This window comes from Mauremys reevesii, linkage group 1 (genome assembly GCF_016161935.1).
Source record: "Mauremys reevesii isolate NIE-2019 linkage group 1, ASM1616193v1, whole genome shotgun sequence".
In the NCBI taxonomy this organism is placed as follows: Eukaryota; Metazoa; Chordata; order Testudines; family Geoemydidae; genus Mauremys; species Mauremys reevesii.
Genome location: NC_052623.1, coordinates 11245522 through 11316517, shown reverse-complemented (window position 1 = coordinate 11316517; position 70996 = coordinate 11245522). Strand labels below are relative to the sequence as shown.

The window sequence follows — 70996 nt, the reverse complement described above, 5'->3', positions numbered from 1 at the left end:
ATCATCCAGGTGACGGGAGTCATGAAAAGGGCAGCTCTCAGCAGAATGGCCAGGCCTATCTGTGTCACCTTTTGGTGTGTTAAGATGGCCTGGTACCTCAGAGGGTAACAGATGGCGATGTATCTGTCAAAGGCCATCGCCAAGAGCACCCCTGATTCCGCAGCTGTGACGGAATGAACAAAGAACATCTGCGTGAAACAGGCATCGAAAGCAATCTCCACCGAGTTCAGCCAGAATATGCCGAGCATCTTGGGAACAATAGAAGTAGCCATAACTAAATCAATGACCGCAAGCATGCACAGGAAATAGTACATGGGTTCATGGAGGGTCTGATCTAACCTGACAGTAAGCAGAATCATGCTGTTTCCTAGCAGCGCAATGATGTACATTGAACAGAAAGGGATCCCCATCCAGACATGAGAAGCTTCCAGCCCTGGGATGCCCATAAGGCTGAAAGATAATGAGCTGGAGTTGGTGTGGTTGGAAGGAGCCAAGGCCATTTTGAAGTAGTATGTTTTCTATGAATAAAAAGAGAAAAGACACTTAATTATTGTTTAAATGTCATGAAATGTTTCAAATAGAACTGGTGGGAAAACAGATTTTCCATCCCAACACAAAGTTTGAGATTTTGATTTTGTTTTGATCCCAAATCAAGCCAAAAGCCAAAATTTTGAATTTTTCTTGTGAAATGAAATTTTAAAAATAAATTCATTGTAGGCCAATCCAAATGTTTCATTTCTATGAATTTGAAATGTTACATTTACATTTTTTATCCATAAGAAAATAAGAATGGCCATACTGGGTCAGACCAAAGGTCCATCTAGCCCAGTATCCTGTCTTCCGACAGTGGCCAATGCCAGGTGCCCCAGAGGGAATGAACAGAACAGGTCATCATCAAGTGATCCACCCCTGTCGCCCCTTCCCAGCTTCTGGCAAACAGCCTTTCCATTTTAAAGTGATATTTATACAAACTAAAGTACATTTTGGAAAGAAAAGTTGTTCTGAAATGAAAATTTGAAATGCTTCATTCCAAAAGGGTCCAAGTGTTTTAATATTTTAAGAAAATTTTTTTCCTCAATTTTATCTCAACAAAATTTCACAGACATAATAGAAACGTAGGGCTGGAAGGTACCTGAAGAGGTCATCTCATCCATTCCACCCCCTCACTGAGTCAGGACCAAGTATTCCTAGACCATCCCTGACAGGTGTTTGTCTAACCTGTTCTTAAAAATCTCCAGTGATGGGGATTCTACAACATCCTTAGGTAACCTAGTCCAGAATTGAGCTGTAGCTATAGTTAGAAAGCTTTCCCTAATATCTTACCTAAATCTCCCTTGCTGAAAACTAAGCCATCTATTCCTTGTCCTACCCTCAGTGGACATGGAGAGCAAGCAATCACTGTCATCACCAAAACTGATATGATTTCACACCAAAAAAATCATTTTTGTCAAAAATGGCATTTTCTGATAGAAAACTGCTTTGACAAAAAATTTTCAACTGTGGAGTGAAATTCACACCTGTGCAGCACAAGTCCCATGCATTTTTATCAGTGATCTGGGAGAAAAGCGTGTTGATGATGCAAAGATTGGTTGGGTGGTAAATAATGATGTGAACAGGTCACTGATATGGCGTGATCTGGATCAACTTGTAAGTGGAGCGTAAACACTTTCATATTCATACAGCCAAATGTGAGGTCAGGAATCTAAGGAAAAAGACAATAGCTCACGCTTACAGGATGGGAGACTGTATCGTGGAAGGTAATGACTTTGAAAAGGACGTAGGGACGTGGTGGATCATCAAGTGAACACGAATTTATGGTGCAATGCTGTGGCAGCTGACATGATCCTTCTAGGTAGAAAAACTGGACTACAGAGCTGGAGTAGGGAGCTGATTTTACCTCTGTGGTTGGTATTGCTGAGACTGACACCGGAGCACTGTGTGCGGTTCTGGCAGCCACATTTTGAAAAGCACGTTGGAAAATTGGAGAAGGTTCAGAGAAAAGCCACACAAATGATTTGGGGAGTGGGAAGCCTGCCTTGCAGTGGGATTAATCTCACCACCAACAGAAATTTGTCCAATAAAGATATTCCCTCCCCCACCGTGTCTTTCTCCGAAGGAATTCAATCTGTTAAGCTTATGCAAGAGAAGGTTAAGAGGTGCCATGATGGTCTATAAGCACCAATTTCTAGTAGTAGCAGAGTTGTTTAATCTAGCAGACAAGATTCAGTGGCAGAAGCTGAAGCTAGATAAATTCTGACTGGAAATCAGGCCCATGTTTCGATCAGAGGGTAACTCACCATTGGAACACATCAGTGGAATTTTAAAATGGAGATTGGCTGACTTCCTAAAATGTAAGCTCTATTTAAAAATTCTCTGACTGGTGCTATGCAGGAATTCAGACTAGATGCATGTGTAACCCACACCCCTCCTGGGTCTGGTGTTCTGTCCTGTCTAGTGGCATGGAGACCACTTAAAGAGAGAGCAATTAATGAGTCTGCTCTACACCCTTAGCTAACAGCCAGGTGGCTTTTAGCTCATGCGGTAGAGGCCCATGCACTAAGCTCCAGAAGTCCCAGGTTCAATCCTGCCTGCAGAGGAGTGGGGTCTGTCAGTGTTAGAAGTTAGGGCTCGTCTGGGATTTTAACTGGGAAGTCTTTGAAGCTCTGGATGCACTTCCTCAGCTAGGGGAAGTATGTAACCCACACACCTTCTGGGTGTGGTCTGTCCCATCTAGTGACCACTTTGAAAGATAAAATGAGTCTGCTCTACAGCCTTGGTTCAGGGCTGCCCGAGGGGGGGAAGTGGGGCAATTTGCCCTGGGCCCCACAGGGGCCCCCACGAGAATCCAGTATTCTATAGTATTGCAACTTTTTTTTATGGAAGGGACCCCCGAAATTGCTTTGCCTCAGGCCCCCTGAATCCTCTGGGCGGCCCTGCCTTAGTTAACAGCCAGTTGGCTTTTAGTTCAAGTGGTAGAGGCTCATGCGCTGAGCTCCAGAGGTCCCTGGTTTGATCCCGACTGCCAACAACTGGGGTCTGTCAGGATTACACATGTACCTAGACTTTGTGGTGGCCCTCTGCACAGACGTGGGCATCACCCCACAGGAGCAGAGGTGGCACCATACACACAGAAAACAGAACAATGAATAAAATGGGCTGTTTTCCCCTACACGCTTGTCAGAGGAGAAATCACATTAACAATGAAAACGAGACGAGTTCTTCAAGATACAGGCTTATGTTCAAAGAGAGCTGTGAATCTCACCACGTGCGGGTCAGTGGCACATGCTTTGCTTTCAAGGCACAGCAGATTAGTATATTTTTATTATGTATAATCTGTATTACCTTAGTTTCTAGGACCCTCAGTCATGGTCCAGGGCACCATTGTGGTAGGATCTATATAGACGCACTGGCCACCGTGGGAAGACAGGATACTGGGCTAGATGGACCATTGGTCTGACCCAGTCTGGCCGCTCCTATGTTCTAGAACACAAAGATGGTCCCATGACACTGACAATTTAAGGAAAGGCTCCTGATCCCATTCAGAAGCAAAACTCTCACCACAGTCATCGATCTCACCTGGCTACAGCAGTCATGTACCGCTCCCTTGGAGGTTCCTCTAGTCATGCTGAATCTGTGTCACTCACCGATCTGCCAGGCCTCGCAATGCAGGAGTATTTAATTCATCCTTATTAAACCCCAGGAGACACCAAGCCGCACCCACTGGGATTCCGTTGTCTTTTATGTGAGCACTTGCAAATTGGCAAGACACGCTTCTGTTCCTTTGGTTCTCTCTCCAGGTTAAAGTTCGGAGGCTAGATTCATTGCTACAGACACCGAGGGGGCACTAGATTGCTGGTGCTGCAACCACTGAGCAAGCTGCCGCATGCTAGGGATCCCCTAATAATGCCATTGCTCTGGGGACCTTCTCATCATGTGTCTCTGGATGGTATTTGCAAAGCATGACATGTGTGTAGCCATATCCCCTTGTGCTATGATCCCACCTGAACTCAGCTTCGCAAGGGACAGGTTTGGATGGGAGACCCAGGGACCCTATGGGTATGTGGGCAGTGAGGCTGGCAGTACAGTAAATACTCCCCTTTCCTATCTATCTAGACACAGAAGTGTGGCTTTTAATGTAGCAGGACGATCATCTCGTCTGACCTCCTGCGTAGCCCAAACCAGGGACATTTATCCCGTAATTCTTGCATCAAGCCCATAACTTCGGTGTGAGCCAGAGCCTCTCTCTCTGAAAGGCATCCAGGTTTAGCCCAGTGATATGCAGCCCTATCACAGGGTGGCCGTACACTGCAGCCTCTGAGTACCATGCACACACAGTAGTGAGGTCCCTACGTGGGGTCTCTGGCTCATCTCTCTTCTAGGGTTATAGGAACCCCACTCGGGATAAGGATTTTTGTGTTTTGTTATTGGTGGAGGATAGGATGGATCATTATGTTGATGGTGCTGGGGTAATTCTTATGATGGAAAGACCTTTTTGAAGAGACATGTTCTGCATAAAAACATAAGAATGGCCATATTGGGTCAGACCAATGGTCCATCTAGCCCCGTATCCTGTCTTCTGACAGTGGCCAATGCCAGTGCTTCAGAGGAAATGAACAGAGCAGGGCAATTTTGAGTGATCCCCTGTCATCCACTCCCATCTTCTGGCAGTCAGATGTTGAGAGACACCCAGAGCATGAGGTTGCGTCCCTGACCATCTTGGCTAATAGCCATTGATGGACCTTTCCGCCACGGACTTGTCTAATTCTTTTTTGAACACACTTATACTTTTGGCCTTCACAACATCCTCTGGCAGTGAGTTCCACAGATTGACTGTGTGTTGTGTGAGGCACTTCCTTATGTTAGGCCATATCTACATTAGCACTTATGTCAGCAAATCTTTTGTCATTCAGGGGTGTGAAAAAACACCCCCCTGAGTGACATACGTTTTGCTGGCGTATATGCTCGTGTGCACAGCGCTGTCAGCGGGAGACGCTCTCCCATCAATATAGCTACTGCTGCTCGTTGAGCTGGCTTTATTACGTCAACGGGAGAGCTCTCTCCTATTAGCATAATGTAGCTATGCATCTCACAGCTGTGCTGCTGTAAGCAAGTGTAGACATGGCCTTGGTTGGAAACCTGATGCCTATTAATGTCACTGGGTGACTCCTCATTCTTGTGTTGTGTGCAGAGGTAAATAATGGTCTTCACACCAGTCATGATTTTATAGCTTTCCATCATATATCCACTTAGTCGTCTCTTTTCTAAGATGAGTAGTCCCAGTTTTTTTAATCCTCATACAGCAGCCGTTCCAGACCCCTCATTATTTTTGTTGCCCTCTCTGTACCTTTTCCAATTCTAATATAGCTTTTTTGACCAGAACTTCCTTCAGTATTCAAGGGGTGGCCATACCATGGATTTCTATAGTGGCATTATAATGTTTTCTGTCTCATTATCGATCCCTTTCCCAATGGTTCTGTTCATGTTTTTGACTGCCACCGCACACTGAATGGATGTTTTCAGAGAACTATCCACAATGACTCCAAGATCATAGAATCATAGACTTCAAGGTCAGAAGGAACCGTTTACCCCTTTTTCCAGATCATTTATGACTATGTTGAACAGCACTCGCCCTGGTACAGACCCCTGGGGGACACCATTATTGACCTCTCTGTGCTGCAGTTCCTGAGGGCAAAGGCGAGAAAATCCAGCTTTTGAACTAAAGGGGCGAGGGTTAACATTGTACAGTTGTCGCCTGCTGTAACACTGTTAAATGCTGATCCACCCGATGTTGGTGCACAGTTCCATTTCTTGATGTTTGTACATTTCAGTTATTCTTAAAATTAAAAAGTTTCTATAAGCGTAGGGGCTCTCTGACAGTGTGTTTGCAGACTGGTGATCAGAAGAGAATGGGTTAACGCTGCTGTTTGTCCGAGGTCAGGGGGTGTCTTCTGTTTTCAGTAGAGTGGCTTGTAGATTTTTGGGATAGAGAAGACTAAGGAAGTTGTCCCATGGAATTGTGGGATACTTCCAATGGACTCCTGGGACATGAGGTAAGCAGGGCTGCCGCTCCACTGCAAAGCAATGGGGCTCATACCCTGGGTCCCAGCTTGACTCGAGCTCGGACCCTCCAGCCCTGCAGGGTCCTGGGACCCTGGGTCCAAGCCCTGAGTTAGCACAATTAAAGTGTAAATGCAACGGGGGATTAGCCCTGAGCCTGGGCTCAAGCCCAGGTTTATGTTCCAGTGTAGACATACTCTCAGTCGCATTAGTGAGTATTAGGCTGTATATTGAGGCATTGAGGACTCTGTACTTGTGCTGGAGCTGAGGGGAGGACAGTGTTTGTGACTCCACACAGGGGCCCCTGAATGGTCCCTTTCACTGCCTGAGGGCTCGTCTCTGCCCAGATTCAATTGTTGGTTTTTAGCTGAGTGCAGCATTTCTGCCTGGCGCTAACTCCTGCCTCCTCAGGGTTTGTGGGAGGGAACCAAGGGGTCTGGGCCTAGTAGGAGTCAAGCAGGGTATTCTCAGGAATGTAGGTTGGGATTGGGGATCCACTTAACGAACCTGGGGTTCTCCCACCAGCACTTAGTTCCCAGGGCCAGGCTGTATCCAGGGGGAGGAATAGTTCAGTGGTTTGAGTATTGGCCTGCTAAACCCAGGGTTGTAAGCTCAATCCTTGAAGGGGCCACTTAGGAATCTGGGGCAAAAATTGGTCCTGCTAGTGAAGGCAGGGGGCTGGGGATAGACTCAATGACCTTGCAAGGTCCCATCCAGTTCTAGGAGATTGGTATATCTCCAATTATAAAACCACAGCACTTTCTGACCCATCTAGTGATGGGAACTTCCTCCTTCAGTAAGCACAAGATACATGCAGGAATCAGTATCCTCCTTTTCCTTCTGCAGCTTTCTCCATAACCAGAACTGATTAGAGAGCTGTCCCAGAGGCCCTTCCCCCTCCGCAGACAGTCAAGAACATTCTAGACATGAAAATCTTTGGAATAATGTATATTTTAGAGCAATTTATAAGGATTCCACCTGGACAGAAATACCCTCCCTCCCCAATGGTAGGCAGCTCTCCTGAGCCCCCATTCTCAAGGCACATCAGTTGTCCCAACCTGGATTGACAGGAGTGTCCCATCATGTTACCATCCATCAAAAATTAAACATGCAGTTGGATGGACAGTAGAAAACCAGTGGGGACAATAATGATGTCAAGGCAGACAGATTCTGAGTGTCTTGGGTTACTCTCATGTGTGTTACAGGCAGAGCATTTCCACTTCCAAAAGGCCTCATTTTCCTAGTGCTGGTTTCCATGTGACAGATGCATGAGGAGGAGCAGGTCTGGTGCTATTTCCATTTGTCTGGCCTAAATCCCACGGGAATAGCTGATGATATTCATCAGAGTTAAAATGGAGTCCTGCATCTCATACGGCAGCGATGAGGGCTAGAGAAGGGAGAACCTGCCCAGGGAGGATGAATGGATTTTTGTTCACCTCAATGGGGGCTTGGAAAGTGACTCTTAAATCCACTGAGTAGGAGTGTGCTCAGATACTGGTGTGCAGTGCTGGGGGGTGGCAGAGAGACAAAGGCTTTCTCATACCTTCTAATTCCAGCTTTGGTTTCACCCCTTTCCATATCCATTGCGAGCTCTGCTGAGACACCCTGTGCAAATACCAACATTAATGAATAATAATAACAAGGGATAGTGCAATGGGCCTTGTATACAATCAGTATTCCCACAATTTCCAAATGGCACGTTTTAATCATTTCATTTTTCATTGTTTTTGTGATTGTGCATATACGGTTTCTCTCTTAAAATGACAAGGAGTCCGGTGGCACCTTAAAGAGTAACAGATTTATTTGGGCATAAGTGTTCATGGATAAAAACCCACTTCTTCAGATGCATGGAGTGAAAATCTGGTATAGAATGTCCAGGAAGCTTAAAATGGTCTTTAACAGTGTCACAAAACAGACATAAAGGTGAGAAAGACACAAAGAGCAGGTGATCAAAAAGTTTGAGACAAGGTGACATTACAAGTGGAAGAAGGAGACTGTCAGGACATCGTAAAGAATTTTTAAAATAGCTTCTGAGTAACTTGCAGGGCTGAGATTCACTAAAAAAAACACCCCATAGCAATGTAGGGTGATGTTTTTTAGCCTTCCTCTCAGAACACAGCCGAGTTAAGTTTTTCTGTAACTGCTCAAGTAAAGTCGCAAGCTATGGTGGAAAAATACAATATACATCCAGAGGGAATTCTGTGCTTGAACACAGGTGCTAGTTGGAGTCAGCAGCCGCCACACTTGGGCAGCCATTCAAGGCTAACAGATAGGTAGATATGCAGATTGATGCTAGATGGTTGGGTGGAGGGATGGAGGGATAGATTAATGTGTAGAACTTGGTCTCTGAGGTGGGATCAGTCTTATACCGGGTACTGTTGGGAAAAGGAGCATTGTTGATTTTCAGTGTTAAATATGAGCCAGTGATATGGGTAAAATAAGCAATGATCTAAACTTTCATCCCCCAGTTGAGGTCAGAATTAACTTCTGCTAAAAATAATTACTTGTGTTCATGGCGATTGTGTTCTTTCGGGTCTTGGCCAGGATTGTCAACCTAGCTGGAAGGGAGGAAGCACCAGAACTTTCATGAGAACATCTTCTTGTGGGATTTCCAGCCTGAGGGTCTCCAAGGTTCCTTTTAGATCAGAATTGGAAGCTCTGGGTGCCTATCTGAGCCTTCTGCGTCTCACTCATCGTGGTTCAGCATCCAACGCTAGTGGGGGTAAAAGCCCAGCCTGGATCTCTTTGGATAGAATGGCCTCAGCACCCGGCCCCTGATCTGCTTGGTCTTCATGCCGTATATGATGGGGTTCAGCATGGGCGGCACTAAGAGGTAGAGGTCTGCCAGCAGGATGTGGATGTGTGTGGGGATGTTCTGGCCCCAGCGCTGTGTGTAGAAGGAGAAAAGCGCCGGGGTGTAGGAGACCAGGATAATGCACACGTGGGAGCCGCAGGTGCTCAAGGATTTCAGGCACGCGTCCCTGGAAGAAAGGCTGAGGACGGCCCGGAGGATCTGGATGTAGGAGATGGCGATGAAGATGGAGTCTGAGCCCACCACAAAGGTTGCGGCCATTATCCCGTAGACATAGTTGGCCGTGATGTCCCCATAGGCCAGCTTCACCAAGGCCATGTGCTCGCAGTAGGAGTGGGAGATGACCCTGGGCCCACAGTATGGCAGTCGGCTGACCATGCACATCAAGGGGGTCAACAGGCCGATGCCCCGCACAAAGACGGCCAACCTGATCTTGGCGATGACGGCGTTGGTGAGGATGGTGGTGTAGCGCAATGGCTTGCAGATGGCGATGTAGCGGTCGAAGGCCATGGCCAGCAGCACCCCCGACTCCATGGCAGAGAAGCTGTGGATGAAGAACATCTGGGCCACGCAACACTCAAAGCCGATTTCGTGGGAGCGGAACCAGAAGATGCTCAGGATCTTGGGCACGGTGGAGGTGGTGAGCACCAGGTCGATGCCGGCCAGCATGCAGAGGAAGTAGTACATGGGCAAGTGCAGACTCGGCTCCGTCGTGATCACAAAGAGGAGGGTGAAGTTCCCCAGCAGGGCCACAACGTACATGGCACAGAACGGGAAGGCGATCCAGAAGTGGGTGGCCTCCATCCCCGGAATGCCCATTAGGAGGAAGCTGGAGGGGGTGGAGTGATTGTAGCATGACATGGTGCACGGCTGGTTTCCAGGACCATTTTGGAGGCTGGAATTGAAACCACACAGCAGGTTAGTGTTGGCAATGAAAACGCTTTGTCACTGCAGGTTGTTCCTCTCTGGACCCCAGTGCATGCAGAATGCCCCTGTCTGCCTTCTCCCATATGGAGAATTGCAGCCCCATCACCCCGGCCTCCACCAGCTCCTGGGCCTCCCCGGCTTCATTCACCGCAGGAACCAGTTCAAAATGGCCGTCTTTTCTACAGCTCTCCCAGGATTTGCTCAAGCTGTGCACAAGGACCTTTTCTCTATGCTCTTCTCACTGCTGCTTCCCCTCAGAGCTGGACCACAGCTGTACCCCCAGTTCCAGTTTTGGGGACCTGAAACAACAACTAGCCCAATGTCTGAATGGCTTTATTCGACAGCCCAGAAGAGTTTAAATGCAAGAGAAATGGAAGGTTCAGTAGAACCCTGAGATGGGGTCACAAATGGGGTCACCCCTATGCCTTAGAAGGGTGTAAAGAGCATCTCCTTCTGGGGAGGGGCGGGTGATGGCTAAGCCTTGTGGGAGCACTGAATCAGCACTTTCCCCAGGCCTCATCCATCACTTTTGGAGCAGCGTTAGTTGTGGGGCTGCCCCATGGAGGAGGTAGGGTTTCACGCACCCTGGGCTGTAGCAGCCATCTTCTAGATGGACTTCCTATTTGTGGGGGCCTTTTGTCCTGCATTATGCGATGGAAACCTGCATCTCCTGGGAGTTAACGGAGGTCAGTGTGTGTAGATGACAACTGTAATAACAATATAAGAACGGCCTTACTGGGTCAGACCAATGGTCCATCTAGCCCAGTATCCTGTCTTCCAACAGCGGCCAGTGCCAGGTGCTATAGAGGGAATGAACAAAACAGATCAATTTTGAGTGATCCATCCCTTGAGTGTTGTCCAGTCCCAGCTTCTGGCAGTCAGAGCTACAGGGAGACCCAGAGCATGGGGTTGCATCCCTGAGCGTCTTAGCTAATAGCCACTGATGGACCAATCCTCCATGGACTAATCTAATTCTCTTTTTGAACCCATTTAAACTCTTGACCTTCACAACATCCCCAGTGAACCTATTTCACAGGTTGACTGTGCATTGTATGAAGAAATACTGCCTTTTGTTTGTTTTAAACCTGCTGCCTATTAATTTCATTGGGTGACTCCTAGTTCTTGGGTTATGTGAAGGAGTAAATAACACTTCCTGAGTCACTTTCTCCGCACCAGTCATGAGTTAATAGAGCTCTACCATATCCCGCCATATTCCCCCCCTTCGTTATCTCTTTTCTGAGCTGAACACTCCTAGTCTTTTTAATCTCTCCTCATATGTTTTTATTAGGTTTTTGTTTTTTTTAGAATTTATTAGTATTTTTAGTTTGAGCATCTATTATGATGTCTTTAAATTACTTCCATGCAGCTTGCAGGCATTTCATCTCTGTCACTCTTCCTTTTAATGGAAGTTTAACTAGCTTCCCCATTATTCTGTAGCTCCCTTTTTTGAAGTTAAATGCTACTGTGGTGGGTTCCTTTGCTATTTCCCGCCCACAAGGATGTAAAATTTAATTACATTATGGTTGCTGTTACCGAGCATTTCAGCTGTATTCACCTCTTGGACCTGATCCTATACACGATTTAGGATTAAATCAAGAATTGCCTCTCCCCTTGTGGGTTCCAAGGAGCAGTCCTTAATAGTACCTAGAAATTTTATCTCTGCAACCCGTCCTGAAGTGACATGTACCCAGTGAATGGGGTGGGGGGTAGTAGAAATCCCCCGTTATTATTGAGATTTCTGTATGTGTAGCCTCTCTATTCTCCTGGAGCATTTCACAATCCCTGTCACCAACCTGCTGAGGTGGTCGGTTTTATATTCCTACTGCTATACTCTTATTATTCAAACATGGCATTTCCATCCATAGAGATTCTATGGTACAGTTTGATTTATTTAAGATTTTTACTATATTTGACTCTCTGCTTTCTGTCACATGCCACCAGCACAACCTGCTCTGTCATTCCAATATATTTTGTACCCAAGTATTACCGTGTGCCATTGATTATTATTATTCCACTGAATTTCTACCATGCCTATTATAGCAATAGCCTCATTTAATACCAGGCTCTCAAGTTCACCTACCTAGTATTTAGACTTCTAGCAGTTGTATACAGGCACTTATAAAATCTGTCAATATTTATCTGTCTGCCTAATGAAGTTGCAATGATCGTAATACTTTAATAACTGCTCGTCTACAGTGCTTTTTAGGCAGAGATCTCAAAATCTTTCACAAAGGAGGGGAAGTATTGTTCTCCTTAACTGTACAGGTGGGGAAACTGAGGCACAGAGCAGGGACTTGGTCAGCTACAGAATGGGAAATAGAACACAGGTCTCCGAATTCCCAGTGTACAGACTTAAACTCATTAAACAATGGGGGAAGCAAAGTCCTCCAGTGCTTAAGCGTCATAGACTTTGTGCTCTAGGCCCGAGGATAAATCCTCTACCCCTAAAACGCTCTGAGAATTTCAGTCTCACAGGCCAAGAAACATTTCAAAGCACAGTTACCAGGTTCACTTTGTGCGGTTTGCAGTTTAAGGCAACCTATTTCAAAGTCACTACTGGGGAAATGTCCAGATATTTTTCTCTCTGAGACTTGATTGTAGAAAGAATGGAGCCCGCAGGGTAATAAACTAGGTGAGCTTAGAGTTCTTTGAGCCGGGTCTGCAGCTGGTATAGGCAAGCACAGCTCCCCCTGACTGCAATGTGACAGTGCGTGTGCAGATGCCAGAGCCAGCTGGCTGGGACGGCCATGAACGTCCTTCATCCCTGTATCCTGTGTCTGCAAAACCACTTCATTTCTCAGCCTCTCTGTTCCTGGCATTAAATTATTCCTGGGCAGCGCTGATACCCCCACTGGTTCCTGGCATTGTACCACGTCTTGCCGTGTATAATAAAGCACCTTCAGATGCATGTTGCACACAAGATGCTGTACCCAGAGTGCTGTCCTAGAGCCAGTTTCTCCTTGTGTGCACTGCTTCACTCTCTCCTTATGAATGCACCTCCCCCTCCCCCATGGGACTCCGCACCCACTGTATTAGACCCTCACAATCGGGAGAAGCAGTTCCTGCCCTTGGGAAGCAGGAAGTTCAGAAATAGCCCATCCCTTTGGCCTGTTTGGGCTCACTCCCCACACGGACTGTCCCCTTGGCCTGGGCAGAAAATTCCTTCCCTAACTCTGCCTCTCTCCCACCTGGCCCTTGTGCCTGAAAGGCAGGGAGTCTTATCTCTGCTGTCCCCTCGGTCACATGTTTGCCCTTCTCATATGCCCTGCAACCACAGCTCACAGCTGTAAAGGACCAGGGCCTTTCTGGCCTGCCCTGGGGGCATGAACGCACGTCTTCCCAAGGCCCCGCGCTTTGCTATAGGTTCCCAACCTTTACACGGCATCTGAGACAGAGCCGTTGTTGGGTGGGCTTCTCCACTCCCATCCAGGATCGCATGGACCATTTCCCCTTTCCCTGGCAAGCACATAATAGCCCTGTGGCAACTAGTTGCCAGCCGTTGCTTACATGGAAACGTAATAAGAAAATATGTCTGTATTATTAGCTACTGAGAGCCGGAACCAAAGAGAAGAGCCAGTAGCAGCGTGTGAGCAGTCAGTGCCGCATGGACACAGCTTAGGAACGAGGCCTGTTGATAAACATACACAGTTTATGCTCTGTTGTCATAGCCGGATTGGTCCCAGGCTATTAGAGAGGCCAGGTGAGTGAGGGAATATCTTTACTGTACCAGCCTCTGTTGGTGAGAGAGAGACACAGAGCTCTGTGTGGCCCAGAACCTGGCCTCTCTCTCGCCGACAGAAGTTGGCCCAATAAAAGATAGTCCCTCCCCAACCTTGTTCTCTCTGTGCACAGTTTAGACAGATTTGAGTGTGGGTTCCAGTAGCTCCCCACAGACAACTCTTTGGACTCACATGTAGCTACCTGCATCTCATTCACTTTGTGTGCAAAATAATTGCAATGTTTTTAAAACAGGTTTTTAAAACTGTTTGGGGATTTTAAAAAGTCCCCGGAAATGGAAACTCACTTGGTAATAAACGAATTGCAGTAGAGCCCTGTGCAGATGAGGCTGCAGCATTTGATTACCAGTCATTTGCCTGGGGAAAGCTCCCCTGCATCGATATTACAGCAGGAAGGCTGTGCTGCTGGTTGAAAAGAAATCAGGGAGACCATGGCTGCTGCTGCTGCTGAAATTTGTGTAAAAACAGACCTCGCATAGAAGTGAATTTTACAAAAGAGTCTAAGTCACCAAAGAGATGCAGACTGGACTGGTGTGATGCCAAAAGTGGTGCAAGTAAACACGGGAGAAAAGAGTATTACACGGTGTTACCACATGTGTGTGTGTCTAAGGTTGTAGAAAAGAATGTTTGAGGTTGTGTTAACTGAGGAATAATTTGCAATCACATCATTAAAGACTAAGAAATTCATACAAAGGGGGCAGAATTCAGGTTGTGTTATCGTTGCCGTTTCTTGAATTCTGAGCACTTCCCATTCCCATAATGCCCTTTTCCCAAGTTATTAAATAGTTCGCTCATAAAGAGCCAAATTCTGCTCAGTTACACTGCTGTAAATCCGGAGTGGCTCCGATTTGTGTGGGACCATTTTATATTTACACCAGCATGACTGAGAACAGGACTTGCCCAAAGTTTTCCAGTGCATTTAAAAATGATGCATTAACAGGGCCCCTGATTAAATCCGTACTGCCCCAACTCACCTAGCTCCGTCTGTATCTTCTTCACCTTCAGTGAATGCCACAGTTACACACAATCTGCATGATTCTCCAGTCTGCCGGGACAACCCGCCTGGGGTATTTATACCTCTTAAAGAAATCCTCTTTACTCCCCCAGCTGGAATTCAGAGCCTTTCTTCATTACAGAGGAAAATCAGCTGTCAGGCGTAGGGAATAGCCACAAATAGTAACAGTAAATTAACCCATTCCTATTTTACAGGAGCTTAATAGCTACATCTCTATTCAATGATATGGGATTGATCTTCAAGACAGGATGTGCTAGGGTGTTTGTGTGTGTGTGTGTGTATGTGGACGTGCCTAGTTTAATTGTGCATTACGCCCTAAGGCATGTCTGCATGAGGGGATCTGCACAACTGAGGGGCTGCATGTGCAAAAGTGCCTATGATGTTTGAAGACTTGTCCCTGCATGTTCAGGGCTCTGTTTAGGTTCGAATATAAAGTCATCAGTGCCCTTTCTGGTTAACAGGGCGTTACCCAGGTGTGACGTTATTGATATAAATTGGGACCATATAGAACATGGATTGCAACCAAGGTCCTGCAGTGGCACCAAATCTTAGATAAAGGGGGTCATCTAAGGTGTCTAAGACCAGATTATGGGTTGCTGGTTATAATTATGCTGTCTGTATGTCTGTATCATTTTTAGTTGAAGTTATGAATGTTGGCTCTATGCTGTCTGTATTTCAAGTTTGTGCTGTGCTTCTGGGGGAAGCCTCCCAGGCAAGCTGGTGTTGGCTCTGCTTAGCCTGCTTGATGGCCCATTAAGGACCATCACCTACACAATTGACCCATGGAGAGAAGGCAGACACGCCTTGTGACTCAGCAAGGTATGCAGAGACTTGTCCAGGTGACTGCAGACTCCATTTTGCTGTGATTTTCCACAGTGAGAACAAAGAGATTCTTACACCTGGAAAAGCCTATATAAGGCTGATGCTTCATCTCCATCTTGTCTTCAGTCCTGCTTCTTACCTCTGGAGGGACTTTGCTACAAACTGAAGCTCTGCACAAAGGACTGAATGACCCATCCCAGTGGGGGATGTTCCAGAGACTTGATTTGAACCTGCAGTTTACTCCATCACTGCTGCAAGCCTGAACTAAGAACTTTGCCATTACTGTATGTAATTGATTCCATTTAACCAATTCTACCTCTCATCTCTACCTTTTTCCCTTTGTAAATAAACCTTTAGATTTTAGATTCTAAAGGATTGGCAACAGCATGATTTGTGGGTAAGATCTGCTGTGTATATTGACCTGGGTCTGGGGCTTGGTCCTTTGGGATCGAGAGAACCGTTTTCTTTTATTGGGGTGTTGGTTTTCATAACCATTCATCCCCAGGACGAGTGCACTGGTGGTGATACTGGGAGACTGGAGGGTCTAAGGGAATTGCTCGTGTGACTTGTGGTTAGCCAGTGGGGTGAGACCGAAGTCCTTTTGGTCTGGCTGGTTTGGTTTGCCTTAGAGGTGGAAAAACCCCAGCCTAGGGCTGTGACTGCCCTGTTTGAGCAATTGGTCCTGATTTGGCACTCTCAGTTGAGTTCTGCCAGAATCGCTCCGTCACACCAGGGTTTTCAGAACCCAAAGCAGAGGTGAATTAACTGCTTCACTCCAGGAATAAATCAGTGGGAACACAGTGCTTCCGGCTGATGAAAGATCGATACAAGTAAACGTGCTTTTATTTACAACGACAATTTATTAAAGTTCCCACAGACACTAGCAATAGGTTTAGAACATCCCATATCATTACCTAGAATTCGAGATGGCATCGAGTAGTTGACAGTAGGTCAGTGATGGCCGGTTGCTTCCCCACCAGGGAGCAGGATTTCAAGAAAAAAATCTCTCAGGATAGCTTCTGAGAACAGCTCCAAAGTACACGCTATTATCTAATCTTTTTTAACTTACTTTTACCAAACACACAACTCAAAGGGGGTGGGTCATCACCTCTCCTAACTTCAATCAATTACTTATCAACAGACATTCCTAACAATCTTAGTCATAATAAGCTTCTATATCAAAGGTCAGGGCCGGTGCAACCATTTAGGCGACTTAGGCGGTCGATTAGGGCGCTAAGATTTGGGGAGCGCCATTTTCTCCGGCATTGACCGCGGTGGCCGGATCTTCGGCCACCCTCGTCGCCGCCGGCATTTAGGCGGAGGGAGCTGGGGCAGGGGAGCGTGGGGAGGACTGCCTGCAGCAAGTAAGGGGGGGGGCAGCACGCAGGGGAACTCCCCGCCCCAGCTCACCCCTGCCCCGCCTCCTCCCTGAGCACACCGTGCCGCTTCACTTCTCCTGCCTCCCAGGCTTGCGGCGCCTAAGCTGATTGGTGCCGCAAGCCTGGAAGGCAGGAGAAGTGAAGCAGCCATGGCGTGCTCGGGGAGGAGGTGGGGCAGGGGTGAGCTGCTTCACTTCTCCCACCTCCCAGGCTTGCGGTGCCAATCAGCTTAGGTGCCGCAAGCCTGGGAGGTGGGAGAAGTGAAGCAGCAATGGCGTGCTCGTGCTCGTGCGCGTAGCAAGGGTGAGGTGGGGTGGGGGGTGCCTCAGGGCAGAGGGTGGGGGGTGGGGAGCTGCCTCTGGGGGGCGCCTCAGGGCGGAGGGGGGGGAGATGCCTTGGGGGAGACGCCTCAGGGTAGGGGAGCTGCTGCTGGGGCACATCAGGACGAGGGTGCGGGGGGGGGGAGGGCGCCAGGTGGAAGTTTCGCCTAGGGCACGAAACATCCTTGCACCGGCCCTGTCAAAGGTGCCCAAACTCCGGGTCTCTATCCACTTATTTTCTTTCAGTCTCAATTTGCTGATTCTTTTCGCCCTTCCTCCCATTCTGAATAGCAGAAACTGCAAGTCTGCAGCTAATTTTGACCTTGCGTTCAGAAGCCCTGCTTGTTCAAATGATCACTTAGCTACGTGGTGTTCTATTTCATTAATTCATGGTGGCTGAATGCACCCAATATGGTTGCAATTAGCTTGATCAACATCTGGGGTTACTACATCCATCCAATCCAGGGCAACAAGGGGGCAGAATTAGGGTGGATGGATAAATAGCACCTTTCCTCTAAGGATCTCAAAGCACTTTATAAACTTCAGTGACAACACGCTTGTAATGTAAGTCAGTATTATCATCATTTTACAGGTGGGGAAATGGAGGCACAGAAAGGGTAAATGACTGGAGGCGGGACACTGATTAATGCATATACACATCAGCAGAACACAATGTCCCACACTCGGTCCAAAATGTCCCACAAATTGGTGGACCCTCCAATGCCCTACATCAGGAGATCCATTGAGAGAGGGGTTCCCAAAAGCTCAGAACTGCTTGTTCTGTGCGATATGAGGAGATCATGGCCAGAGGTGGTTTGGCTGCAGGTGTTGGGTCCTTTCCATATTAGGAGTCAGATGTGAGTCCGATATTCAGATGAAGTGCCATGCAGAAGCGGGGAAGGGACCTGCATGCCGTGAAGCACTGCCCTTTCCGTCTGGCTGTGAGGCTGCCTCAGCCTGCAGGACTCAAAGGCTTCAAAGGTCCTACAGAAAAACAAAGAGACATGGGAACTTCTGTTGGGTTCTCGCATGTGTGCCACTAACTGAGGGGGAGAAGGAGAGACCTTCTGTGGGCAAGTCATTCCAACACTGTCCTCTGCAAGGTATCGTGAACCTTCCTCTGCGGCATCAGGTACTGGCCAGCGATGAGGGCAACATACTGGACTAGATGGATCTGGTCTGGGGACTTCTAGGTTCCTGCCTGGCAAGGCATATAAACCGCTATGTTCTAGTGGCAGGAAAAGGGCATTTCTACTCGGGCCCACTTCCTAGACCAGGGAAAAGCAGACAATTCTGCAACTCCGTTGCTGTCCCCTCTGTGGAATGGTGGATGGTGGATGCAAGGCAGAGCTCTAGGGTTCCATTAGCCACCTTCCACTCTACCCTCTGCAACACCCGCCCCCCACTATCTCAGCTGGCACCTTGGTGACATTCCCAGCTGGCACTGTGGTGACATTCCCAGCTGAGGACAAGCACAGTAGCCATAGAGAGAGAAAGGCCCAGTGGTTAGGGCAGTAATTTAGGAGGCCTTCGTTCCATTCTTCACTCGGCCACAGGTGACCTTGGGCAAGTCCCTCAGTCTCTCCGTTCCCAAGCTGTAAAATGGGAAGAATAGCTCTGCCCTACGCTGTTATCATAGCTGTGCAGTATGTAGAACAGCTCATGTTCAGCAAGACTGGGGCTGGGAGAAGCCTGGTACCTTGAGTGAATTCCAACTTGGATCCTTACATTCTAGCAGCCTCAATTTCCCCCGGTGGGCGATGTGATAGTGGATGTGACAATCTCCTACACTTGCTGTGCTAACCAGGCATGCTGTGTAGCTGGTGCCCAATGACTGTCACAGTCAAACCAATACGTGGCTGCATTTCAGTGCTGGCTACATATACACAGTCCAGGAGTGCAGGAATCTCTAGTGGAAATTCCTGTTGCAAATTTTCACCTCGTTCCAAGTGCCAGACTAAGATTGTAACAGATCTACTGGTTCCTTCAGCTGCAGATCCTCCAGTGGAAACCAAGAGAGACCAGTAAAAGTCTACACCAGGGGTCGGCAACCTTTCAGCAGTGATGTGCTGAGTCTTCATTTATTCACTCTAATTTAAAGTTTCGCGTGCCAGTAATACATTTTAACGTTCTTAGAAGGTCTCTTTCTATAAGTGTATAATATAGAACTAAACTATTGTTGTATGTAAAGTAAATAAGGTTTTTAAAATGTTTAAGAAGCTTCATTTAAAATTAAATAAAATGCAGAGCCCCCCGGACCAGTGGCCAGGACCCAGGCAGTGTGAGTGCCACTGAAAATCAGCTCGCATGCTGCCTTCGGCACCCGTGCCATAGGTTGCCTACCCCTAGTCCACACAGACCAGAAGATATCAAGAGAGAGGAGGAGAAAGACCAGTTCAAGGATTCCTATGGAGTCTACTGGAATCGCTCTGTCACAGCCGGTGAAGGGAGAAGGCCCAGAGCCCAGACTTCACCCTGAGCGGGAAAATCTTCACTGCTCTTTTGAGCCCCACAGCCTGAACCCTGCGAGCCGGAGTCAATTGACCTGGGCTCTGAGATGCTGCCATGGTTTGGGGTTTTTATTTCAGTGTAGACTTATTTATAGTCAGGAGGATCCACTTGTTGCACCGAATGTCTCCCCACTGTTCACAGGGTTACTGAATGCCTCAGGGGAGTGTGGGGCTGAAATGAGGTGAGATTCCTTCTTGGGAAGTTTACCGCACCCGGGAACTGAAACATCAGCACAGATGGGAAACTCTGTAGGGCACCTTTTCATTACACGTGTGTACAGCACCTGGCATGATGGGGCTCGGTTTCCAGGCTGAGGCCTCTCAGCACTATCCCAATGCAAACTAAAAATAATAACATAAGGAGGCCGACTGCGGAGTAAATATCTCTGAGGCTGTATTGCCTTTTCGCACTCCTAAGGCCTCTCCCCATGAGTGGCATTCAGTAGCTAGCTTGTATTCGTAGTGACTGCGGACTGTTCAATATTCAGCCAGAAAGCAGCTGCAGTCGATTTGTCCAGCCAGGGTGACCGTCTCGCGTAGCCAGTGAAGGTACTCCGGACACTAATGGACTCCCCAGGGTGGATACAGCCTCCTAAGGGAAGTAGCAGAGAGTTCATTGCTTGGGTTGTTTAAAACGAGACTGGGCAGAGCACTGGGGAATGCACCGTAATGATCAGTTCTGCAATGTCTGAGGGATCTTGGTCTAGGAGGGACCGAAAATGGCTTTTCTATCTCTCATTCCCATGACGCAGGAACAGTTTCTTTTCTCCCAGGACTGAAGAGAAAGCGTTAACTCTGTCTGATGCAGAGGACAAAGTGGAATCAGAGATTCCCAGCTGAACTGCAAGACCCCCCTGCTGGGAGGAGGCGAGTTCTCTCACCCTGGCTATAAATCCACCAAAGGCAGGCAGCTCCGGGTGAGTGTGAGGGAGCCCGTGAGGGAGAGCGAGGCCCTAGGAAAGGAAGGGAGCACTGCAGGATTCTGGTGAGTTCACCCATGAAATCCGATTTGTGTGGGCAAAGGAATTGTACTGTTCTGTAGCCATAGACGGGTGTGAAGCAGAACCTCAGATCCAAACACACCCACATTCTGGGCAAGTTCAAAACCTGATCCAAATTCTGCTGCTGTATATTTTAATTTCCTGTTTCATCTGCGGTTTTGTATTGTTCCCCACCTGATCCAGCTTGGGTGCCTATCGCTAGGCAGCTATGGTATATATTTAGAATGAATGATCTGGTTTTCACCTAAACGAGTGATCTGGTTTTCAATGGGAGTTGATGGGTGTTCAGCACCTCCTAAAAATCAAGCTATGTGCCCAAGCGTGGATGAAGGCAAATACTTTCAACACCCAAAATTGAGAATGTGGTGCTGAGTGGCTCTTTAGACGTTTCACAGGCAGATGACCTCTCTTAATTCCAGCGTTGGCCCTAGTTCCTTTCTGTTAAGGTGCCTGGATTCTGAAAGGGGTTGTGGAATGCAGTTTATGTGAAAGAGACTAGGCGGCTTACAACTGAGGCTCACCTTTTTTTAAAACCTGGCCTTCCGTTCTGAAGGCATCATTTGCACCTGGAAATAGCTGCCCCCACAAATCAGGTGTATAGGGGCCTCCGTGCCCACATTCCTGCTGGCAGATCAATCTGGGTGCAAACAAAGGTGGAAAGCTCTAAGAGCTAATGATGGGATGGAGCCAGGAGCCACGTGTTAAAATTCCTCCACCAAATGATTGGGAAGTTTGGGGGGATTTTGTACGTTCTCTAGATATTGAGAATTATTGACCTTCAGATAACACTCAGAATGTGCAAGGCACTGTACAGACACACACACTATCTCACACACACTCACACATGCACACACAGATACTTTTCTTCATCAACATTAAGCCCTCTGTAACATACGGAGGGGGAGATAAAGGAATACAAACCAAAATACGGACCATTTTTTCCTGCCATTATATGCATCTGTTATGTTAAATACATGCATATCAGCTCTACCCAATGGTCCATTGCTCCTTGGCTGAATGGGTCTTGAGGATGGGTGTGAAGCAGGAATGGGGAGGGGGCCGGTTCAGGGAGGCTATTCTATATTAGGGAGGCAACGTGGGAGACACAGACAGGTGGTTGCTCCATCCCTGGCAGAGTGGAGGGGAGAGGGGACAACACAGGAAGAGAACTGAGTGGATCAGTAAGGAGACGGAGCTGTGAAGGACCCTGAGGATGAGGACAAGGAGCCTGTGGAGGGATTTCATGGTTTGGAGGTGTGAGAAGGGGCATGTGGACCAGAGTGGAGGAGGTTGCCGGAACCAAGGCTGGAGATGATGAGGAGCTGGAGATGGAGGAGAGTTTTTGTTGTGTAGATAGAAGGGTAGGATCTTAGGAACATGATGGAGAGCGACGTGACAGCACTTGGACACACCCTGCACATGCAGGTCGGAGGGGTCAAAGATGTCTGCCAGGTTGTAGCCCTGAGTGAGTGCGAGGCTGGAGGTGTTGTCAGCAGTGATAGAGATCAGGAAAAGGAGAGGGATTGAGTTTGCCCCCCTCCCCTCCCTACTCCCCAGCATAAGAGAGAGTAGGCTGGGGTCAGGGGACTTCCCTTGGAATTCAGTCCCTACTCAACCTTGGTCAGAAATACCCTAACCATGCTGCAAAGCCCATATCTACTGTCCTAACTTCTCACCTGGGCAAGTGTAGGAGTCAGGGGGTGAGTCGCTGTTTGAGGGAGGGAAGGATTTTGCTAATTTCGGCTGGTTTCAGCTGATTTGCTTGATATGTTTTGTGGGTTGGAGCCAATCCGGGTTGATCTTGCACAAGTGCCCAGTGCTCCAAAATAGCAAAATAAATAATTTGAAATCTGAAAGCTGCAAATGTAAATGGAGTACGAAGTTCATCGTTTCTCCCCCAAGCACTCAGGTGCTCTGGTGATGGCACTGAAAGAAACACTCACGATAACACAAAAGGTAGTGAAAATTGGAAAGTCTTCTGAAGATAAGGATTGGTGTCAGAGATCTGATGTGTAGAGCCAACTCCAGATGTGACAGAAATGGATGCAATGTCTGTTGAAATAATAGAGTGGTAGATTTTTAAGGCAAGAACGGTCCATCATGGCCATCTAGCCTGACTTCCTGCATATCACAGGCCAAAGAACCCACCCGATGATTCCTGCATGCAGCCCAGTAACTTGTGGTTGAGCTAGAACATCTCTCTGAGAACATCCAATTTCTATTGAAAGACCCTGAGCCATGGAGAACTTACTAAGCCTCTGATGGTTCTCTTGAACTGGTTAATTCCATCTTAGTTCCAGTAGCACAGTTGCATCTTATTCACAGTTTGCACTCTGAAGGCTTCGACTTCCAGCCACTAGAACTTGTTATGCCTTTGCCTGCCAGATTCAAGAGCCCTGCAGTAGCTGATATCTTATCACTTTGTACTTACACCCCTGGATCCAGGCTTTCATTAATTTGAGGTCCTCGATATTTACTACCCAATCAATGTTTCTATCAGCGCCAGACCTTGTCATCCGTTCCCAATGGAGTTGCACCCCGTGAGCCAGACACATGTGTATAGTGTCTCTTCACCATCTCCTATGTTTTATTGACAGGACAGACATTGATGTGAAACTTGCAGAGGATGCTCCTGCAGGGTAACCTGTCAGCTCCCAATGGCACAGGCATTGATCCATCAGTGTTCTTCCTGACAGGCATCCCGGGGCTGGAAGCTCTGCACCTCTGGATCTCCATCCCCTTCTGCTTAATGTTCACTGTGGCCCTTCTAGGAAACTGCACCCTCCTGTATGCTATCAAGACAGAGCCCTCCCTACAAAAGCCCATGTTCTATTTCCTCGCCATGCTGGCCGTCATCGATCTGGTTTTATCCATAACCACTGTGCCGAAAACACTGAGCATCTTCTGGGTTAATTCCAGGGAGATCAGCTTTAATGCCTGCCTGGTGCAGATGTTTTTCCTGCACTCGTTCAACACCCTGGAGTCTACTCTGCTTGTGGCCATGGCCTTCGACAGGTACGTGGCCATCTGCAACCCCCTGAAGTACGTCACCACCCTGACCAATTCAGTGATAGCAAAGATTGGGCTGGCGGCTTTGGCCCGGGCTATTCTGCCAGTGATCCCTCTGCCCTTCCTCCTCAGCAGGTTGCCCTACTGCGGGTCCCACGTCATCTCCCATTGCTACTGTGAGCACATGGCCGTGGTGAAGCTGGCCTGTGTTGACACCAGGTTCAATAACTTCTATGGGCTCATCATAACTGTCTTCAATGTGGGGCTGGATCTGATGTTCATCTCCCTATCGTATGTCAAGATCCTAAGGGCTGTCTTAAGCCTGGCATCCAAGAAAGAGCAGCTCAAGGCTTTCAGCACCTGTGGCTCCCACCTTGGCTCCATCTTACTATTCTACATTCCTCTGGTCCTCACCGGAACAGTACACAGGTTCGGGAGCCATGTTGCCCCGCACGTACACATCCTGCTGTCCAATTTCTACCTCCTCTTTCCTCCCATGATGAACCCCATTGTGTACGGTATGAAAACCAAACAGATTCGTGACCGGTGCTGCTTCTGTTCCGAGGAAAAGCTTCTAGGCTGAGCAGGAGGGGGCTGCTGAGTGATCAGGAAGCAGAGGATGCAGGAGAGGTTTTCTGAGTTAATTAGACAGCATGTTTGTGGGGGCTTTGTGTATGCTGGGATGGGAACTCCACCTCCGACTCACAGGGAGCCATACACGTCCCCTACATGCGCTTAGCACTGCTGTCCAGAAGGTGATCTTGGCCCTGTCCTTGTCCTCACTTGGCCACATGTGTGGAGTGTGTAGGAGTGTGAGGAGTGTGAAGCCTCCTTGCACCTTCTCTTGCTTTGCTGGAACATCTGGCCTTTATTATTGATACTTCCAGGCACGGCCATGGACATGTATGCTGCAGTAACAAATGCTGTATCTGCCCCTGAAGTTCAGTCACCGCTGAGATGTAGCAACACACCTGGGGCCATTTAGGCACCAGAATAAGTGCTGAGTGCTGGGCTCTTCTGTGCCAAATGTGCCACCATGGAAGCTGCTGGTGCCAACCTTTTCTAGGGGAAACCTGACCTTAGCTGTGGTGTCTGAACATTTGAGAGTCTGCCCCCAGTGTTTTAACCCCACCACACAGAAGCACAACGCACTTCGAAACTTGCCAAATCCTTACCAGCATGATCTCTGGCACAAAGTGTTCCAAGTTAACTTTCTGATACTGACAATATATAAATGAAACAGAGTGGTGTGTGTGTGTGTGTGTGTGTGTGTGTATAAAATACTCAGGAAAAAGTCTTGCTCTGCTTTGCTATCACCTTTGTTCCTGTTGCCTAATATATGCTGGGTAGCATATAGATATATATCACATTCATAATATGTATTATCTGCACCGTATCTATATACTAGTTGTATACATTAAGTACCAAGAACATTAGCCACAAATATTGTAACAAAAGAAGTAGATAAGTTAAAAAAAGAACGAGATCAATTCATACCCTATGAGCCAGGATGGGCAGGGATGGTGTCCCCAGCCTCTGTTTGCTAGAAGCTGGGAATGGGCAACAGGGGATGGATCACTTGATGATTCCCTGTTCTGTTCATTCCCTCTGGGGCACCTGGCATTGGCCAGTGTCAGAAGACAGGATACTGGGCTAGAAGGACCTTTGGTCTGACCCACTATGGCTGTTCTTATGTTCTTAACAGTGATATCGCTGAAACTGGCCTATACCATAATCCTGTTCATTCACTTATGCTTAGTATCCCATAATACCTTGCATTTGCTCAACTAAGCATTTGGCAGAAGCAGAGAGCAGACGTCAAAATGTGTCACTTGTAAAATCATATAAATAATAGCAGCTGAAATTTGTACCTGAGGGAGCCCACTGCCAGTGTAAGGTGAATCTAACATAGCCCCACAGATTCTTTGGAGACTGGTATCGTATCGAACCTTGTTCCTGCACCATACTAATCAACCTGACTGGCACTGGTTATTTGGGTTCTTGAGTATATTTCATAACAAAATAATGAACCAAAGTGTGGCCAAACGATACAATTCACCAACAATTATAGATAGTTTGAATCACCACCCATAGATATCACTGCAGAGATCCTATGGCCCATTTTCCCTGGAAAACTTCTGATTTTTGTGCACCCTGTGGAGTAGCATAAAGAGAAATGGTCCCTCGGCCTCCACGACAGAGCTCCGCCCTGGCTCCCCACCCCTGGCTGAGGCCCTTTCCCCATAGTGGAAGTGCATAGTGCTGGGATGGGAACTCCATCTCCAACTCACAGGGAGCAATACACCATTCCCTACATGCGCTTAGTGCTTCTGCCGGAAGGTGATCTTGGCCATGCCTTGTCCTCTCTCTGCCCCATGTGTGCAGTGCTGGTAACAAAGGGGAGTGTGGAGTGCTGGGCTTGTCTGTCCCAATGTGCCACCATGGACACTGCTGGTGCCAACTTTTCTAGGGGAAATCTGGCCTTAGTTGTGGTGTCTGAACATTTGAGAGTCTGTCCCCAGTTGTTCAACACTGCCACCAGGGCCAGCTCTAGGCACCAGCAAACCAAGCACGTGCTTGAGGCGGCACATTTTCATGGGCGGCATTCCGGCTACCTTTTTTTTTTCTTCCAGAGGCAAAAGCCTAGAGCCAGCCCTGGCAGGAGCAGTGCGTCGTGTGCGGGGGGCGCCCTGGGGCTGCTGCAGTTCACGCCGTGGGAGAGCAGCGCCTGCACCTTGTGGCTGGGCCGGGCAGGCTCTGAGAGGCGGGACACTCGAGCTGGGGGCCACCCTGCGGGGCACACGGATCCGCCTGCAGGTGCGACAGGGTGGCCGCCCTCCCAGTGCCACAGCCGGGGCTGAGCGAAGCGGCCCGAGCCGCCCAGGGATTGTGGCAGGGTGGCCAGAAGCAGCAGCGGGGCTATAGAGGGCGGGGTGCTGCCGTATGGGGCCTGCTGTCCGGCCCTCCGGGGCTCTGCTCCCTCTGGGGCTACCCTGCCCTGGCTCCTCAGCTCTCTGCTGGGGCAGTCCCCGGCTCTGCTCTCCAGGGTCCCGGCCGGTCCTGGAGGCAGGAGCCCTGGCTGGAGGGACCCTGGGCTGAGGCATGGCCTGGGAGCCCCGCTGCTTACCCCGACCCTGCCAGCACTGGACTGGCTGGAGGCGAGGAGGGAGACCAGGACTAGGGTGGCAGGGGGTGCGGGTGGGGTGGGGTGGGGTGGGGGGGAGAGCCCAGAGCTGGGGCGGCAGGGGGTGTGGGTGTGGGGGGAGATAGAGCCCAGGACTGGGGTTGGGGACAGCCACATTTTTTTTGCTTGGGGCAACAAAAACCCTAGAGCCGGCCCTGACTGCGACACAGCAGCACAATGCACCAGGTCGAGAGAGGGGGGCGAGGAACGGTGCATCTTCCTCAAAGGGCACTTCAAAGCTCCCCAAATCCTTACCAGAGTGATCTCGGGCGTTAGTCTATAGGCTTGTTTGCCAGCCTGAGATAGCATTTTGGGGTTGACTTTTTCATACACATATCTTATACTTATATGTGTGAAGAGCAATGAACAAAGACACCGTGTGTTGCATTTCCCACAACCAGATGAGGCGTTTAGTACAAAGGGAAAAGATAAGGGATACAGCTAAAGTGTTACTGGGCACGGTGGGAATGTCATATATGAGCGCACGCTTAAAGACCATCTCAACTCCTTTTCTCAAGCAAGGTCAAACAAGCAGTTAGGAGGGGAAAGAGAAGTTGGGTGAGGGGAGGAGGGGAGAGGCATAAGAAACACTAAAAGCCAAAGAAACCCATCCTCACTCCTTACCCCTCCCATGGGGTACAAAAGAGTTGGGATGAAGACCCCAGATTCACAACCCTCGAAAACGGAACATGACCATAAGTTGTAAGCGGTGTGACTAGGGGTGTGCACTGCAGGTATATTTGGGCCTGCTAAGGAGGAGCAGGGGGGAGTGGGGAATAGGGAATGGAGGCGAGGAGTGGGGAAGAATAGAACACTGGGGAACAGACTCTGCCGGTGTGTAGAGCTGCGGACGTGTTTGCTTGGAACTAACCCCAATAAACATCACCTGGTCTGCACTTCTGGTCTTCTGCTTTCTGTCTGCGTGACAAGAACCAGGGGAGGGGGTGAAGGGAAAGCCCTCTAACATTAGGCACAAAGTATTCAGTGTTCACTTTCTGATACTGACAATAAATAAATGAAACAAAGTGTTGTCTTTCTGTGTGTGTGTGTGTGTGTGTTAATAAAATACTCAGGAAAAACCACCCATAGATATCACTGCAGAGATCCTATGGCCCATTTTCCCTGGAAAACTTCTGATTTTTGTGCACCCTCTGGGGTAGCATAAAGAGAAATGATCCCTCCTTCTCCACGACAGAGCTCCAGATGATAACTGACAGTCAGTGCATGAATGCGTGGCTGGTGAGCAGCCAGCAGGGTGGCTAGTGGAGAGGCACAGCGAGTGGACAATGGTTCGGCTGGTGGAGAGGGGCGGTGGATGAGTGCCTGAGCAGCAGAGCGAGTAAGGTGCTTCCTTACCTCCACCCAGGGTTGCAGGTGAACTCTGCAAATGCACCGTTGAACTCTGGGTCTGCACTGACCAAGGACAGCAACTGTGAGTGGGGTGCACAGAAGGGAACGGCATGCTAAAGGGACTTCTGGGCTGCTGGACTTAAGAACCTGAGGGGAAAAGGACACTGCCCAACTTACTAAGGGATGGGGTTATGTTTGTGAACCCTGTTTGTGGTGTTTTCCCGAATTAGTGCCCAGTTACCACCCGCCTTTAATTAAAAGTTTATTTTCTACACTCAGACTCTGTGCTTGCGAGAGGGGAAGTTTTGCCTCTCAGAGGCGCCCAGGGGTGGTGTGTAATTTTCCTAGGTTACTGAGTGGGGGCTCGAGCTGGTTCTCTGTTGTACTGATGGAAAGGAACCCCTAGATACTGAACCGGGCCCTGGTTGCTGCTGGCTCCGCCTGGCAGAAGGGTAACACCTACAGGGAGCGGGAAGAGGAGCACCTGCTGCTGGAGCCTGGAGAACGGCATCGGTTACTGCTCCTGGACCGGGCTCTAAAGTAGGTACCAGCCCCCAGTGTGCCCCGATTTCCCCACCCTGCCCCTCGGTCTGGGGAATGACCCCGCCATGTCCCGCTGTGCCCCGATTGGACAGGCTCCACGTCAGCTCCTCCCAGCCCGGCTCTGCAGGCGGCAGGTGAGTCCCAGGGGATGGGGACTGAGCGACGGGGAGGGTACAGGTGGAGCAGGGGGCGGGTCCTCAGAGGAAGAGGTGGGGCGGGGCTTCTGGGGAGGAGGCGTGGCAAGGGCGGGGCCTCAAGGGCAGGGGTGTGGCAGAGACGTTCAGTTCTCAGGCATTAGAAAGTTGCCAACCCCCGGTGATGAGCTCCAGGCACACAGTGGGCTGCCGAGGCGCAGGGTGTTGGCGGGGTCTGGCTGTGGCACCTGCCTGGTCCTGTCGCCCTCTGGCTGGCCCTGGTCCCAGCTGAGGCGAGGGGCCGCGCATGCCCTGCGGTGCCCTCCCCTGATGGACGTGAGGCAGCCCAGGGAGGCCAGGCTGGTGCTCACAGCCTCTGGCCTGATTTCCCATTTGATCAATCTGAGGGGACGACGGGCTGCCGGCCCCATGGGCGAGGCGGGAGGGGGCACTATCAACCTGCATCCACTGATAGTGGGGGGCACAATTTAAAGGTTCAGCCACCCCCAGACAACTCGAGTCATCCCCTCCCCCCGGGCAGACCCCATCCTTACCCTCCCTCTCCCCTCCCGGAAAGAAGCCGCCCTCGCCCTGCCGCGCCCAGCTGTAGCTCCTGCCTCTCCCCCCGGGGTGCAGCTTGCAGTTCACCTGGCCTCCGAGCTCACTTGACTGGCTCGGCTCCGACCAGCCGCCTCACAGGGAAGGGGCCCTGCAGCACCATGTGACCGAGCAGGGGCTGGTTCTGAGTCAGCAGGAAACCCACACACAGGAGTGGGGCAGCCCCGGCCCCACCCTGAGCTCCTGGAGGCTGGGTGCTTTCCAGCCATGGCTTCCAAGCCCCCCCCACTTCCCCCCGGCTGTGGACACATGCGCATTAGCCACCATGTGGCCATGGTTAAGTCCCCTCCCCACCCTGGGTCACTATGGAAGATCTGAGCAAACACCAGGGCAGGTGCCTGGGCCCACGGGTCAGCAGCGACCCCACAGTGGGCCCAGCACTGCAAGCCTGGGGTAGGCGTGGAATTTGTCCCCCAAACGTGGCCCCATTGTCCTGGCTGGAGCCGCCCCCCCAAATATTGAAGTCAAACTATGCCTGTGCAGGGGGGCCCTTCTTCCTACCCAAAGAGGAAGTGGTAGCAGCTGCAATTGTGTAGTGTTGCTGCTTATGTTCCACCCCAGAGCTGGCTGCATGTCTGCAATGGGTGGGTGGGTCTGTCCAGAATGAGGTTTGGGGGGGTTGTTCTGGATAAAAGACGCTGTGTACATGTAAGATGTCATTATCCATCTCTTTCCCAAACCAGTGTTCAGTTGTTTTCATAGTCACGTCCAAGCAGAGCCCTAACACACAGGGTGAAGTCCTGCACACTGTGTGCACACTTTTGCACCTGCCCAGTTTAGGTATGTAAATCCCCTGGTGCACACGTCGGTTGAGGGGATTTGCACACTTGTTGTGGGCAAGTAGAATATGGCCTACACTTGCATACACTCTGCTGAGGGTTTGGCCTGCACCTTTTCATGTAGCTGTCGATATGAACAGCCACCCAGGAGGAAAGACCTGGGTTAATCTACATTCACCACTTGCTGTGACTCCCTAGGCTCCAAAGCAAATGTGCTGTGTGGGGAGTAAAGTCAGCAGGGTGTCATTAGCTGAGGTCCCAGCTGCCGGCTCCCACCAAGGCCTGCTGGCAGCTCCACTCCTGGCCCTGTTCCAGCCCCCAGCCTTGGCTGCTGTCCGTGGCTCCCTTCTTGGCCTGGTGGCGAGGCAGGGTGTGGAGCTGCACCTGGCCAAACCCACCTCCAGCTGCAGCCTCCATACATACGTCCGTGTTGTCCCCCCACCCCCGAGCCACAGCCCTGCTCCCAGCCCAGCTCTGAGACGTGGACAGAGGTAAGGGGGGGCGCGACCCTCAAAAGTTTGGGGACCACTGAATGAAAAACTTCTTTCAAATATTCTATGTAAGGCAGAAATCACCTGAATTCACATTTATAGCTGCCTTCCCCACATAATATAAAAAAACCTCTTATACATGTTTAGAAGCAAAGTAGAAGCCGTAAAACTACATTCCGGGATCTGTGTAAACAGACGGGGAGATCATAGATGTTTTATAGTGAGAGAGGTGTCATATTAGCCACAGGCATTAGATTGGCATTCAGTCGCTGATTAAAGCCAAAGGTTTCTGAAAGAGTTTATTGAACTAGATTAAATCTTCATTCCATAAGGCAAGCAAGTAAAAGTGCTCACGTGGGGTATAGCCCTGGAGCGGAGAGACTAGACAGTAGCATTTATATGAATCCTGGGCAGAGAGCCTGGAAGCAAGCGAACTTAGATTTCAAACGCTCTGAAGCACAGAGATACTAGAAGGGTTCAGTTAGGTGGCTTGTTTAAATATTTTCTGAGTCTTCTCTCTTCCGCTTCCTCTTGGAGACTTTGGATTTTTTTCTTGTTGGTTTTTCCCTCTAATATAAAGTACAAATTATTTGATGACACCACATTTTACTCTTTATTTCTGGAAATAGAATGCAGCTCAGATCTTATATTATTTTAGGCTTCATGAGAAATTAAGGACCCCCCTTCAAAACACAAATACAAATAGTTGAAATATGAAGATTAGACACTCTCTGCTTCCCCGTTCCCATGCCCCTAACATGCACACAGACTTGAAATGAACTGATTCTCCAGACCCCAATGGGATAGGCCAGATCTACACTACAGAGATTTGTTGGCACGGCTATTCCAGTCAGGAGTGTGAAAAATACACACCCCTGACAGACATAAGCCATGCCAGGAAAACCCGTGTGATCATTGTATGTGAAGCTATGAAATCTTGTTATGTGAGTTACTAAAATGTGATAGGTTTCAGAGTAGCAGCCATGTTAGTCCATATCCGCCAAAAGAACAGGAGTACTTGTGGCATGTTAGAGACTGACACATTTGTTAGTCTCCAAGGTTCCACAAATACTCCTGTTCTTTTTTTACAAAAATGTGATGTGAGGCTGGAAACACCCAAAACCAGCCTTTCAGGTACAACAATGGAGTAGCCAGACAGTGTTAAGCGCTGTCATCAACACCCATCTAGGGACGAATTTACTAGCACAGTAACTCTGTAGAAGGAAAAAGTAAATGCAGCCTGTGCCTCAAGAATCTGTAAGCCTGCTTGTATCATCAGTCAGGGTGAGATATTGATGATTCAAATCCTATCTAATTTGTATTAGTCTTAGATTGTGATTTTGTTTGATTTCCAAGGTAAGCCGCTTTGATGTGTTTGTTATCTTTCTGTAGTTAATAAACTGATTTATGTTTTATCTTAATCAGTGTGTTTTTGAGTGAAGTGTTTGGGAATCTTAGCTCTGTTAGCAAAGGCTGGTGCAGATCTTCCCCCATTGAGGGGGGAGTGGGCTAATTAATGAGCATGCACCATACAGATTCCTCTGCAGAGTAAAATGGTTTAATTCTGGGTTTTTGATCCAGTAGGGGTGCAAGGCTGGGGACCTGGGAAGTTGACTGGTGCCTCCAATGATGGTTCATGAGTGGCTTAGATAAAGCAGTCAGGTAATTCAGTTGGGTGTGTGGTGCCACCTGCTGTTGTGTTGGGTGATAACAGGACCTGGAAGGGCTGGCTGTAGGTCATCAGCAGAGCACTGTAAGAGACCAACCTAACTCAATAGTAGGGGACACAACGGTTCCAACAGCTTCCAGGCTTCATCAGTGGAGTACATCCCTTCCCAACAACTATATCCTCAAAAGAGTCCTTTGACGATATAGCTTATATCATTTGAAGAGGAGGTTTGCCTATACCAACAAAAGATCTCATTATGCTGATATACACTACATTTCCTTTAGAAGGCTCTGCTGGTGTAGGTATACCAGCAAAGGCTTTCTAGGGTAGCCTACACTAATATGGGGTCTGATCCTGACAGATGGGGACCAATGAACTCTCATTGTAGCCAATGAGAATTGTGGGAGTTCATCACATCTGAGGACTAGCCCCAAAGTTCTTACAGACCTTTTTGATCCTTCTGGGTGAAAGGGGTTAAAACGTGATCCTAATTCATACCCATTACCGACATTAAAGCAAATGGATGGACTCCAATTGACCTAGAGAGGCAAGGTGTGGGAGTTAATATCTTTTATTGGACCAATTTCTATTGGTGAAAGACACAAGTTTTTGAGCTATACAGAGTTCTTCTTCAGGTCACTGATTTTGAAAGAATTGGGCTGGGCCTCATTTCAGCCAAAAATGAGGTGCTGAATTGTATTGAAGTTCCGTTCAAGATTCTTGGGTTAGATTGAAAGATAATAGGATAGGGAACTGGCTATGAGAGAAATGCCATTCACACGCTTTACAACCCCGGAAATCATCTTATTAATATTGAAATAATCTCATTGTCATGGAGGCAGTAGGGCTTAATAGATAGAGAACTGGACTGGGATGTCAGAGACCTAGGATCTATTCTTAGTTCAGTCATTGGGCTGCTGAGTGAGATTAGGTAAGACACTTCACCTCCCTACACTGAAGGGGTGAGCAGGCCTAGCTCTCTTGCCAGTGATGGACAAATGAAGCAGGACACAGCCAAATGTAACTTCCACCACAGCTCAGGGAGAACATGGGGACTGTATGCTGCACAGCGTTCCCACACCAGCATGCACAGACCTTTCACTCCATGGTTTGTGAAGAGCTTTAAAATTGTTCAGGATGCAAGATGCTGCAGAAAGATACATCAGCACTAACAATCCCGGTGCATTTAGAGGGGTGGGGCACTTGCTGATGGCTTTCCCAGCACTAGACTCCACATAAGGTGCAGCCTAGAAGCTTTTCCTTTGGAACAGGAGATGAACTCTGTCGCGAATCTGTTTGGTTTTCACACCGTACACGATGGGGTTCATCATGGGAGGAAAGAGGATGTAGAAATTGGCCAGCAGGATGTGTACGTGCGGGGCGACTTGCTGGCCGAACCTATAAATTGTTGAGGAGAGAACCCCTGGTGTGTAGACAACTAAGATGGCAAAAAGGTGGGCAACACAGGTGCCAAAAGCCTTGAGCTGCTCTTCCTTGGATGCCAGGCTTAAGACAGTCCTCAGGATCTTGACATACGATAGGGAGATGAACATCAGATCGAGCCCCACGATGAAGAGAGCTACAACGATCCCATAGATGTTATTGAACCTGGTGTTGGCACAAGCCAGTTCCAACACGGCCATGTGCTCACAGCAGCTATGGGAGATGACATGGGACCGGCAGTAGGGCAGTCCTCTGAGGAGGAAGGGCAGAGGGAGCATTAGCACAACAGCCCGGACCAAAGCTGCCAGCCCGATCTTTGCTATGACTGAATTGGTCAGGATGGAGGCGTATCTCAGGGGGTTGCAAATGGCCACGTACCTGTCGAAGGCCATGGCCAGCAGCACAGCAGATTCCAGGATGGACATCGAGTGAATGAAAAACATCTGCACCAGGCAGCCGTTAAAGCTGATCTCCCTGGAATTAAACCAGAAGATGCTCAGTATTTTTGGCATGGTGGTTGCTGATAAAACAAGGTTGATGATGGCCAGCATGGCGAGGAAATAGAACATGGGCTTGTGTAGGGAGGGCTCTGTCTTGATAACATACAAGAGGGTGCTGTTTCCTAGAAGGATCACGATGAACACTGAGCAGAAGGGGATGGAGATCCAGAGGTGCAGAGCTTCCAGCCCTGGGATGCCCGTCAGGAAGAACACGGATGGATCAGCGCCTGTGCCATTGGAACCTGACACGTTGTCTTGTTGTGGCATCTCTTTGCAAGTCTGACATCAATGTCTTTCCTGTCAATAAAACAAAAAACATGGAATGAACAGACCCTGTAAATTAAATACATGCTAGGGGCCAGCATCAGCTCTGGAAGAAGTGGATTGACCTCCTGTGGAGTTCATCAGTCATGTTGAAATAGCACTAATCATACAAACCCTTATATTTTTCTGTGCAAAATCATTTAGAGTTTTTAGAATATCATTACAAGTCACGAGTCACTTGGTTACAAGTATCCTACCTGGTGTACCTTGCTACTAGGAGATGCACATTGTTTAGTGTGCATTCTGCCATGATGTACCTAGTATATCTGGCTGCACGGCACATACTTTCAGCCTAGAAATACCTGGCATGTTAAGCTGCATGTAGCAAGACGTACCTGGTACGTTCAGCAGCACACTCTGGGTATTCAGCCCGGATGTACGTAGTACATTGCAGAACATGCATGAGTAGTGCTATTTTGATCTCAGCAATGACCAAGGGTACATCTACACAGGAAGTTTTAGCCCATGGCAGCAAGTCTCAGAGCTCGGATTGACAGACTCGGGGTTCCTCGCTAAAATAAGCTGTGTAGATTCTGTAGCTTGAGTTTCTGGCTCCAACCTGCCTGTTTCAGAGCCCGAGCCTCAACATCTACATAGCTATTCTTAGCGTGGTACCTCGAGAAGCACAAGCCTGCGTCAGGCGGATTGGTTGAAACTATAGTAAAGAACAGAATTATCAGACACATAGATCAACAAGATTTGTTGGGGAAGAGTCAACCTGGCTTTTGTAAAGGGAAATCATGTCTCACCAGTCTAGCAGAACTCTTTGAAGAGGTCAACAAACATGTGGAGAAGGGTGATCCAGAGGACATAGTGTATTTCAATTTTCAGGACAAGGTTCCTCACAAAAGGCTCTTAAGAAAAGTAAGTTGTCATGGGATAGGAGGGAAGGTCCTCTCCTGGGTCAATAACTGGTTAAAAGACAGGAAACAAAGGTAGGAATAAATGATCAGTTTCCACAATGGAGAAAGATAAATAGCACTTCTCCCCAGGTATCTGTACTGGTACCAGGGCTGATCAACATATTCATAAATGATCTGGAAAAAGGAGTAAACAGCGAGTTAGGTGGCAACATTAGCAGATGATACAAAATTACTCAAGACAGTTATGTCCAAACAAGACTGTGAAGAGTTACAAAGCGATCTCACAAAACTGGATGAAATTCAATGTTGATAAATGCAAAGCAATTCACATTGGAAAACATAATCCCAATTATACATAGAAATTGGGTCTAAATTAGATGTTACGACTCAAGAAAGGTCTTGGAGTCATTGTGCATAGTGCTCTAAAAACATCCACTCAATGTACAGCAGTCGTCAAAAAAGCAAACACTCTATATTTGAAATGGAAAAGGCAGAGAGAAGGGAAAAATGACCACAGGGGGATAGGATAGAGGTCTATAAAATCATGACTGGTGTGGAGGAAGAGAACAGGGAAGTGTTATTTACTCCTTCACATAATAAAAGAACCAGGGGACACCCAATGAAATTAGTAGGCAGCAGGTTTAAAACAACCAGGAGGAAGTACTTCTTCACACAATACACAATCAACCTAGGGAACTTGTTGGCAGGGAATGCTGTGAAGGCCAAAAGTCTAACTGGGTTTAAAAAAGAATTAGATCAGTTCCTGGAGGATAGGTCCATTGGTGGCTATCAGCCCAGACGGTCAGAGATGCAACTCCATGACCTGCGTGTCCTAAGTCTCTGACTGCCAGAAGCTGGGACTGGATGACAGAGGATGGCTCACTCAATTATTGCCCTGTTCTGTTCTTTGCCTCTGAAGCATGTGGCACTGGCCATGGTTGGAAGAAGGACACTGGGCTAGTCAGGCCAACGATCTCATCCAATCTGACTGTTCTTATGTAACATGTTGTGTGATACTTGTCTGAGGCCTCAAAACTAGACAGTTTCATGGCTAAAACTCCCTGCTCCCAGGCCTATGCAGCACTCCCCCCGCCTCCACTGAAATACTTCAGGACTGTCAGGCCACGCTTATGCAGCTTCTGGCTTGGGGAAAACTAGAAATGTCACACCAAGAAAGTCTGACTTAAGTAATGTCTTCCTGAAGCTTTGTCTGCGCTCGGCGTGTAAGGTCTGTATAGCTACACACCACATTGAAAAGCAGGCGTGTAGCTGCAAATGGCAGTGACGGGCTCTGGCAGTGGGGAGGCAGCAGGTAAAGGCTCCTTACTACCAGAGCCTTTCCCCACTGCTGGAGCCTTTCTCTGCAATGGGGAAAGGCTCCGGCAGCAGGGAGGCAGTGGGACACTCAGTGGTGTCACAGCTTGAGTGTGTGGAGAACTGTGTAGGGTATGGACATTAAAGTTCTGCCATACCTGCACTCTTCGTGCCTAAGCAGGGCCTCTCCACCCACATGGCTATTCATCCCCATGCTAGCTGGGCACGCAGTGTCGGCACTCCACATGCTGCCGTAAAGGTGGACATACCGTCAGATTCAGAAGCAAACAGATTCAGATGAACCCCTTTATGCTTATTTATATTGCAGCAGGAGGATTGTAGTGTGGTGCATGGCTGCAGCACACATGTATTCAAAACAGACTTTGGAGAGAAGAAATCCTATGATATAAAAATCCAAATCAACAGAGATGCAGAGACTATTTTGACAAAGGGGAAAAGTACTACAAGCTGCTACAGCCCATATCTTTCTAAGGTTGTAGAAAAATTGGTAATTATTTCATGAACTGAGAAAAAATTGTGATCAGATAATTATGGAGTCATAGATTTTAAGGCAAGGAGAGACCATTCTGATCACCTGCTCTGACCTCCTGAATAACACAGGCCACAGAATTTCACCAGGTGAGTTCTGCATCTAGCCCATAATGTCTCTTGGAGTTAGAGCGTATCACTGAGAAAGGCGTCAAGTCTTGATTCAAAGACTTCAGGTGATGGCGACCAAGCACATCCCTAGCTAAGTTGTTCCAAATGTTAGTTTGCCTGGCTCTAGGAGTGTGCACGTTGTTCAAGTGAGCCCAGTTTAGCAAGCGACTGAGATTATTTTATAGGACTGCCCTGTCCTAATCATTACTTGCCTTTCTGCCAAAACATATGTCCCTCAGACTGAAATCGCCCATGATAACAGCATTACACAATAGAGAGTCTCTTCCAATGCACTTGTACCAGGGGAGAGAACTATGGCTCTGTGCATAACACAAACGCCCTTGATCTTCTGAGTACTCAATGGTTTCTTCACATAGTTTTTTTTTTTTTTGGTTTGGTTTTTGATGGAACTAAATAGTTCCCTTCTATATGACTCACCTCACTTATACGGGTCTGCTCTCACTTATAGGGATGTAAATCCAGACTCATTCCAGGTTTACACCAGACAACAGATTTGGCCCAAAGCTTTCCATTTGCTTTTAAAACCTCATATTTAGAAAGATCCTTGATTAGTTTAACTATAAACTATCCCAGCTCACCTGAACCCTGGCTGCATCTTCTTCCTTCTCAACACATGCTGAAGTCACACACAAACTGTAGGATTCGCCACTCGGCCGGGATCAACCGGGTGAGAGTATTTATGTCTCCTAATGACGCCCTGCTGACTACTCCCCAGGTAGGAGGTGAGACACTTGGGTCATTATAGCGGCACATTTGCTTTGGAGCCTAGGGAGTCACAGCAAGTGGTGAATGTAGATTAACCCAGGTCTTTCCTCCTGGGTGGCTGTTCATATCGACAGCTACATGAAAAGGTGCAGGCCAAACCCTCAGCAGAGTGTATGCAAGTGTAGGCCATATTGTACTCGCCCACAACAAGTGTGCAAATCCCCTCAACCGACGTGTGCCCCAGGGGATTTACATACCTAAACTGGGCAGGTGCAAAAGTGCGCACACAGTGTGCAGGACTTCACCTTGTGTGTTAGGGCTCTGCTTGAACTTGACTAGGAGGACAACTGAACACTGGTTTGGGAAAGAGATGGATAATGACATCTTACATGGACACGGCCTCTTTGATCCAGAACAACCCCCCCAAACCTCATTCTAGACAAATCCACTCACCCATTGCAGACATGCAGCCAGGTCTGGGGTGGAACATAAGTAGCAACACTTCACAATTGCAGCTGCTACCACTTCCTCTTTGGGTAGGAAGAAGGGCCTCCCTGCATAGGCATAGTTTGACTTCAATATTTGGGGGGTGGTTCCAGCCAGGACAAAGGGGCCACGTTTGGGGGACAAATTCCACGCCTACCCCAGGCTTGCAGTGCTGGGCCCACTGTGGGGTTGCTGCTGGCCCGTGGGCCTGGGCATCTGCCTTGTTGTCTCTTCAGGTCTTGCATAGGGAGCCTAGGGGTGGGGGATTTAACCCTGGCCACACAGTGGCTAATGCGCATGTGTCCACAGCCAGGGAGCCTTGGAAGCCATGGCTGGAAAGCACCCAGCCTCCAGGAGCTCAGGGTGGGGCCGGGGCTGCCCCACTCCTGTGTGTGGGTTTCCTGCTGACTCAGAACCAGCCCCTGCTCGGTCACATGGTGCTGCCGGGCCCCTTCCCTGTGAGGCGGCTGGTCGGAGCTGAGCCAGTCAAGTGAGCTCGGAGGCCAGGTGAACTGCAAGCTGCACCCCGGGGGAGAGGCAGGAGCTACAGCTGGGCGCGGCAGGGCGAGGGCGGCTTCTTTCCGGGAGGGGAGAGGGAGGGTAAGGGTGGGGTCTGCCCGGGGGGAGGGGGTGATTCGAGTTGTCTGGGGGTGGCCGAACCTTTACATTGTGCCCCCCACTATCAGTGGATGCAGGTTGATAGTGCCCCCTCCCGCCTCGCCCACCGGGCCAGCAGCTCCCCTCAGACTGACCAAATGGGAAATCAGGCCAGGGGCTGTGAGCACCAGCCTGGCCTCCCCCACCTGCAGGGCGTGCGCGGCCCCTCACCTCAGCTGGGACCAGGGCCAGCCAGAGGGCGACGGGACCAGGCAGGTGCCACAGTCAGACCCCGCCAACACTCTGCACCTCAGCAGCCCACTGTGTGCCTGGAGCTCATCACCGGGGGTTGGCAACTTTCTAATGCCTGAAAGTTGCACACCCCTGTCCCAACCCACCCCCGGAGGCTCCGCCCCTCCCCAACTCACATTCTAGCAGCCTCAATTTCCCCCGGTAGGTGATGTGACAGTGGATGTTACAATCTCCTACACTTTCTGTGCTAACCAGGCATGCTGTGTAGCTGGTGCCCAATGACTGTCACAGTCAAATTAATACGTGGCTGCATTTCAGTGCTGGCTACGTATACACAGTCCAGGAGTGCAGGAATCTCTAGTGGAAATTCCTGTTGCAAATTTTCACCTTGTTCCAAGTGCCAGACTAAGATTGTAACAGATCTACTGGTTCCTTCAGCTACGGATCCTCCAGTGGAAACCAAGAGAGACCAGTAAAAGTCTACACCAGAGGTCGACAACCTTTCAGCAGTGATGTGCTGAGTCTTCATTTATTCACTCTAATTTAAGGTTTTGCGTGCCAGTCATACATTTTAACGTTCTTAGAAGGTCTCTTTCTATAAGTCTATAATATAGAACTAAACTATTGTTGTATGTAAAGTAAATAAGGTTTTTAAAATATTTAAGAAACTTCATTTAAAATTAAATAAAATGCAGAGCCTTCCGGACCAGTGGCCAGGACCCAGACAGTGTGAGTGCCACTGAAAATCAGCTCGCATGCCGCCTTCGGCACCCGTGCCATAGGTTGCCTACCCCTAGTCCACACAGACCAGAAGATATCAAGAGAGAGGAGGAGAAAGACCAGTTCAAGGATTCCTATGGAGTCTACTGGAATTTCCACCAGGGATAACAAATCCCCCAAATCTTGGCCCCAAGTTTAAGATCAACCAAGTCTTTTTGAAGGTTTTGAAAAGCCGAGGGAACTCCACCCCACTGAATTGCTTTTTGTTTTCACTGCACCTCATCCCTTCTGGGGTCTAGCTAGAAATGGAAGCAGAAGAGCTGAAATCTCACAAGAATGGCTGCCTTGCCATATTGGCAGGTGGACTGCGGTCAGGAAGTGCCAGCACTGCCATGAAACTGCCTCTTCTTAGGGTCCGTCTCCACGGCAAACCCCCCTCCCCTGCGAAGCAAGTCTTAGAGTCTGGGTGAACTTTCTCGGGCTCACGGTACAGGGCTAAAGATAGCAGTGTAGCCATTTCTGCTCGGGCTGGAACCTGGGCTCTGAAAGCCGGTGAGGGAGGAAGGCCCAGAGCCTGGACTTCACCCTGAGCGGGAACATCTTCACTGCTCTTTTGAGCCCCGCAGCCTGAACCCTGCGAGCCAGAGTCAATTGACCTGGGCTCTGAGATGCTGCCATGTTTTGGGGGTTTTTATTTCAGTGTAGACTTATTTATAGTCAAGAGGATCCACTTGTTGCACCGAATGTCTCCCCATTGTTCACAGGGTTACTGAATGCCTCAGGGGAGTGTGGGGCTGAAATGAGGTGAGATTCCTTCTTGGGAAGTTTATCGCACCCGGGAACTGAAACATCAGCACAGATGGGAAACTCTGTAGGGCACCTTTTCATTACACGTGCGTACAGCACCTGGCATGATGGGGCTCGGTTTCCAGGCTGAGGCCTCTCAGCACTATCCCAATGCAAACTAAAAATAATAACATAACTAGGCCGACTGTGGAGTAAATATCTCTGAGGCTGTATTGCCTTTTCGCACTCCTAAGGCCTCTCCCCATGAGTGGTGTGCAGTAGCTAGCTTGTATTCGTAGTGACTGCGGACTGTTCAATATTCAGCCAGAAAGCAGCTGCAGTCGATTTGTCCAGCCAGGGTGACCCTCTCGCGTAGCCAGTGAAGGTACTCCGGACACTAATGGACTCCCCAGGGTGGATACAGCCTCCTAAGGGAAGTAGCAGAGAGTTCATTGCTTGGGTTGTTTAAAACGAGACTGGGCAGAGCACTGGGGAATGTACCGTAATGATCAGTTCTGCAATGGCTAAGGGATCTTGGTCTAGGAGGGACCGAAAATGGCTTTTCTATCTCTCATTCCCACGACGCAGGAACAGTTTCTTTTCTCCCAGGACTGAAGAGAAAGCGTTAACTCTGTCTGATGCAGAGGACAAAGTGGAATCAGAGATTCCCAGCTGAACTGCAAGACCCCCCTGCTGGGAGGAGGCGAGTTCTCTCACCCTGGCTATAAATCCACCAAAGGCAGGCAGCTCCGGGTGAGCGTGTGGACCTCACACAGCCCGTGAGGGAGAGCGAGGCCCTAGGAAAGGAAGGGAGCACTGCAGGATTCTGGTGAGTTCACCCATGAAATCCGATTCATGTGGGCAAAGGAATTGTACTGTTCTGTAGCCATAGACGGGTGTGAAGCAGAACCTCAGATCCAAACACACCCACATTCTGGGCAAGTTCAAAACCTGATCCAAATTCTGCTGCTGTATATTTTAATTTCCTGTTTCATCTGCGGTTTTGTATTGTTCCCCACCTGATCCAGCTTGGGTGCCTATCGCTAGGCAGCTATGGTCTATATTTGGAATGAATGATCTGGTTTTCACCTAAACGAGTGATCTGGTTTTCAATGGGAGCTGATGAGTGTTCAGCACCTCCTAAAAATCAAGCTATGTGCCCAAGCGTGGATGAAGGCAAATACTTTCAACACCCAAGATTGAGAATGTGGTGCTGAGTGGCTCTTTAGCCGTTTCACAGGCAGATGACCTCTCTTAACTCCAGCGTTGGCCCTAGTTCCTTTCTGTTAAGGTGCCTGGGATTGTGGAATGCAGTTTATGTGAAAGAGACTAGGCGGCTTACATCTGAGGCTCACTTTTTTTTAAAACCTGGCCTTCCGTTCTGAAGGCATCATTTGCACCTGGAAATAGCTGCCCCCACAAATCAGGTGTATAGGGGCCTCTGTGCCCACATTCCTGCTGGCAGATCATTGTGGGTGCAAACAAAGGTGGAAAGCTCTAAGAGCTAATGATGGGATGGAGCCAGGAGCCACGTGTTAAAATTCCTCCACCAAATGATTGGGAAGTTTGGGGGGATTTTGTACGTTCTCTAGATATTGAGAATTATTGACCTTCAGATAACACTCAGAATGTGCAAGGCACTGTACAGACACACACACTATCTCACACACACTCACACATGCACACACAGATACTGTTCTTCATCAACATTAAGCCTTCTGTAACATACGGAGGGGGAGATAAAGGAATACAAACCAAAATACGGACCATTTTTTCCTGCCATTATATGCATCTGTTATGTTAAATACATGCATATCAGCTCTACCCAATGGTCCATTGTTCCTTGGCTGAGTGGGTCTTGAGGATGGGTGTGAAGCAGGAATGGGGAGGGCGCCGGTTCAGGATGGCTATTCTATATTAGGGAGGCAACGTGGGAGACACAGACAGGTGGTTGCTCCATCCCTGGCAGAGTGGAGGGGAGAGGGGATGACACAGGAAGAGAACTGAGTGGATCAGTAAGGAGACGGAGCTGTGAAGGACCCTGAGGATGAGGACAAGGAGCCTGTGGAGGGATTTCATGGTTTGGAGGTGTGAGAAGGGGCATGTGGACCAGAGTGGAGGAGGTTGCCGGAACCAAGGCTGGAGATGATGAGGAGCTGGAGATGGAGGAGAGTTTTTGTTGTGTAGATAGAAGGGTAGGATCTTAGGAACATGATGGAGAGCGACATGACAGCACTTGGACACACCCTGCACATGCAGGTCGGAGGGGTCAAAGATGTCTGCCAGGTTGTAGCCCTGAGTGAGTGCGAGGCTGGAGGTGTTGTCAGCAGTGATAGAGATCAGGAAAAGGAGAGGGATTGAGTTTGCCCCCCTCCCCTCCCTACTCCCCAGCATAACAGAGAGTAGGCTGGGGTCAGGGGACTTCCCTTGGAATTCAGTCCCTACTCAACCTTGGTCAGAAATACCCTAACCATGCTGCAAAGCCCATATCTACTGTCCTAACTTCTCACCTGGGCAAGTGTAGGAGCCAGGGGGTGGGTCGCTGTTTGAGGGAGGGAAGGGTTTTGCTAATTTCGGCTGGTTTCAGCTGATTTGCTTGATATGTTTTGTGGGTTGGAGCCAATCCGGGTTGATCTTGCACAAGTGCCCAGTGCTCCAAAATAGCAAAATAAATAATTTGAAATCTGAAAGCTGCAAATGTAAATGGAGTACGAAGTTCATCGTGTCTCCCCCAAGCACTCAGGTACTCTGGTAATGGCACTGAAAGAAACACTCACGATAACACAAAAGGTAGTGAAAATTGGAAAGTCTTCTGAAGATAAGGATTGGTGTCAGAGATCTGATGTGTAGAGCCAACTCCAGACGTGACTGAAATGGATGCAATGTCTGTTGAGATAATAGAGTGGTAGATTTTTAAGGCAAGAACGGTCCATCATGGCCATCTAGCCTGACTTCCTGCATATCACAGGCCAAAGAACCCACCCGATGATTCCTGCATGCAGCCCAGTAACTTGTGGTTGAGCTAGAACATCTCTCTGAGAACATCCAATCTCTATTGAAAGACCCTGAGCCATGGAGAACTTACTAAGCCTCTGATGGTTCTCTTGAACTGGTTAATTCCATCTTAGTTCCAGTAGCACAGTTGCATCTTATTCACAGTTTGCACTCTGAAGGTTTCAACTTCCAGCCACTAGAACTTGTTATGCCTTTGCCTGCCAGATTCAAGAGCCCTGCAGTAGCTGATATCTTATCACTTTGTACTTACACCCCTGGATCCAGGCTTTCATTAATTTGAGGTCCTCGATATTTACTACCCAATCAATGTTTCTATCAGCGCCAGACCTTGTCATCCGTTCCCAATGGAGTTGCACCCTGTGAGCCAGACACATGTGTATAGTGTCTGTTCACCATCTCCTATGTTTTATTGACAGGACAGACATTGATGTGAAACTTGCAGAGGATGCTCCTGCAGGGTAACCTGTCAACTCCCAACGGCACAGGCTCTGATCCATCCGTGTTCTTCCTGACGGGCATCCCGGGGCTGGAAGCTCTGCACCTCTGGATCTCCATCCCCTTCTGCTTAATGTTCACCATGGCCCTTCTAGGAAACTGCACCATCTTGTATACTATCAAGACAGAGCCCTCCCTACACAAGCCCATGTTCTATTTCCTCTCCATGCTGGCCGTCATCGATCAGGTTTTATCCACAACCACTGTGCCGAAAACACTGAGCATCTTCTGGTTTAATTCCAGGGAGATCAGCTTTAATGCCTGCCTGGTGCAGATGTTTTTCCTGCACTCGTTCAACACCCTGGAGTCTACTCTGCTGCTGGCCATGGCCTTCGACAGGTACGTGGCCATCTGCAACCCCCTGAAGTACGTCACCACCCTGACCAATTCAGTGATAGCAAAGATCGGGCTGGTGGCTTTGGCCCGGGCTATTCTGCCAGTGATCCCTCTGCCCTTCCTCCTCAGCAGGCTGCCCTACTGCGGGTCCCACGTCATCTCCCATTGCTACTGTGAGCACATGGCCGTGGTGAAGCTGGCCTGTGTTGACACCAGGTTCAATAACTTCTATGGGATCATCATAACTGTCTTCAATGTGGGGCTGGATCTGATGTTCATCTCCCTATCGTATGTCAAGATCCTAAGGGCTGTCTTAAGCCTGGCATCCAAGAAAGAGCAGCTCAAGGCTTTCAGCACCTGTGGCTCCCACCTTGGCGCCATCTTACTATTCTACATTCCTCTGGTCCTCACCGCAACGGTACACAGATTCGGGAGCGATGTTGCCCCGCATGTACACATCCTGCTGGCCAATTTCAACCTCCTCTTTCCTCCCATGGTGAACCCCATTGTGTACGGTATGAAAACCAAACAGATTCGTGACCGGGTGCTGCTTCTGTTCCGAGGGAAAAGCTTCTAGGCTGAGCAGGAGGGGGCTGCTGAGTGATCAGGAAGCAGAGGATGCAGGAGAGGTAATTAGACAGCATGTTTGTGGGGGCTTTGTGTACGCGGGGATGGGAACTCCACCTCCGACTCACAGGGAGCCATACACGTCCCCTACACGAGCTTAGCATTGCTGTCCAGAAGGTGATCTTGGCCATGACCTTGTCCTCACTTGGCCACATGTGTGGAGTGTGTAGGAGTGTGAGGAGTGTGAAGCCTCCTTGCACCTTCTCTTGCTTTGCTGGAACATCTGGCCTTTATTATTGATACTTCCAGGCACGGCCATGGACATGTATGCTGCAGTAACAAATGCTGTATCTGCCCCTGAAGTTCAGTCACCGCTGAGATGTAGCAACACACCCGGGGCCATTTAGGCACCAGAATAAGTGCTGAGTGCTGGGCTCTTCTGTGCCAAATGTGCCACCATGGAAGCTGCTGGTGCCAACCTTTTCTAGGGGAAACCTGACCTTAGTTGTGGTGTCTGAACATTTGAGAGTCTGCCCCCAGTGGTTTAACCCCACCACACAGAAGGACAAGGCACTTCGAACTTGCCAAATCCTTACCAGCATGATCTCTGGCACAAAGTGTTCCAAGTTAACTTTCTGATACTGACAATATATAAATGAAACAGAGTGTTGTGTGTGTGTGTGTGTATAAAATACTCAGGAAAAAGTCTTGCTCTGCTTTGCTATCACCTTTGATCCTGTTGCATAATATATGCTGGGTAGCATATAGATATATATCACATTCATAATATGTATTACCTGCACCATATCTATATACTAGTTGTATCTATTAAGTACCAAGAACGTTAGCCACAAATATTGTAACAAAAGAAATAGATAAGTTAAAAAAAGAACGAGATCAATTCATACCCTATGAGCCAGGATGGGCAGGGATGGTGTCCCCAGCCTCTGTTTGCTAGAAGCTGGGATTGGGCAACAGGGGATGGATCACTTGAGGATTCTCTGTTCTGTTCATTCCCTCTGGGGCACCTGGCATTGGCCAGTGTCAGAAGACAGGATACTGGGCTAGAAGGACCTTTGGTCTGACCCACTATGGCTGTTCTTATGTTCTTAACAGTGATATCGCTGAAACTGGCCTATACCATAATCCTGTTCATTCACTTATGTTTAGTATCCCATAATACCTTGCATTTGCTCAACTAAGCATTTGGCAGAAGCAGAGAGCAGTCTTGTCAAAATGTGTCATTTGTAAAATCATATAAATAATAGCAGCTGAAATTTGTACCTGAGGGAGCCCACCGCCACTGTAAGGTGAATCTAACATAGCCCCACAGGTTCTTTGGAGACTGGTATCGTATCGAACCTTGTTCCTGCACCATACTAATCAACCTGACTGGCACTGGTTATTTGGGCTCTTGAGTATATTTCATAACAAAATAATGAACCAAAGTGTGGCCAAACGATACAATTCACCAACAATTATAGATAGTTTGAATCACCACCCATAGATATCACTGCAGAGATCCTATGGCCCATTTTCCCTGGAAAACTTCTGATTTTTGTGCACCCTGTGGAGTAGCATAAAGAGAAATGGTCCCTCGGCCTCCACGACAGAGCTCCGCCGTGGGTCCCCACCCCTGGCTGAGGCCCTTTCCCCATAGTGCAAGTGCATAGTGCTGGGATGGGAACTCCATCTCCAACTCACAGGGAGCAATACACCATTCCCTACACGAGCTTAGTGCTGCTGCCGGAAGGTGATCTTGGCCATGCCTTGTCCTCTCTCTGCCCCATGTGTGCAGCGCTGGTAACAAAGGGGAGTGTGGAGTGCTGGGCTTGTCTGTCCCAATGTGCCACCATGGACACTGCTGGTGCCAACTTTTCTACAATCCACCGAGATATCACTGTTTAGCAGATCAAGACGCTTATAATGATACCTCACAAAGCATACTTTGTACAAAACGTATCATAATTCCATCAGTATGGTAAATATGGGGTGCTTTGGGGTGCGGTGTCACAGTTGTGTCTACACGGGTTTTCCTGGCATGGCTTATGTCTGTCAGGGGTGTGTATTTTTCACACTCCTGACTGCAATAGCCATGCCAACAAACCTCTGTAGTGTAGAACTGGCCTATCCCATCGGGGTCTGGAGAATCAGTTCATTTCAAGTCTGTGTGCATGTTAGGGGCATGGGAACGGGGAAGCAGAGAGTGTCTAATCTTCATATTTCAACTATTTGTATTTGTGTTTTGAAGGGGGGTCCTTAATTGCTCATGAAGCCAGGTGTATAGGCCTAAAATAATATAAGATCTGAGCTGCATTCTATTTCCAGAAATAAAGAGTAAAATGTGGTGTCATCAAATAATTTGTACTTTATATTAGAGGGAAAAAACAACAAGAAAAAAATCCAAAGTCTCCAAGAGGAAGCGGAAGAGAGAAGACTCAGAAAATATTTAAACAAGCCACCTAACTGAACCCTTCTAGTATCTCTGTGCTTCAGAGCGTTTGAAATCTAAGTTCGCTTGCTTCCAGGCTCTCTGCCCAGGATTCATATAAATGCTAGAAGCAGCAAAGAATCCTGTGGCACCTTATAGACTAACAGATGTTTTGCAGCATGAGCTTTCGTGGGTGAATACCCACTTCTTCGGATGCAAGCTGCTTGCATCCGAAGAAGTGGGTATTCACCCACGAAAGCTCATGCTGCAAAACATCTGTTAGTCTATAAGGTGCCACAGGATTCTTTGCTGCTTCTACAGAACCAGACTAACACGGCTACCCCTCTGATATATAAATGCTACTGTCTAGTCTCTCCTCTCCAGGGCTATACCCCACGTGAGCACTTTTACTTGCTTGTTTTATGAAATGAAGATTTAATCTAGTTCAATAAACTCTTTCAGAAACCTTTGGCTTTAATCAGCGACTGAATGCCAATCTAACGCCTGTGGCTAATATGACACCTCTCTCGCTATAAAACATCTATGATCTCCCCATCTGTTTACACAGATCCCGGAATGTAGTTTTACGGCTTCTACTTTCCTTCTAAACATGTATAAGAGGTTTTTTTATATTATGTGGGGAAGGCGGCTATAAATGTGAATTCAGGTGATTTCTGCCTTACATAGAATATTTGAAAGAAGTTTTTCATTCAGTGGTCCCCAAACTTTTGAGGGTCGCGCCCCCCCCCCCCTTACCTCTGTCCACGTCTCAGAGCTGGGCTGGGAGCAGGGCTGTGGCTTGGGGGTGGGGGGACAACACGGACGTATGTATGGAGGCTGCAGCTGGAGGTGGGTTTGGCCAGGTGCAGCTCCACACCCTGCCTCGCCACCAGGCCAAGAAGGGAGCCACGGACAGCAGCCAAGGCTGGGGGCTGGAACAGGGCCAGGAGTGGAGCTGCCAGCAGGCCTTGGTGGGAGCCGGCAGCTGGGACCTCAGCTAATGACACCCTGCTGACTTTACTCCCCACACAGCACATTTGCTTTGGAGCCTAGGGAGTCACAGCAAGTGGTGAATGTAGATTAACCCAGGTCTTTCCTCCTGGGTGGCTGTTCATATCGACAGCTACATGAAAAGGTGCGGGCCAAACCCTCAGCAGAGTGCATGCAAGTGTAGGCCATATTGTACTCGCCCACAACAAGTGTGCAAATCCCCTCAACCGACGTGTGCCCCAGGGGATTTACATACCTAAACTGGGCAGGTGCAAAAGTGTGCACACAGTGTGCAGGACTTCACCCTGTGTGTTAGGGCTCTGCTTGGACTTGACTATGAAGACAACTGAACACTGGTTTGGGAAAGGAATGGATAATGACATCTTACATGTACACAGCGTCTTTTATCCAGAACAACCCCCCCAAACCTCATTCTGGACAGACCCACTCGCCCGTTGCAGACATTCAGCCAGCTCTGGGGTGGAACATTGGCAGCAACACTACACAATTGCAGCTGCTACCACTTCCTCTTTGGGTAGGAAGAAGGGCCTCCCTGCATAGGCATAGTTTGACTTCAATATTTGGGGGGGCGGCTGCAGCCAGGACAATGGGGCCACGTTTGGGGGACAAATTCCACGCCTACCCCAGGCTTGCAGTGCTGGGCCCACTGTGGGGTCGCTGCTGGCCCGTGGGCCTGGGCACCTGCCCTGGTGTTTCCTCAGATCGTCCATAGTGACCCAGGGTGGGGAGGGGACTTAATCATGGCCACATGGTGGCTAATGCGCATGTGTCCACAGCCGGGGGGAAGTGGGAGGGGCTTGGAAGCCATGGCTGGAAAGCACCCAGCCTCCAGGAGCTCAGGGTGGGGCCGGGGCTGCCCCACTCCTGTGTGTGGGTTTCCTGCTGACTCAGAACCAGCTCCTGTTCGGTCACATGGTGCTGCCGGGCCCCTTCCCTGTGAGGCGGCTGGTCGGAGCCGAGCCAGTCAAGTGAGCTCGGAGGCCAGGTGAACTGCAAGCTGCACCCCGGGGGGAGAGGCAGGAGCTACAGCTGGGCACGGCAGGGTGACGGCGGCTTCTTTCCGGGAGGGGAGAGGGAGGGTAAGGGCAGGGCCTGCCCGGGGATGGAGGGGCTGTGACTCGAGTTGTTTGGGGGGTGGCCGAACCTTTAAATTGTTCCCCCCACTATCAGTGGATGCAGGTTGATAGTGCCCCCTCCCGCCTCGCCCACGGGGCCGGCAGCCCGTCGTCCCCTCAGACTGACCAAATGGGAAATCAGGCCAGGGGCTGTGAGCACCAGCCTGGCCTCCCCGGGCTGCCTCACGTCCATCAGGGGAGGGCACCGCAGGGCGTGCGCGGCCCCTCACCTCAGCTGGGACCAGGGCCAGCCAGAGGGCGACGGGACCAGGCAGGTGCACCTGGAACTCATCACCTGGGGTTGCCTGAAATCCAAACAGACTCAAAGAGCTTGACTTGTTTAGCCTAACCAAAAGAAGGCTGAGGGGAGCTATGGTTGCTCTCTATAAATATAACGGAGGGATAAATACCAGGGATGGAGAAGAATTATTTATGCTCAGCACCAATGTGGACACAAGAACAAGTGGATATAAACTGGCCATCAGGAAGTTTAGATTTGAAATTAGACGAAGGTTTCTAACCATCAGAGGAGTGAAGCTCTGGAACAGCATCCCAAGGGAAGCAGTGGGGGCAAAAGACATATCTGGCTTCAAGACTAAGGGTACATCTACACTATCCGCCGGATTGGTGGGTAGCGAGTGATCTATCGGGGATCGATTTATCGCGTGTAGTGTAGACACGATAAATCGATCCCCGATCGCTCTCCCGTTGACTGCTGAATTCCAACTCGGCGAGAGGCGAAAGCAAAGTCAACGGGGGAGCTGTGGCAATCGACCCTGCACCGTGAGGATTTGAAGTAAGTGATTCTAAGTCGATCTAAGATACGTTGACTTCAGCTATGCTATTCTCGTAGCTGAAGTTGCGTATCTCAGATCGATCCTCCCCAGTGTTGACCAGGCCTAAGCTTGATAAGTTTATGGAGGGGATGGTATGATGGGACAGCCTAATTGTGGCAATTAATTGATCTTTGACTATTAGCGGTAAATGGCCTGTGATGGGATGTTAGATGGGATGGGATCTGAGTTACTATAGAGAATTCTTTCCTGGGTGCTGGCTGGTGAGTCTTGCCCACATGCTCAGGGTTTAACTGATCACCATATTTGAGGCCAGGAAGGAATTTTCCTCCAGGGCAGATTGGCAGAGGCCCTGGGGGTTTTTCGCCTTCCTCTGCAGCATGGGGCATGGGTCACTTGCTGGAGGATTTTCTGCACCTTGAAGTCTTTAAACCACGATTTGAGGACTTCAATAGCTCTGACATAGGTCAGGGGTTTGTTACAGGAGTGGGTGGGTGAGATTCTGTGCCCCGCTATGTGCAGGAGGTCAGACTAGATGATCACGATGGTTCCTTCTGACCTTAAAGTTTATGACTCTAGTCTATGACCAGACAGGTGCCAGAGCCAGTCCCCGCTGTGTGCCTGGAGCTCATCACCTGGGATTGTCTGAAATCCCAACACCCCTGCCCTGCCCCTTCCCCTAAGGTACCTCCCTCTCCCCACCTCTTACTCCGAGGCCACGCCCCTACCACATCCCTTCTGCGGAGGCCCCGCCCCCTGCTGTGCCTCTGACTTTGAGGCCCCACCTCCGGCCTCACCTGTATCCCCCCCGTTGCTTGTTCTCCACTCCCACCCCCATCGCTCCGTCCCCACACCCAGGGACTTACCTGCTGCCCGCAGAGCCGGGCCAGGAGGAGCTGACGAGGAGCCTGCCCAATCGGGGCACAGCGGGGCAGGGGAATCGGGGCACAGTGGGCGGAGGGGGTCAGACAGGTGTGTCCCCCCCTCCCCATCCCGGCCGGCGCCCAGTCGCTCGAGGTTCCAGCTGCAGCTGCTGCTCTTCCCGGCCCCCGGTGGCGGAGGCGGGTTACTGCAGCGGTGCTGTCCGGACGCTGACAGCTTCCCCTTCCCGACCGGACATTCCGGTCAAACCGGACACCCGGCAACATCCCTGTCATCACCCGGCAGCCCTGCCGCAGGCACCACCCAGTAACCTGGTGCACCTCACAGGCACCCCTCATCCGGGAACAGGCCCGGCAGTTACCTCTGTTGGTCCAGATCACGGCATTGTCCAGGTGGAAACAGCGTGGCACCCTCAGCCCCAGTCCCTGGGGGGCAGCAGGGCTGATACTCCAGGGGGCACAACAGCCACAGATCATGGGGTGCGGTGGCCCTGAGCAGGAACAGCCATGAACCCTCCAGCCACCTGGGAACCACCTCCTCTCAGGACCAGCCCCTTCTCCTTGCCCACCCCCAGCAGCTCCGCTTCGCCCTCTGCCACCTGCCAGAAATGCTTGTCCACTCCACCAGCGGTGGCCTGGGGCTGGTCCTGGCACAGGACTCCTCATCGCTGTCCACTTCCCAGTTGTACATGGTGGTGCCGGGTGCCTTGCGGCTGGGAGGGGCCTGCCCAGCGTGAGGCTGTGACTTGAGTTGTTCAGGTAGGGCAGCTGAACCTTTAAATTGTGCCCCCCTCCACTAGCAACATATGTAGTTTGGGGGGAAGTGCCCCCCATAGTCCTCCCAACTCCACCCATGACCCCTGGCACTATGGTGAAAGGGCCTCAGCCAGGGGTGGGGAGCCACGGTGGAGGTATGTCGTGGAGGCCAAGGGACCATTTCTCTTTATGCTACCTCACAGGGTGCCAGAACTAAGAAGTTTTCCAGGGAAAATGGGCCATAGGATCTCTGCAGTGATATCTATGGGTGGTTATTCAAACTATCTGGAATTGTTGATAAATTGTATCTTTTGGCCACACTTTGGTTCATTATTTTGTTATGAACTATACTCAAGAGCCCAAATAACCAATGTCAGGTAGGTTGATTAATATAGCGCAGGAAAAAGGTTTGATACGATACCAGTCTCCAAAGAGCCGTCCCATGCAGCAATACTGCATTCACTTTACACTGACGGTGGGCTCCCTCAGGTACAAATTTAAGCTACTATTATTAATATGATTTTTCAAGTGACACATGTTGACAAGTTTCCTATCTGCTTGTGCCAAATGCTTAGTTAAGCAAATGCAAGGTATGATGGGATACTAAGCATAAGTGAATGAACAGGATTACGGTATAGGCCATTTCAGCTATATCACTGTTAAAAACATAAGAACGGCCATAGTGGGTCAAACCAAAGGTCCATCTAGCCCAATATCCTGTCTTCCGACAGCGGCCAGTGCCAGCTGCCCCAGAGGGAATGAACAAAACAGATAATCAAGTGATCCACATCTGTTACCCATTCCCAGCTTCTGGCAAACAGAGGCTAGCGACACCATCTGTGCCCAGCCTGGCTAATAGCCATTGATGGACCTGTCCTCCATGAACTTATCTAGTTCCTTTTTTAACTTATCTAGTTCTTTTGCTACAATATTTGTGGTTAATGTTATTGGTAGGTAATACGTACTACTAGCATATGTACGGTGCAGATAATACAAATTATCAATGTGATATATATCTATATGCTACCCAGCATATATTAGACAACAAGAACAAAGGTGATAGCAAAGTGGAGCAAGACTTTTCCCCGAATATTTTATTAACACACACACACGCACACAGACACACACATGGAGACAATACTCTGTTTCCTTTATTTATTGACAATATCAGAAAGTGGACTTTGAACACTTTGTGCCTGAGATCACTCTGATAAGGATTTGGGGAGTTTCAAAGTGCTCTTTGAGGCAGATACAACTTTCCTCGCCCCCCTCTCTTGACCTGGTGCATTGTGCTGCTGTGTGGTAGGGTTAAACCACTGGGGACAGACTTTCACATGTTCAGGCACCACAACTAAGGCCAGATTAAAAAAAAAAAAAGGTTTGCACCCAACAGCTTCCATGCTTGCATGTTTGGGACAGAAAAGCCCAGCACTCAGCACTTATTCTGGTGCCTAGGTGTGTTGCTACATCTCAGAGCTGACTGAACTTCTGGGGCAGATACAGCATTTGTTCCTGCAGCATGCACATCCATGGCTGTGGCTGGGTGTGTCAGTAATAAAGGCCAGATGTTCCAGCAAAGCACGAGAATGTGCAAGGAGCTTTCACACGCCTCTTCACACTTCTACACACTCCACACATGGGGCCGAGTGAGGACAAGGTCATGGCCAAGATCACCTTCCGGCCAGCAGCGCTAAGCTCGTGTAGGGGACGTGTATGGCTCCCTGTGAGTCGGAGGTGGAGTTCCCATCCCAGCATACACAAAGCCCCCACAAACATGCTGTCTAAGTTACTCAGAAAACCTCTCCTGCATCCTCTGCTTCCTGATCACTCAGCAGCCCCCTCCTGCTCAGCCTAGATGCTCTTCCCTCGGAACAGGAGAAGCACCCGGACGCGAATCTGTTTGGTTTTCACACCGTACACAACGGGATTCATCATGGGAGGAAAGAGAAGGTAGAAATTTGCCAGTAGGATGTGTATGTGTGGGGCGACATGGTGCCCAAACCTGTGTATTGTTGAGGAGAGGACTATGGGGATGTAGAATACTAAGATGGCGCAAAGGTGGGAGCCACAGGTGCCAAAAGCCTTGAGCTGCTCTTCTTTGGATGCCAGGCTTAAGACAGCCCTTAGGATCTTGACATATGACAGGACAATGAACATCAGATCCAGCCCCACAATGAAGAGAGCTACAATGATCCCATAGATGTTATTGAACCTGGTGTTGGCACAGGCCAGATTGACCACGGCCATGTGCTCACAGTAGCAATGGGAGATGACGTGGGAGCCGCAGTAGGGCAGCCTTCTGAGGAGGAAGGGCAGAGGGATCACTAGCACAACAGCCCGGGCCAAAGCCACCAGCCCGATCTTTGCTATCATTGAATTGGTCAGGATGGAGGCGTATCTCAGGGGGTTGCAGATGGCCACGTACCTGTCGAAGGCCATGGCCAGCAGCAGAGCAGACTCCATGATGGAGAATGAGTGAAGGAAAAACATCTGCACCAGGCAGGCATTAAAGCTGATCTCCCTGGAATTAAACCAGAAGATGCTCAGTATTTTCGGCACGGTGGTTGTGGATAAAACCAGGTCGATCACGGCCAGCATGGTGAGGAAATAGAACATGGGCTTGTGTAGGGAGGTTTCTGTCTTGATAACATACAGGAGGATGCAGTTTCCTAAAAGGGCCACGGTGAACACTGAGCAGAAGGGGATGGAGATCCAGAGGTGCAGAGCTTCCAGCCCTGGGATGCCCGTCAGGAAGAACACGGATGGATCAACGCCTGTGCTGTTGGAACCTGACAGGTTATCTTGTTGTGGCATCTTTTGTAAGTCTCACATAAATGTCTTTCCTTATAAAACATAACACATGGAATGAACAGACCCTGTGAATGAAATACATACTAGGAGCCAGTCTCAGCTCTGGAAGAAGTGGACTGACCTTTTGTTTAGTTCATCAGTCATGTTGCAATAACACTAATCATACAAACCCTTATATTTTTTCTTTGCAAACTCATTTAGAGTTTTTAGAATGTCATTACAAGTCTTGAGTAATGAACCCCACTTGGTTACAAGTATCCTACCTGGTGTACCTTGCTACTAGGAGATGCACATCACAGTAACTCCTTACTTAAAGTTGTCCCGGTTAACATTGTTTTGTTGTTAGATTGCTGATTAAGGTAGGGAGGGATAGCTCAGTGGTTTGAGCATTGGCCTGCTAAAACCAGGGTTGTGAGTTCAATCCTTGAGGGGGCCACTTAGGGATCTGGGGCAAAAATTGGTCCTGCTAGTGAAGGTAGGGGGCTGGACTAGATGACCTTTCAAGGTCCCTTCCAGCTCTAGGAGATTGGTATATCTCCTTTCATTACCTTACCTATCAATTAGAGAACATGCTCATTTAAAGTTGTGCAATGCTCCCTTCTAATGTCGTTTGGCAGCTGCCTGATTTGTCCACGTCTTGCAGAAAGAGCAGCCCATTGGAACTAGCTGGTGTGGGCTTGGAACCAGGGTGGACCGGCAGACGCTGTGACATTATGACTGTGATATAATATCTCATTGAAAGATGACAGGAACAGAAAGAGTTAATTAACTCACAGACTGACCTGACCCATGGGTGAACCTTAAGGACGGGTTAGGAAGATATGTAAATGACTAGAGCTTTGAAATGCAAGTCGGCATTGTTAGAGGTAGAAGGGGAGATGTTTGCTCAGGTCTTGTGATGACAGCAAACAAGTCTTGTCTATTGCTATAGTTTTAATTCAAAGATCAAAAAAAGGAATATTAACATTTATAATGATACTTGAGTAAAATAGTATTATTGTCTCTGTGTCTCTTTGAAGGTTGTGCTAACCTGTATCTGAACTGTTTAATGGGTAAATTACTCTGTGCTAATTGCCAGGATGTTTGGGAGAAGGAGTTGAGCCTATTGTTTTCTCAGGCCAAAAGGCTGCTGGAAATGTATAAGAAGCCTGGGACACGATCCTTCTTCATCTCAGATCTGCTTTGGGTTTCAAGAGGGGGAAACCTTAAGCCATAAGGATTGAGATCCCCAGTCATTGACTGGAGCCACCCTGAATATGGACATTGGACTATAACCTATGGACTATTTCTAAAAGGACTTTTGGCAACTACAAGCTCATCTCTGCTGTGTATCTGAACCTCAAGAACTGAATTCAAGTCTGTTTGTAGATTAATCTTTTAACCAACACTCTCTCTCTTTTCTTTTTTAATAAATTTTAGCTTACTTAATAAGAATTGGTTATAGCGTGTATTTTGGGTAAGATCTAAGTTATAATTGGACCTGGGTATGTGGCTGATCCTTTGGGATTGGAAGAACCTTTTCTTTTATATGATGAAGTAAGATTCTTAGGAATCATCATTATATCTGACAGGTGTGTCTGGACGGAGGCCTGAGGCTGGGCACTTTAAGGGAACTGCGGGGTTTGGACTTCTAAGTAACCAGTGAGGTACTGTAGAAGCTGTTTTGTGCTGGTTGGTAAATCTAAGTACTGGAATAACCACCAGCGTTTGGGGTTCGTCTGCCCCGTTTGGTTTGCAGTTCACCCTGATTGAGTGACCTCAGCTGGCTCCCACGGGCAGCACCGCCACAGACGCCCAGCAGGCTATCAATTTCCAGCAGTTCCTCCCTCTACTGCCATGTGCTGCTCCTGCCCTCTGCCTTGGAGCTGCTCCCAGGAGCCTCCTGCTTGCTGTGCAGGAGGGGCAAGAGGGGGGGCTAATGTCAGGGTGTCTCCTTCGCTCCTGCCCCCCACTTCCCCCATCTCCATAGAGCGGGCAAGGGGGGAGGGGGACACGGCAGGGCTCAGGACGGAGCATTACTGTCTCAACTTGCTGATCTACTTAAAAAGGCAACGTACATAAAGTGTGATCAGCATACTTAAAGGGTTAATGCGCATCTCACTCTCTCACACTCACAGGGTGTGTGTCTGTCTCTCTCTGACATGCTGTCTCCACTCCCTCCATTTATGCTGCCTTGTAGAGTGTGAGGCTACATTAACAACAATGTGTTAACCCTTGAGGGCTCAGCCGAGTGCTAGTTCATCATTTAGCAGTAAGGCATTCCCTGGGAAATATCCCACCCTCTGACTCCATCACCTCAACCAAGCTTCACAATCATCATTGCTGTGTACAATATCACATTATTTGTTTAAAACTTATACTATAATATACTATATAAACTTATAATATAATATAATATAATATAATATATATGATAGAGTCTTTTGTCTGGTGAAAAAAATTTCCCTGGAAACTGACCCCCCTATTTACATTAATTCTTATGGGGAAATTGGATTCACTTAACATCGTTTCGCTTCAAGTTGCATTTTTCAGGAACATAACTGCAACGTTAAGCGAGGAGTTACTGTATTTAGTGTGCATTCTGCCGTGAAGCACCTAGTTTATCTGGCCGCATGGCACATGCTTTCAGCCTAGAAATACCTGGCATATTAAGCTGCATGTAGGAAGATGTACCTGGTACATTCAGCAGCACACTCTGGGTATTCAGCCCGGATGTACGTAGTACATCGCAGAACATGCATGAGTAGTCTATTTTGATCTCAGCGATGACAAAGGGTACATCTACACAGGAAGTGTCAGCCCGCGGCAGCAAGTCTCAGAGCTCGGATCGACAGACTCAGAGTACCTCCCTAAAACAAGCTGTGTAGATGCTGTAGCTTGAGTTGGGACTCCAGCCCAGCAGCTTCAGAGCCCGAGCCTCAACATCTACACAGCTATTCTTAGCGTGGTACCCCGAGAAGCACGAGCCGGCGTCTGTCGACCCGAGCAGTGACACTAACTGCCACTTGCTGCGTAGACATCCTCAAAGAGCCTATGAGTCTGATCCTGCTCTCTTTGAAGTCAGGGGAGAACTCCCCACCAGCTTCTGGGATAACCGAGCTGTTCTTTTTAGGTGACAAATCTGAGGAACTGTCCCAGGTGTCAACAAAATCATAGATCATAGAATCGTAGAACTGGAAGGGACCTCGACAGGTCGTCTAGTCCAGTCCCCTGCACTCAAAACAGGACTATGTATTATCTAGACCATCGCTGACAGGTGTTTGTCCAACCTGCTCTTAAAAATTCCCAGTGATGGAGATTCCACCACCCCCTATGCAATTTATTCCAGTGCTTAACCACTCTGACAGTCAGGAAGTTTTTCCTAATGCCCAACCTAAACCACCCTTGCTGCAATTTAAGCCCATTGCTTCTTGTCCTATCCACAGAGGTTAAGAAGAACAATGTTTCTCCCTCCTCCTTGTAACAACCTTTTATGTACTTGAAAACTGTTATCATTTCCCCTCTCAGTCTTCTCTTCTCCAGAGTAAACAGACCCAATGTTTTCAATCTTCCCCCATAGGTCATGTTTTCTAGACCTTTAATAATGTTTGATGCTCTTCTCTGGACTCTTTCCAATTTATCCATATCCTTCCTGAAATGTGGTGCCCAGAACTGGACACAATAGTCCAGTTGTGGCCTAATCAGCACAGAGTAGAGTGGAAGAATTACTTCTCATGTCTTGCTTATAGTACTCCTGCTAATACATCCCAGAATGATATTTGCTTTTTTTGCAAAAGCGTTACACTATTCATTCATATTTCGTTTGTGATCCACTATGACCCCCAGATCCCTTTCCGCAGTACTCCTTCTTAGGCTGTCATTTCCCATTGTGTGCAATTGATTGTTCCTTTCTAAGTTGAGTACTTTGCACATTTGTCCTTATTGAATTTCATCCTATTTACTTCAGAGCATTTCTCCAGTTTGTCCAGATGATTTTGAATCCCAAAGCACTTGCAACCCCTCTCAGCTTGGTATTGTCCATAAACTTTATAAGTGTACTGTCTATGCAATTATCTAAATCATTGATGAAGATATTGAACAGAACCAGACCCAGAACAGATCCCTATGGGACCCCACTCGTTATGCCCTTCCAGCATGACTGTGAAACACTGATAACTACTCTCTGGGAACAATTTTCCAACCAGTTATGCTCCTACCTTATAATTGCTCCATCTAGGTTGTATTTCCCTAGTTTGTTTATGAGAAGGTCATGCGAGACAGTATCAAAAGCCTTACTAAAGTCAAGATATACCACGTCTACCGCTCCCCCCTATCCACAAGGCTTGTTACTCTGTCAAAGGTTTGACATGATTTGTTCTTGACAAATACATCCTGCCTGTTATTGATCACCTTATTATCTTCTAGGTGTTTGCAAATTGATTCATTATTTGCTCCATTATCTTTCCAGGTACAGAAGTTATTTCCCTTTTTATAGATGGGCACTATATTTGCCCTTTTCCAGTCTTCTGGAATGTCTCCTGTCTTCCATGATTTTTCAAAGATAATCGCTAATGGCTCAGATATCTCCTCAGTCAGCTCCTTGAGCATTCTAGGATGCATTTAATCAGGGCCTGGTGATTTTAAGATATCTAACTTGTCTTAGTAATTTTTGACTTGTTCTTTCCCTATTTTAGACTCTGATCCTACCTCATTTTCACTGGCATTCACTATGTTAGACGTCCAATCACCACCAACCTTCTTGGTGAAAACCGAAACAAAGAAATCACTAAGCACCTCTGCCATTTCCACATTTTCTGTTATTGTCTGTCCCCTCTCATTGAACAACAGGCCTACTCTTTTGTTGGTCTTCCTCTTGCTTCTAATGTATTTGTAGAATGTTTTCTTGTTTCCTTTTATGTCCCTAGCTAGTTTGATTTCATTTTGTGCCTTGGCTTTTCTAATTTTGTCCCTACATACTTGTGTTATTTGTTTATATTCATCCTTGGTAATTTAATCAAGTTTCCACTTTTTGTAGAATTCTTTTTTGAGTTTTAGATCATTGAAGATCTCCCGGTTAAGCCAGGGTGGTCTCTTGCCAGACTTTCTATCTTTCCTACGCAGTGGGGTAGTTTTCCCTTGTGCCCTTAATAATGTGTCTTTGAAAAGCTGCCAACTGTCTTCAATTGCTTTTCCCCTTAGACTTGCTTCCCATGGGATTTTACCTGCCAACCAGGGGCAGCTCCAGGCACCGCGCACCAAGCGCGTGCCTGGGGTGGCAAGCCGCGGAGGGGCGCTTGCCGGTTGCTGTGAGGGCGGCAGTCAGGCTGCCTTCGGTGGCATGCCTGCGAGAGGTCCACTGGTCCTGTGGCTTCGGCGGTGGGTATGCTGAATCCGCAGGACCGGCGGACCTCCGGCGGACCTCCGGCAGGTGTGCTGCCAAATCCACGTTACCAGCGGACCTCCCGCAGGCACGCTGCCGAATCTACGTTACCAGCAGATCTTCCGCAGGCGCGCCACCGAAGGCTGCCTGACTGCCGTGCTTGGGGCGGCAAAATACATAGAGCCGCCCCTGTTGCCAACTCCCTGAGTTTGCTAAAGTCTGCCTTCTTGAAATCCATTGTCTTTATTGTGCTGGTCTCTCTCCTACCATTCCTTAGAATCATGAACTCTACCATTTCATGATCACTTTCACCCAAGTTGCCTTCCACTTTCAAATTCTCAACCAGTTCCTCCCTATTTCTCAAAATCAAATCTAGAACAGCCTTTCCCCTAGTAGCTTTCTCCACCTTCTGAAATAAAATTATTGTCTTCAATACGTTCCAAGAATTTATTGGATAATCTGTGCTCTGCTGTGTTATTTTCCCAACAGATTGAAGAGGTTTTGGAACAAACTGATAAATTAAACAGTAATAAGTCACCAGGACCAGATGGGATTCAAGAGTTCTGAAGGAACTCAAATATCAAATTGCAGAACTTCTAACTGTGGTATGTGACCAATCACTTAAATCAGCCTCTGTAACAGATGACTGGCAGATAGCTACTGTGATGCTGATTTTTAGAGAAAGTTCCAGAGGTGATCCTGGCAATTACAGCCCAGTGAGCCTAACTTCGGAACCAGCAGAATAAGTTGAAATGATAGTAAAGAACAGAATTACCAGACACATAGATGAACAAGATTTGTTGGGGAAGAGTCTTGTATTATGGGAATAAGTAAATAACTTTTCCTTAGCCACTTTCTCAACATCACTCATGATTTTATATACCTCTATCATGTCCCCCCTTAGTCTTCTTTTTTCCAAGCTGAAGAGTCCTAGCCTGTTTAATCTTTCCTTGTATGGGACCCTCTCTAAATCCCTAATCATTTTAGTTGCCCTTTTCTGAACCTTTTCTAGTGCTAGAATATCTTTTTTGAGGTGAGGAGACCACATCTGTACACAGTATTCGAGATGTGGGCATACCATGGATTTATATAAGAGCAATAATATATTCTCAGTCTTATTCTCTATCCCCTTTTTAATGATTCCTAACATCCTGTTTGCTTTTTTGACCGCCTCTGCACACTGTGTGGACATCTTCAGAGAACTATCCACGATGACTCCAAGATCTTTTTCCTGACTCGTTGTAGCTAAATTAGCCCCCATCATGTTGTATGTATAGTTGGGGTTATTTTTTCCAATGTGCATTACTTTACATTTATCCACATTAAATTTCATTTGCCATTTTGTTGCCCAATCACTTAGTTTTGTGAGATCTTTTTGAAGTTCTTCACAATCTGCTTTGGTCTTAACTATCTTGAGTAGTTTAGTATCGTCTGCAAACTTTGCCACCTCACTGTTTACCCCTTTCTCCAGATCATTTATGTATAAATTGAATAGGATTGGTCCTAGGACTGACCCTTGGGGAACACCACTAGTTACCCCTCTCCATTCTGATAATTTACCATTAATTCCTACCCTTTGTTCCCTGTCCTTTAACCAGTTCTCAATCCATGAAAGGACCTTCCCTTTTATCCCATGACAGCTTAATTTACGTAAGAGCCTTTGGTGAGGGACCTTGTCAAAGGCTTTCTGGAAATCTAAGCACACTATGTCCACCGGATCCCCCTTGTCCACATGTTTGTTGACCCCTTCAAAGAACTCTAATAGATTAGTAAGACACAATTTCCCTTTACAGAAACCATGTTGACTATTGCTCAAGAGTTTATGTTTTTCTATGTGTCTGACAATTTTATTCTTAACTATTGTTTCGACTAATTTGCCCGGTACCGACGTTAGACTTACCGGTCTGTATTTGCCGGGATCACCTCTAGAGCCCTTTTTAAATATTGGCATTACATTAGCTAACTTCCAGTCATTGGGTACCGATGCCGATTTAAAGGACAGGTTACAAACCTTAGTTAATAGTTCCGCAACTTCACGTTTGAGTTCTTTCAGAACTCTTGGGTGAATGTCATCTGGTCCCGGTGACTTGTTAATGTTGAGTTTATCAATTAATTCCAAAACCTCCTCTAGTGACACTTCAATCTGTGACAGTTCCTCAGATTTGTCACCTACAAAAGCCAGCTCAGGTTTGGGAATCTCCCTAACATCCTCAGCCGTGAAGACTGAAGCAAAGAATCCATTTAGTTTCTCCGCAATGACTTTATCGTCTTTAAGCGCTCCTTTTGTATTTTGATCGTCAAGGGGCCCCACTGGTTGTTTAACAGGCTTCCTGCTTCTGATGTACTTAAAAAACATTTTGTTATTACCTTTGGAGTTTTTGGCTAGCCGTTCTTCAAACTCCTCTTTGGCTTTTCTTATTACACTCTTGCACTTAAGTTGGCAGTGTTTGTGCTCCTTTCTATTTGCCTCACTAGGATTTGACTTCCACTTTTTAAAGGAAGTCTTTTATCTCTCACTGCTTCTTTTACATGGTTGTTAAGCCACGGTGGCTCTTTTTTAGTTCTTTTACTGTTTTTCTTAATTTGGGGTATACATTGAAGTTGGGCCTCTATTATGGTGTCTTTAAAAATAGTTCTCTTCTAAATGACCAACCTCACTCTACTCTCACTGATACGGGTGTAAATCCAGAATCATTCCAGTATTACACCAGTGTGACTTACAGCAGATTTGGCCCAAAGCTTTCCATTTGCTTTAAAAATCTCATATTTAGAAAGACCCTTGATTAGCTTTAATATAAACTGCCCCAGCTCACCTGAACCCTGGCTGTGTCTTCTTCACTCTCAGCACATGCTGAAGTCACACACAAACTGCAGGACTCTGCACTTGGCTGGGATCAACTGAGTGAGAGTATTTATACCTCCTAATGACACCCTGCTGACTTTACTCCCTAGGTGGGAGTTGAGAGACTTGGGTCACTATAGAGGTATATTTGGTGGGGGCTGTGACTCAAGCTGTTCAGGGGGGCCAGGTGTATAGGGCTAAAATAATATGTGCTCTGAGCTGTGTTCTATTTCCAGAAATAAAGAGTAAAATGCGGTGTCATAAAACAATTTGTATTTTTTATTAGAGAGAGAAAAAAAATCAAATGAAAATTCTTCCAGAGGAAGCGGGAGAGAGAAGACTCAGAACATATTTAAACAATCCACGTAACTGAACCCTTCTAGTATCTCTGTGCATCAGAGTGTTTGAAATCTAAGTTTGCTTGCTTCCAGGCTCTGTGCCTAGGATTCATATAAATGCTACTGTCTAGTCTCTCCTCTCCAGGGCTATGCCCCACATGAGCACTTTTACTTGCTTGCCTTATGAAATGAAGATTTAAGCTAGATAAATAAACTGTTTAAGAAACCTATGACTTCAAGCAGCGACTGAATGCCCGTCCAACACGGATGGCTAAGATGACACCTCTTTCTATAAAACGACTATGATCTCCCCAAATCCCGGAATGTAGTTTTACAGCTTCGACTTTGCTTCTAAACATGTGTACTAGTTTTCTTTATATTATGTGTGAAAGACAGCTATAAATGTGAATTCAGGTGATTTCTGCCTTACATAGAGTATTTGAAAGAAATCTCTAATTCTGCGTTCCCCAAAATTTTGAGGGTTGTGCCCCCCCTTATCTCGGTCCATGCACAGGCCCTGCAACGCCCCCCCCGGATGTTCCTCCATGCCCCCCCCAGGGGAGCACGCCCCACAGTTTGGGGATCTCTGCTCGAATTGTAAATCTGGTTATTAGAAACTGTAAGTTATAAATGTATAAACCAGTTGGTCAGATGGCAAATATGACGAAAGTATTTGTACAAGAAAAACCACATGTGACTCAAAATAGTGGGGGAATCACCTCCTTGAATCGGTACCGAAACAGTTATGATGAGTTACCCTCCCAGGCTTTGCTTCTCTATGCTCCAAACTGGGATAAAATCACTTGCAACTCTACAGCTTAAATACACTGCCTTGTGCCCGCTAAACACTGATACCAGCTTAACTCTAGAGGGCAGTGTCTGGTGGTACACAGTTGACTTACGTACAAGATGGCGTCTTCTCTTTTGAAAACAAACTGACTAGGGTTTTTTATGGAACTTGGTAATGTCAGAACAACAAAATGGTGCTATGAATTGTTCTGAGGCCAGGCGAGTGGATTGGTGACACTGTTCTGAGAGGCTCCCGGCTAATTTAGTGCATTCCCCACATCCCCTCTTCTCTGGATTTCTGAATTACGAAGTATGTACTTTAGATAGAACTGTAAGGAAATAACTGGGCCTCAGTCAATGCTTGTAACCTGGGCTCTGTAGTTTGCCACGTCCAGGCAAAAATCCTGTGTCTCCGAATATGTCTGGGAAATCATATGTGACTGTCAATTCAGTGAGGTCTGGGTTTTCTGGTTCTACTGTTGTTCTGATTTTTATTGGTTGGAAGAGCAAGTCACCTGAAACAAAGAGGTCAGTGCCGACATGGATGATACCCTGCAGAAATGGCCTCTTTTTCCTCCAGGTCACCTACCCACAGTGTGCTCACTGCAGCCTTCCCATGATATCCCCCCACATCTGCCCTGCAATCTCCATATCTATTCAGTTTGTGTGTTTATTTCAAGGCTTTCGGCACCTGTGTTTCCCACCTTTGTGCCATCTTAGCGGTTGTAGTGGGGTGACCACCTGCTCCAGCCTGGAAGGGGTTGGAAAAGCCCTGCAGAGGGCAAGGTAAAACCCTGGCTTATTGGGGGAAGTGGCTGCAGCTGGGGCCATGCCCCAAACTGAGCAACAGGGCCTTATAAGAAGGCCAGGGAAGCCAGGAGCAAGCAGTCTCTCTTTGCCTGTAGAGGGAGAAGGGCCTGGCTGCAGGGAGCTGAGCAGGGTACCTGAGTGAAGCAGGGCTGGGGAAAGGCAGAGAAGCTGGGGAGCTCCAGCCTGGAAAGCCCCAGGCTGCGGCTTAGCACAAGGCCAACAGATACTGGGGGTTGCAGAGGGCAGCCCAGGGGTAGGCCAAGGCAGCAGGTCCAAACCCCTTTGCCTATGATGAGTGGCTGATACTGCAGTCTGCCCTGGTGAACGGGGCCTAGATGGAGACTGGGCAGTAGCCAAAACTGAGGTGAAGTGGGGATAGTGGGTTGGGGGTTCCCCAGGGAGGGGAGACCCAGATTGTTGGGGTACTGCCAGGGGGCAGCACCCCAGTTAAAGGGGTACCGGGGTTCAGGGAGGGACACGGGGGCCAGAGGACAGGCGGATCACCGGCCTGCAGGTCTCAAAAAAATGGAGACCTGGAAGAAGGTTTGGAATTTGGGGGAGCATAGGCTGTCATAGCAGGAATAAAGGAGAGACAAGACAGAACTGGGGGAGGGGGGTTCAAATCAGTATCTTAGAAGTCTGAATACTAATGTAAGAAGTATGGGGAATAAGCTGGAAGAACTCGAAATGCTACTAAATAAACACAACTATGACATAGTTGGCATCACGGAGACCTGATGGGATAATATGCATGATTGGAATGTTCATATAGAAGGGTACAGCTTGCTCAGGAAGGACAGGCAGGGGAAAAAGGGAGGAGGTGTTGCCTTATATATTAAAAATGTGTACCCTTGGACTGAGGTTGAGATGGAAATAGGAGACTGACTTGCTGAAAGACTCTGGGTAAGGGTAAAAGGGGTAAAAAAAAGGGTGCTGTCATTGTAGGGGTCTACTACAGACCACCAAACCAGGAAGAAGAGGTGGATACGTTTTTTTTAAACGACTAACAAAATCATCCAAAGCCCAGGACTTGGTGGTGATGCGGGACTTCAACTACTCAGACATCTGCTGGGAAAATAACACAGCAGGCCACAGATTATCCAATAAATTCTTGGAATGTATTGGAGACATTTTTTTATTTCAGAAGGTGGAGAAAGAAAGTGATCATGAAATGGTAGAGTTCATGATTCCACGGAATTGTAGGAGGGAGAACAGCACAATAAAGACAATGGATTTCAAGAAGGCAGACTTCAGCAAAATTAGGGAGTTGGTAGGTAAGTTCCCATGGGAAGCAAGTCTAAGGGGAAAAACAATTGAAGATAGTTGGCATAATTAAGGGCACAAGAGGAAATGATCCCACTGCGTAGGAAAGACAGGAAGTATGGCAAGAGACCACCCTGGCTTAACCAGGGGATATTCAATGATCTAAAACTCAAAAAAGAGTCCTACAAAAAGTGGAAACTCAGTCAAATTACAAAGGATGACTATAAACTAATAACACAAGTATGTAGGGACAAAATTAGAAAGGACAAGGCCCAAAACGAGATCAAACTAGCTAGATTCATAAAGGGCAAAAAGAAAACATTCTACAAATACATTAGAAGCAAGAGGAAGACCAAGGACAGAGTAGACCCATTACTCAATGAGGGGGGAAAAACAATAACAGAAAATGTGGAAATGGCAGAGATGCTTAATGACTTCTTTGTTTCTGTTTTCACCAAGAAGGTTGGTGGTTGGATGTCTAACATAGTGAATGCCTGTGAAAATGCAGTAGGATCAGAAGAGGCTTCCTAACTGTCAGGGTGGTTAAGCACTGGAATAAATTGTCTGTGGAAGTTGTGGAATCTCCATCATTGGAGATTTTTAAGAGCAGGTTGGACAAACACCTGTCAGGAATGGTCTAGATAACAGTTAGTCCTGCCATGAAAGCAGTGGACTGGACTAGACAACCTTTTGAGGTCCCTTCCAGTCCTAGGATTCTATGATTACCTGTTTTGTTAATTCCCTCTAAAGCAGCTGGCCTTGGTCACTGTCCGAAGACAGGATACTGGATTAGATGAGCCATTGGTCTGACCAAGTACGGCTGTTCTTATATTCTTAGGTTCTTAACAGTGATATCGCTGAAACTGGCCTATACCATAATGCTGTTCATTCACTTATGCTAAGTACCCCATAACACCTTGCATTTGCTAAACTAATCATTTGGACATCACTGCAGAGATCCTATGGCCAATTTTCCCTGGAAAACTTCTGATTTCTGGCACTGTGTGGGGCAGCATAAAGAGAAATGGACCCTTGGCCTCCACGACATAGCTCGAGGCCCTTTCCCCATAGTGCCAGGGGGCATGGGCGGAGTTTGTAGGACTGCGGGGGGGCACTTCCCCCCAAACTGCATATGTTGCTAGTGGGGGAGAGGACAATTTAAAGGTTCAGCTGCCCTCCCTGAACAACTCAAGTCACAGCCTCCACCCTGGGCAGGCCCCTCCCAGCCGCAAGGCACCCGGCACCGCCATGTACAACTGGGAAGTGGACAGCGATGAGGAGTCCTGTGCCAGGACCAGCCCCAGGCCACCGCTGGTGGAGTGGTGTCCGGCAATGGCCCCCGCCCAGGGCCGGAGGAGCCCAGTGTCTCTGGCAGGTGGCAGAGGGCGAAGCGGAGCTGCCACAGGTGGGCGAGGAGAAGGGCCGGCCCCGAGAGGAGGTGGTTCTCAGGTGGCTGGAGGATTCATGGCTGTTCCTGCTCCGAGCCGCCGCACCCCATGATCAATGGCTGTTGAGCCCCCTGGAGTATCGGCCCTGCTGCCCCGCAGGGGCTGGGGCTGGGCGGGGGCACTCTGTTTCCACCTGGACAATGCCGTGATCTGGACCAGCATAGGTAGTAGCTGGGCCCAGCATGAGTGTGTCCCTCTGCTGAGCACTGATGGCCCCTGCGTCCTTCAGTCATTCCTGAGCAGGTCTTGCCTGTGAGGTGCACCAGGTTACTGGGTGGTGCCTGCGACAGGGCTGCCGGGTGATGACAGGGTTGTTGCCGGGTGTCCGGGTTTTTGTCCAGAATGTCGAGTCGAAAAGGGAAACTCAGGATTCGGTTAGGGGCAGGGCCTCAGGGGAAGAGGAGCGGGGCAGTCCCGGTCCTGCCCCGAGCTCTTGGAGGCTGGGTGGTTTCCAGCTGTCGCTTCCAAGGCCCCCGCCCCGGTTGTGGACACCTGCGCATGAGCCACACTATGACCATGGTTAAATTCCACCCTCCAGTCCCCACATCCCTATGGAAGACTTGAACAAACACCAGGGCAGGTGCCTGGCCCCATGGGCGAGCAGTGTCCCCACAGTGGGCCCAGCACTGCAACCCTGGGGTAGGCGCAAAATTTGTCCCACAAATGTGGCCCCATTGTCCTGGCTGGATCTGCCCCCCAAATATTGAAGTCAAACTATGCCTATGCAGGGAGGCCCTTCTTCCTACCCAGAGAGGAAGTGGTAGCAGCTGCAATTGTGTAGTGTTGCTGCCTATGTTCCACCCCAGACCTGGCTGCATGTCTGCAACGGGCGAGTGGGTCTGTCTAGAATGAGGTTTGGGGGGGTTGTTCTGGATAAAAGAGGCCGTGTACATGTAAGATGTCATTATCCATTCCTTTCCCAAACCACTGTTCAGTTGGCTTCATAGTCAAGTCCAAGCAGAGCCCTAACACACAGGGTGAAGTCTTGCACCCTGTGTGCGCACTTTTTCACCTGCCCAGTTAAGGTATAAGCAGCAAAGAATCCTGTGGCACCTTATAGACTAACAGACGTTTTGCAGCATGAGCTTTCGTGGGTGAATACCCACTTTGTCGGATGCAAGTAGTGGAAATTTCCAGGGGCAGGTGTATATATACAATATGGCCTACACTTGCATGCACTCTGCTGAGGGTTTGGCCCACACCTTTTCATGTAGCTGTCGATATGAACAGCCACCCAGGAGGAAAGACCTGGGTTAATCTACATTCACCACTTGCTGTGACTCCCTAGGCTCCAAAGCAAATGTGCTGCTATAATGACCCAAGTCTCTCAACTCCCACCTGGGGAATAAAGTCAGCAGGGAGTCATTAGAAGGTATAAACACTCTCACCCGGTTGATCCTGGCTGACTGGAGAGTCTGCAGTTTGTGTGTGACTTCAGCATGTGCTGAGAGGGAAGAAGACTCAGCCAGAGTTCAGGTGAGCTGGGGTAGTTTATATTAAAGCTAATCCAGGATCTTTTTAAATATGAGATTTTTAAAGTAAATGTAAAACTTGGGGCAAAATCTGCTGTTGGTCATCCTGGTGTAAAACTGGAATGATTCTGGATTTACACCCTTATCAGTGAGAGCAGAGTGAGATTGGTCATTTTGAAGGGAACTATTTAATTTCATCAAAAAACAAAGAACCAAAAAAATGATGGGAAGAGTGTTCCAAAACATCGGGGGCATTCAGGTTACACACACACAGCCATAGTTCTCGCCCCATGCACAATTGGATTGTGAGAGACTCTTTACCGTGTAACAAATTTATTTAGCTTATTTTGAGCTTATGCTCAAATAAATTTGTTATTTTGAGCTTATGCTCAAATAAATTTGTTATTGCCACAAGTACTCCTGTTCTTTTTGTGGATACAGACTAACGCGGTTGCTACTCTGAAACCTGTCTTTACTGTGTGTCTGTATTATCATGGGAGATTTCAGTCTGGGGAAGAGGAAAGTAGTGATTAGGACAGGGCAGTCCTATAAAACGATCTCAATCACTTGCTAAAGTGGGCTCACTTGAACAATGTGCAGTTGATTACAACTAAATGCGAGGTCCTACATTCAGGAGTGAAGACCGTAGATCACACTTACAGGATGGGTGACTATGTTTTAGAAAACACTGACTCAGAAAAGAACTCAGAGTGATGATGTATAACCAGCTGTACATGAGGTCCCAGTGCAGTGTGGTGATGAAGAGAACAAATGCCCTCCTTGAATGTATAAGCAGGGAAATATCAAGTGGCTATAGAGAGGTGTGAGGCTTGGAGACACTATTTCTAGGTCCGGTGTCCACATTTCAAAAAGGTTGTTGGCAGATTGAAAAGGGTTCAGAAAAGAGCAACAAGAATGATTTCAGAGCTGGAGAATCTGGCTTATAGCCAGAGACTGAAGAAGTTCAGTCTATTTAGTTTATCCGAGAGAAGGTTAAGAGGTGACCTGATCACAGTCTCCAAGTCCATAGATGGGAAGAGATTTCTGACTGTAGAAGGTTCTTTAATCATAAGAACAGTCATACTGGATGAGATTTTGACTAGCCCAGTGTCCTCTCTTCTGACCATAGCCAATGCCACATGTTTCAGAGGCAAAGAACAGAACAGGACAATAATTGAGTGATCCATTCTCTGTCATCCAGTCCCAGCTTCTGGCAGTTAGAGGCTTAGGACACCCAGATCATGGAGTTGCATCACTGACCATCTGGACTGATAGCCATTGATGGACCTATCCTCCAGGAACTGATCTAATTCTTTTTTTAACCCAATTATACTTTTGGCCTTCACAGTATCCCTTGGCAACAAGGTCTCCAGATTGACTATGTGCTGCATGAAGAAGTACTTCCTCCTGTTTGTTTTAAACCTGCTGCCTATTA

General features: G+C 48.3%; 5 protein-coding genes and 1 pseudogene across 5 annotated transcripts in view; 2 read left to right on the top strand and 4 right to left on the bottom strand.

Moving 5' to 3' along the window:
- Positions 1–488, bottom strand: part of LOC120401061 (olfactory receptor 52I1-like) — a 945-nt gene extending 457 nt beyond the window's left edge. Inside the window, exon 1 of the mRNA XM_039530669.1 lies at positions 1–488. This exon is cut by the window's left edge and continues 457 nt beyond it. Within this exon, the coding sequence (XP_039386603.1) occupies positions 1–446 (446 nt within the window). The 5' untranslated portion in view covers positions 447–488.
- Positions 489–8275: 7787 nt separating this feature from the next.
- LOC120401026 (olfactory receptor 52D1-like) lies at positions 8276–9730 on the bottom strand. Its single transcript, XM_039530537.1, has 2 exons — positions 8812–9730; positions 8276–8427 (listed from the first exon to the last, which is right to left on the bottom strand). The coding sequence occupies exons 1-2, from the start codon at positions 9728–9730 to the stop codon at positions 8276–8278; spliced, it is 1071 nt and encodes a 356-aa protein (XP_039386471.1).
- A 13476-nt stretch (positions 9731–23206) lies between these two features.
- On the top strand, positions 23207–24228 carry LOC120400947 (annotated as a pseudogene).
- Positions 24229–33604: 9376 nt separating this feature from the next.
- On the bottom strand, positions 33605–34567 carry LOC120389070 (olfactory receptor 52K1-like). Its single transcript, XM_039511255.1, has one exon. It carries the CDS (start codon positions 34565–34567, stop codon positions 33605–33607), a length of 963 nt encoding a protein of 320 aa, XP_039367189.1.
- Positions 34568–44488: 9921 nt separating this feature from the next.
- Positions 44489–45451, top strand: LOC120373241 (olfactory receptor 52K1-like). Its single transcript, XM_039491401.1, has one exon. The coding sequence runs from the start codon at positions 44489–44491 to the stop codon at positions 45449–45451; it is 963 nt and encodes a 320-aa protein (XP_039347335.1).
- An 8829-nt stretch (positions 45452–54280) lies between these two features.
- On the bottom strand, positions 54281–55243 carry LOC120373238 (olfactory receptor 52K1-like). Its single transcript, XM_039491388.1, has one exon. It carries the CDS (start codon positions 55241–55243, stop codon positions 54281–54283), a length of 963 nt encoding a protein of 320 aa, XP_039347322.1.
- Between the last annotated feature and the right edge of the window lie 15753 nt (positions 55244–70996).

Excerpts from the sequence above, each read along its gene's own strand:
- LOC120401026 (XM_039530537.1), bottom strand. The coding sequence starts at position 9,730 with ATGTCATGCTACAATCACTCCACCCCCTCCAGCTTCCTCCTAATGGGC. Across the intron at positions 8,428-8,811 it reads GGGCCGGGTGCTGAGGCCAT|GGTATAAGACTGATCCCACC; the intron begins TCTATCCAAAGA and ends CCAACAGTACCC.
- LOC120389070 (XM_039511255.1), bottom strand. The coding sequence starts at position 34,567 with ATGCCACAACAAGACAACGTGTCAGGTTCCAATGGCACAGGCGCTGAT.
- LOC120373241 (XM_039491401.1), top strand. The coding sequence starts at position 44,489 with ATGCTCCTGCAGGGTAACCTGTCAACTCCCAACGGCACAGGCTCTGAT.
- LOC120373238 (XM_039491388.1), bottom strand. The coding sequence starts at position 55,243 with ATGCCACAACAAGATAACCTGTCAGGTTCCAACAGCACAGGCGTTGAT.